The following is a 72,089-nucleotide window of genomic DNA, read 5'->3' as shown; positions in this document are numbered from 1 at the left end:
CATGTTGTGCTCACTGCCTCAAAAGTGTTCCTTCACCTTAAACTCGCTAATCATCTCTGGTTCATTACACAATACCCAATCCAGCAGACCTTATACCCTTGGTCCAAAGCTATTTATAATTTTGTGATTCACGTGCCTGTCTAAATATGTGTTAAATGTTGTCGCCATTGTTTCACCACATGCTCAGGCAGTGCATCGCAATCTGCAGCCACCATCTCAGAGAAAAATAAAGTGTTTTTCAAATCACCTCAAAATCTCCCGTACTAAACAGAAGTTCTCTGGTTCTGTCACATCTGCAATGAGAAAATAAGTTCTTGCATCTGCTCTATTTATGCCCATCATTTATTTAGTACTTCCACCAACTCCCCTTCAGCCTGTTCTGCTGCAAGAAAAACAATCCCAGCCTTTGCAGTCTCTCCTTCGATCTGAAACGCTCTATCCCAGGCAATATACTGGTGATTCTCGTCAGCACCCTCTCCAATACAATCTCACCTTCATATACTGAAGGCCGTAGGGATAGTCCAGGGAATTATAGACCAGTGAGCCTTAAATCTGTGGTGGGCATGCTGTTGGAAAGGATTCGTAGATATAGGATCTACGAGCAATCAAAGAATCATGGTCTGATCGGGAACAGCCAGCATGGCTTTGTGAAGGGCAGATCGTGTCTCAAGCCTGATAGTGTTCTTTGAGGAGACATCCAGGCAGATTGATAAGGGTAGTGTAGTAGATGTGGTCTATATGGATTTTAGTAGGCATTCAATAAGGTTCCACATGGTAGGCTTCTTCTGAAGCTGAGAGGGCATGGGATCCAGGGTGGGTTGTCAGGAATCAGAATTGGCTTGCCTGTAGAATGCAGAGTGTTCTGGTGGATGGAGTGCATTCAGATTGGAGGGCTCTGACTAGCGGTCTCCCACAAGTATCGGTTCTGGGATCTCTGCTTTTCGTGATTTGTTAATGACTTGGATAAGGGAATAGAAGGTTGTAGATAACACAAAGGTTGGTGGTGTAGAGGATGTCGCAGATTGCAGGGGGACATTGATGGGATGCAGAGCTGGGCAGAGAATTTGCAGATGGTGTTCAATCCGGATAAGTGTGAGGTGGTACGCTTTGGATGGACAATTCCAAGTCGGAGTACAAAGTTAATGGGAGGATTCTGTCTAGTGTGGAGGTTCTGGGATATCACCTCCACATCCCTGAGACTTGCCTCACAGATGGATATAGGGTAGTTAAGAAAGCTTATGGGATGTTAGCATTCATAAGTCGTGGGATCGAGTTTAAGAATCGTGAGGTAATGATGCAGCGCTACAAAAATCTGGTGAGACCACACTTAGAGAACTGTTTCCAGTTCCGGTCGCCTCATAATTGGAATGATTTGGAAGCTTTGGAAAGGGTGCAGAGGAGATTTACCAGGATGCTGTCTGGTTTAGAGAGCATGAATTAAGAGAGAGACTAAGGGAGACAGAGCATTAGTCTTTGGAGAGAAAGAGGATGAGAGGAGATTTGTTAGAGGTGTACAAAATATTAAGAGGAATAGATAGAGTAGACAATCAGCGCCTCTTTCCCAGGGCATCAATGGAAATGGGTGGGATGTTCAAGGGAGATATCAGCGGAAGTTTATTTACTCAGAGAGTGTTTGGGGCGGGTAATCTGCTGCCTATGGCGGTGGTGGAGGCAGGTACATTGTTCAAATTAAAGAGATTGCTGGATAAGTATATGGAGCAAGTAAAAATAGATGGATATGTGGTCGGAAGGGATTAGATAGTCTTAGCCGAGGTGTAAAGTACGTCAGAACATTGTGGACAGCAGGGCCTGTATTGTGCTGTACTGTTCTATGATTCTATGATTCTGTACTGTGATGACCAGAACAGTAGACAGTACTCCAGCTGTGGTCAAACAATGCTTTATATAGTTGTACAAAGACCTCACCGCTCTGGTATTTTGTGCTATGAATAATGAAGGCAATTATCCCCAAACACTTCTACACTCCCTAAATACCTTGTGCAACCACTTCCATGGACTTTTGGATCTGTACTCTTGGACCATTCATTTCATCAATGGTCTGGTACTGTTCATAGTGTATGTCCTGCCCTTATTAGTCCTACCAAACTGCACCACATTGCACAACAGACTGAAATTCCCTTTGTAATTGCTCTGCCCGTCAGCAACAGAAACAAGTTTCATGTCAGATGCAAATATACTGATAATACTCACTACGTTGATATCCGACTCATTTGTGCACCAGTGTGGGCTCCAGCACTATCTATCACTGTCTGTGTTTCAGATGGACTCTCCAGGACCTCTCCAGGAACCGAATCTCAGACTAATCCCGGTCAAGGTGAGAACGTTCCACTCTTACCTCTTTCGGGGAAGGTTCAACCCCTCCTTCAGATGTTGCCCATCACATAAATATCAGTGCTGACCCTGACATTGTGGGAGCACACAATATCGATCTTCACACTCTCACTACTGACAGAACAAGGTTTTGTCATTACTACTAAGGATGGGCTAAATCGGTGGCTGACCCACTGAACTACAGCATATCTTCGTCGATCATCAGTTTGTATTGAATCTGGGTCAGGAAGCCATGTGGAATTGTGTTAGCGGGCAGAACAGGAGATTGGTGGGTGAGGAAGTTGGAAGTATCTGCTGCGGTGAGAAGGAATAGGAACTGAGATCGTGAGTGTATTCTGTGTCTTCAGTTGAGGATCAGAGCGAGGACAGGCCAGCAGGAGCAGGAGAGTGGACATTGTCGGGATAATTGTACCAACGCTCGAGAAATGTGGCCTTGACAAGGTTACTGGGTCACGGGATGGAAGGTCAAAAACATGAGCTTCAGGAGATCCATGCGGCAGGTCTGGGCTGATGACAGAACAGGTGGGGATATCAAGCAAGGTTAATGACTGAGTGAGCAACCCGAGGGACAATGTGAATACTTTTGATCTTTAAATTAGTTATCCTGACATGGACACGAGTCTCGAGGTACATCCACACACACCGCAGTCTACGCTGCTCATGCTCCAAGAAACATTAAGATGTGTACAGAAGCACTGAGCAAGTGCTGAGTGATTCTCATTGGGTTCCAACCAGTATCCTGGTGTGAGAAGTAACCTGGTGTCATGACAATGTAGTTCCAGCACAAAAACGGTGCTGTTGGTGAATAAGCCATATGTATCTCGAGAACTGCCTCTGAGTATCTGTGCTGAGTTCTCTGATGACCCCTGGGATATTGATATGAGTGCACTGTGGTAGGGAAGATTATGTATTTTGGTGTTGTGTGAACATCTGGGCGGAGGTGGTGCATATATGTCCGCCATCTCTATCTTCCCACAGTACCCCAGAGACTCTATCACTGTCTGTGTTTCAGATGGACTTTCCGGGCCCGCTCCAGGAACCGAATCTCAGACTAACCCTGATCAAGGTCAGCACGGTGCACTCTTCCCTCTGTCGGGGGAGCTTCAACCCCTCCTTCAGGTGTTGTCCATCACATGAATATCAGTGCTGACCCTGACATTGTGGGAGCACTCATTGTCGATATTCACACTGTCACCGCTGACAGAACAAGATTTAACTCATTAGTTCTGAGGATGGGCTAAATCTGTGGCTGACCCACAAAAATACAGCATATCCCCTGGTGAAGGGTCCTCAATCTTCAGCTTTATTTCTGTTTGCTCTGATGTTGTCTGACCTGCTGAGTGTCACAGAGTTGTACAGCACAGACGGGTCCACACCGATGTTTTTGCCCATCTTCACTCATCCCATTTGCTCACATGAGGTTATATTCCTTTTCTCCTTTGCTTATTCAAGTGCCCATCTAATTGACTCTTAAACGTAATGATTGTATCTGATTCCACCACCTCCTCTGGGAGAGCATTTCAGATATCAAACACTCTCTGTCTGGACAGCAAATTCCCCTCCGATCCCCCTTCAGTCTCCTTTCTCTCACTTCACCCAATGCCCTCTTGTTTCTGATACCACTCTCATGCGGAAAACTCCCTGTCTTTCCCTCAATCTTTTGTACCTCTTATCAGATCACAACTCAGTCTCCTGTGCTGCAGAGACAACAGACCCTGCCTCTCCAATCACTCCCGCTAACACAATTCCACGAATTCAGGCAACATTCTGGTGAAAATCAAGTTGCAACACAGTGTCTCAAATTTTAGATTCTATGCTCAGACCTATAAAGACAAGGGTGCCATATGATCTCTTCACTACTCTGTCCACCTCGGATGCCACTTTGAGGCATGTATGGACCTGTACCGGTGTCCCTCTTTCTTAACATTCCTTCATGCCCCACAGGGTATCTTCACTCTTTTCTTCTCTCACAATCTCAGTCACTGTGTTTCCTCCACTCCACTCTCCGTCTGCCGATATTTCCCTCTGACATACTGACAAGCTTTCTGTCTCTGTCCTTTGATCTCTCTCTCTCTCACACACACACACATTAACTGACACACACACAAACCAAACTCTCATGATGATTTGTCGAACTCACTTGCTCACGCTTCCTGCCTCACTCCGTCTCACTTTTCGCTTTCATTGTCCTCTTTCACACTCACCAATCTCACTTCTCTCCGTCCAGTTCTCATTCAATACGTTCTCGCTTGCACACATCTATTCACCTAACCACCATCCCACACCCCAAGCGCTCTCTCTTTTTCTTGCAGTCAATCAACACAGGCCCTTGGGCCCATGTTGTTAGTACTGAAATTTGTTCCAATTTTTATGAATCGCATTTAACAACATTTGGTCCATAACCGTCCATACCTTGGTGATTCACGTGCTTGTCTAAATATGTGTCAAATGTTGTCTCCATTCCTTCACCACACCCTCAGGCAGTGCATCCTAATCTTCAGCCACCCTCTCAGAGAAAAATAAATTGTTTTTCCAATCAACTCCTAATCTACCGGACTAAACCGATGTTCTCTTGTTTCAGTCACCTCTGGAGTGACAAAATTCTTATCATCTGCTCTATTTCTGCCCATCAGATATTTTGTTCTTCCATCAACTCACCCTTCAGCCTCTTCTGCTGCAAGGAAGACAATCTCAGCCTTTGCAGTCTCTCCTTCTACCTAAAATGCTCCATCTCAGACAATATACTGGTGAATATCCTCGGCACCATCTCCAATGCAAACTCGCCTTCATATACAGCGATGACCAAAACAGTACGCAGTACTCCAGCTGTGGTCAACCAATGCTTTATGTAGTCGTACCAAGACCTCCCAGCTCTGGTATTCTGCGCTCTGAATAGTGAAGGCTGTTATACCCAAACCCTTCTTCACTGCCTCTCTACCTGAGCTGCCACTATCAGGGACGTTTGGATCCGTACTCTTGGGTCCCTATTTTCCACAATAGTCCGATATTGTTAATTGTGTATGTCCTGCCCTTATTAGTCTTCCCAAACTGCATCACTTTGCACAACTGACTGAAATTCCCTTTGTCATTGCTCTGCCCGTCAGCAACAAAACCAACTTTCAAGTCAGATGCAATATACCGATCATGCCCAATACATTGATATCCGACTCATTTGTGCACCGGCGTGATCTCCAGCACCAACCCTTTTGGTTTACCACAATTCAGAGGTCTCCAACCACAAAGCAACACTTCACCCGCTGTCTCCTGTTATGGTCCGCACTGGGACCTTTGCTGTTTGAGATAATGTAAATGACGGATGAAAAGGTGGGTTGCTGGGTTAGTAGGTTTTCAGACAACACACACATTTGTGGAGTTGTGGGCAGTGTAGAAGTTGCCGAAGGACATATTGGATATGCGTGGGATGTGTGTGGAGAAATGGCAAGTGTGATGTGTTCGATAACCTGTTGAGATGTTAACAGTCCGATAACCTGTTTATATGCTTTCACTGTCATGCGTCTCTGTTCCTTTATTCAAGACATGGAGACTCCCACAAAGGAAAATCTGAAAACATCATCAACTGGAGAATCCACTCAGGAACCATCCACTGGTTCATCGGGAGATACATCCTCAGGTACCAAGTGTTGTGTCGGTCGGTTTCATTCAATCTCTCAGTCTGTGACCGAGAACCTCCTGTGGACCTATTCACCTGTTGGACGCGCAGTGCAGTGTGTGGTGAATGGTGGTGTGAGATGATCCTCTTCACCACATGGAAAATTTCTGCACCCGAGGTCTCCGAGGAGGGTGGGTGCGGTCAACAGTTTGCTCTTCGTCGATCATCAGTTTGTATTGAATCTGGGTCAGGAAGCCATGTGGAGTTGTGTTAGCGGGCAGAGCAGGAGATTGGTGGGTGAGGAAGTTGGAAGCATCTGCTGCGGTGAGAAGGATTGGGAACTGAGATCGTGAGAGTATACTGTGTCTTCAGTTGAAGATCAGAGCGAGGACAGGCCAGCAGGAGTAGGAGAGTGGGCATTGTCGGGATAATTGTACCAACGCTCGAGAAATGTGGCCTTGACAAGGTTACTGGGTCACGGGATGGAAGGTCAAAAATATGAGCTTCAGGAGATCCATGCGGCAAGTCTGTGCTGATGACAGAACAGGTGGGGATATCAAGCAAGGTTAATGACTGAGTGAGCAACCCGAGGGACAATGTGAATACTTTTGATCTTTAAATTAGTTATCCTGACTTGGACACGAGTCTCAAATTACAACCACACACACTGGACAAAACACGACCGCAGTCTGCGCTGCCCAAGCTCCAAGAAACCACACAATAAGCTGTGTACAGAAGCACTGAGCAAGTGCTGAGTGATTCTCATTGGGTTCCAACCAGTATCCTGGTGTGAGAAGTAACCTGGTGTCATGACAATGTAGCCTCAGCACAAAAACAATGCTGCTGGTAAATAAGTCATATGCATCTCGAGAACTGCCTTTGAGTGTCTGTGCTGAGTTCTCTGTTGACCCCTGGGATATTGAAATGAGTGCACTGTGGTAGGGAAGATTATGTATTTTGGTGTTGTGTGAACATTTGGGCAAAGGTGGTGCATATGTCCGCGATCTCTATTTTTCCACAGTATCCCAGACACTCTATCACTGCCTATGTTTCAGATGGACTCTGCGGGCCCGCTCCAGGAACCGAATCTCAGACTAACCCTGATCAAGGTCAGCACGGTGCACTCTTCCCTCTGTCGGGGGAGGTTCAACCCCTCCTTCAGGTGTTGTCCATCAAATGAATATCATTGCTGACCCTGACATTGTGGGAGCACCCAGTGTCGATCTTCACACTCTCGCCGCTTACATAACAAGTTTTAGCTCATTAGTTCTTAGGGGTTGGGGTAAATCTGTAGATGAACCACGGAAATATATCCGCTGGTAAATGGTGTTCAACGTTCAATTTTATTTCTCCTTCACTGATGTTCTCTGACCTGCTGAGTGTCAGAGAGTTGAACAACACAGATGTGTCCACACCGAAATTTAGGAAAATATGCACACATCCCATTTTCCCACATTGCGTCCAAAGCCCTCTCCACCTTGCTTATTCAAAGGACAATCTCATGGCTTCTGAAACATAATGATGGTATCTGATTCCTCCGCCTCCTTGGGAGTGCATTTCAGATATTAAACACAGAGTGGAAAGCAAATTCCACTCCGATATCTCTTCAATCTCCTTTGTCTCACTTGAACATCTGCCTTCTTGTTTCTGATGCCACTCTCATGGGAAAAAGGTTCAACCTGTCTTTGCCTCAATTTGTATACCTCTTACCAGGTCACAACTCGGCCTCCTCTGCTCCAGGGACAACAAACCCTGCCTTTCTAACCACTCGCACTAGCACATGTCCACATATACAGCACACATTTTGGTGAAACTCAAGATGCAACACGATGTCTCAACTTTTATATTCTATGTTCCGACTGTGAAGATTATGGTGCCATGTGACTTTTTCACCAACCTATCAACCTGTGATGCCTCCTGAACCAGTTTCCCTTGCTATTAACGTTCCTTCATGTCCCACCATGAATCTTCACCATTTTTCTCAGCCATTTTTTTCTATCACCCACTCCGTCTGCCACTCCTTCCCTCTGATATACTGACAATCTTTCTACCTCTGTCCTTTGCTCTCTCTCCCTCTCTCTCATTAACACGCACACACACAAACCAAACTCTCTTGATAATTGTCGAATTCACTCTCTCACACTTCCAGCCTCACTCTGTCTCTCAAAATCACTCACACTTTTCCCATTCATTCTCCACTTTCACACTCATTGATCTCATTACTCCGCACCCCCCTCGAATTAATTTCCCTCTCACATGCACTCATCTCCCCACCTCCACCCTTCTCCCCCCCCCCATGAGCTCTCTCTCTTTCTCTTAGTCAATCAGCACAGGCCCTTGAACCCACGATCCCCGTGCTCAATATGGTCCAAATGTGTATGAATCCCATTTAACAATACTTAATCCATAACCTTCTCTACCTAGGTGATACAAGTGCTTGTCTACATATATGTGACATGTTATCTCCATATCTTCACCACATTCTCAGGAAGTTCATCCCAATCTGCAGCCATCCTCTCAGAGAAAAAATAAATTGTTCTTCCAATCACGTCTATATCTCCCGTAGTAAAGCGGTGTTCTCTGGTTTCAATCACCTCTGCAATGAGAAATGGATTTCTCAACATCTGCCATATTTAGGCCCATCAGATATTTTGTACTTCCATCAACTCCCCCTTCAGCCTCTTCTGCGACAAGGAAAACCATACCAGCCGCTGCAGTCTTTCATTCTAACTGAAACGTTCCATCCCGGGCAATGTCCTGGTGAATCACCTCTGCACACACTCCAATGCAACCTCTCCTTCATATACTGTGATGACCACAACTGTGCGCAGTAATCCAACCAATGACTTATATAGTTGTACCAAGACCTCCCTACTCTGGTATTTTGTGCTCTGAATAATGAAAGCAGTTACTCCTTAAGTCACCGGGACTTCCTGTTTACCTTTGCGGCATCCTTCAGGGATACTTGGATCTGTACTCTGGGGTCCCTCTTTTCCTCAATAGTCTGATACTGTTTATTGTGTATGTCCTGCCCTGATTAATCCTACCACACTGTATCACTTTGCACAACAGACTGAAATTCTCTTTGTCATTATTCTGCCCATCAGCAACAGAACCAACTTTCTTGTCAGATGCAAATATACTGATCATACCCACTACGTTGATCTCCGATTAATTTGTGCAGTAGTGTGAGCCCCAGCACTAATCCCTTTATACCGCAAGTTACAGGTTTCGAGTCACAAAGCAACTCTTCACTCGCTGTCTCCTATTAGGATCCGCACTGGGTCCTCTGCTGTTTGTGATAATGTAAACGACGGATGAAAATGTGGGTGGGCGGGTCAGTACGTTTTAGACAACACAAAGATTGCTGGAGTTGTGGACAGTGTAGGAGGTTGCCAAAGGATATGGTGAATATGCGTGGGTATGGTTGGAGAAATGGCAAGTGTGAGGTGTCCGATAACCTGTTTATACGTTAACAGTCCGATAAGCCTGTTCATATGCTTTCACTGTCATGTGTCTCTGTTCCTTTATTCAAGACATGGAGACTTCCACAAGGGAACAGCTGAAAGCACCATCAACTGGACATTCCACTCAGGAACAATCCTCTGACCCAGCCGGAGATATATCCTCAGGTACCAAGTGTTGTGTCGGTGGGTTTCATTCAATCTCTCACTCTGTGACCTAAATCCTCTCGTGGACCTATTCACCTGTTTGACGTGCAGTGCAGTGGGAGATGAATGATGGCGTGAGATGTTCCCCTTCACCACATGTAAAATTTCTGCACCCGAGGTCTCAGAAGAGGAGGGTGAATTGACGAGTGATTGTTAATCATCATCCTTGGATTGAATCTGGATCAGGAAGCCATGTGGCGTTGTGTTAGCAGGCAGATCAGGAGACTGTTGGGTGAGGAAATTGAAGTAGCTGGTAGGGTGGGAAGGATTGGGAACTGAGATCGGGACAGGATTAAAGGTCAGAACCAGGACAAGCTAACAGAAGCAGGCGAGTGGACACTGTCGGGGTAATTGGCCCAAAGCTGGAGAAATGTGGTCTTGACAAGATTACTGTGGCACGGGATAGAATGTGAAAAAACATGAGCTTCAGGTGATCCATGGGGCAGGTCGGGGTTGATGACAAAACAGGTGGGGATAGCAAGAAATGTTAATGACTGAGTGAGCGATGCCAAGGTCTATATGAATGCCATAAGACCATAAGTCCATGATACAGAAGTAGGCCATTTCTCTATCTGTTCTGCTCCGTCACTATATCATGAGCTGATCCATTCTCCCATTTAGCCCCATTTCCCCGCCTTCTCACCATAACCTTTGATGCCCTGGCTGCTCACATACCTAACAAACTCTGCGTTAAATACACCCAATGCCTTTGCCGCCAAAGCCGCTGGAGGCAAAAAATTCCACAGATTCACCACTCTCTGGCTAAAGAAATGTCTCCGCATTTCTTTTATGACGGGCGCCCTTCAATCCTGAATTCGTGTCCTCTTGTACCAGACTCCCCTACCATGGAAAGCACCTTTGCCACATATACTCTTTCCTGGCCTTCTAACATCCGAAATATTTCTATGACGCCCCCCTCATTCTTCTGAACTCCAAGGAGTACAGCACAAGAGCCGACAGATGTTCCTCATATGTTAACCCTCTCATTCCTAGATTCATTCTGGTGAATATCCTCTGAACCCTCTCCAACGTCAGCACATTCTTTCTTGAATAAGGAGCCCATACCTGCACACTGTACTCCAAGTGATTTCTTACTAATGCCTCAATAGAGCCTCAACATCATTTTCTTTGCTCTTGTTTTCTATTCCTCTGGAAACGAATGCGAAAATTGGTTTCTGCTTCTTTACTTCCGACTCAACCTAGAGGTTAACGTTTAGGGTATCCTGCACGAGGACTCCCAAGTCTCTTTGCATCTCTGAATTTTGAAATTTCTCCCCATTTAAATGGTAGTCTGCCAGTTTATTTCTTTTTACAAATTGCATGAACATACACTTTCCAACATTGTATTTCATTTGCCACTTCTTTGCCCTTTCTCCTAGTCCATCCAAATCTCTCTGCAGACTCTCCGTTTTCTCAATACTACCCTATCGTCCACCTATCTTTGTATCAACGGGAAACTTAGCAAATAGTCATTTATTCCATAATCCAAATCGTTGATACACAACGCAAAAAGAAGTGGCCCCAACACGGACCCCCGCGGAACACCACTGGTAACCGGCAGCCAACCAGAATGAGATCTCTTTATTTCCACTCTCAGTTTCCTGCCAATCAGCCAAGTCTCTATCCATGCTCGTAACTGTCCTGTAATTCCATGAGCTCTTATCTTGCTTAGGAGCCTCATGTGCGGCACCTTGTCAGAGGCCTTCTGAAAATCCAGATAAACAACATTTGCTGCATCTCCTTTCTCTAGCCTGCTTGTAATTTCCTCAAAAAATTGAAATGGGTTTGTCAGGCATGATTTTCCTTTAAGGAGACCATGCTGAGTTCGGCCTATCTTGTCAGGTGCCTCCAGGTACTCCGTAACCTCATCCTTGACAATCGACTCCAACAACTTCCCAACTACCGATGTCAGGCTAACAGGTCTGTAATTTCCTATTTTGTTGCCTCGCACACTTCTCAAATAACGGAATGACATTTAAAATGTTCCAGCCCTCCGGGACCATGCCAGAATCTATTGATTCTTGAAAGAGCATTACTGAAGCCTCCTCCATCTCTACAGCTACTTCCTTCAGAACACGAGGGTGCATTCCATCCGGTCCGTGATGTTTATCTACCCTCAGACCATTCAGCTTCCTTAGTATCTTCTCTGTTGTTATTGTGACTGCACACACTTCTCTTCCCTGACACCACTGAGTGTCCAGTATACTGCTGAAGTCTTCCTCAGTGAAGACTTATGAAAATACTCATTCAGTTCCTCTGCCATCTCCTTGACACCCATTACAGTTTCTCCAGCGTCGTTTTCTATCGGCCCTATATCTACTCTCAGTTGTCTTTTACTCTTTGTATACTTGAAAAAATCTTTTAGTATCTTCTTTGGTATTATTTTATAGCTTCATTTCATCGTTCATCTTTTCCTTCCTAATGACCTTCTTAGTTGTCTTTTGTTAGTTTTTAGAAGCTTCCCAATTCTCTATCTTTCCGGTCATTTTTGCTTCCTTGTATACCCTTTCCTTTGTTTTTACTTTGGCTTTGAATTCTCTTGTCAGCCACGGTTGTGTCTTTTTTTTCCATTAGAAAATTCTTCCTTTTTAGACGATATCTGTCTTGCAATATCCTCAATTCTCGCAGAAACTCCAGCCATTTATGCCCTGCTAGTGACCCTTTCCAGTCAACTTTGGCCACTTCCTCCCTCATGCCACTGTAATTTCCTTTACTACACTGAAATACCGACACATCGGATTTCGGCTTCTCCTTCTCGAATTTCAAAGTGATCTCAATCATGTTGTGATCACTGTCTCCTAAGGGTTGCTTCATCTTAAGATCTCTAACCACCTCTGTTTCATCACACAATACCCAATCCAGCGCAGCTGATCCCCTTGGTCCATAACTGTCTCTACCTTGGTGATTCAAGTGTTTGTCAAAATAGTTGTGAAGTGCTGTCTCCATGCCTTCCCCACACCATATTGCAGTGCATCCCAATCTCTAGCCACCCTCTCAGAGAAAAATGAATTGTCGTTCAAATCGCCTCTCGATCTCCCGCACTAAACCGATGTACTCTGGTTTCAGTCACATCTGCAACGAGAAAATCAGTTCTTACCATCTGCTCTATTTGTGCCCATCATATATTTTGTACTCCCATCAACTCCCCCTTCAGCCTCTTCTTCTGCAAGGAAAAAAAAACAATCCCAGCCATTGCAGTCCCTCCTTTTAATTGAAACGGTCCATCCCAGACAATATCCTGGTGAATTTACTCTGCACCCTCTCCAATGCAACCTCGCCTTCATATACTGTGATGACCACAACTGTGCGCAGTAATCCAGCTGTGGTCAACCAGTTGTACTAAGACCTCCCTGCTCCGGTACTTTGAGCTCTGAATAATGAAGGCAGTTATCCACAAAGCATTCTTCACTTCCTATTTACCTGTTCTACCACTTCCAGGGGCACTTGGATCTGTACCCTGGGGTCCCTCTGTTGTTCAGTAGTCCCCTATTGTTCATTGTGTACGTCCTGCCCTTATTAGTCCTCCCACACTGCATCACGTTGCACAACAGACTGAAATTCCCTTTGCCATTGTTCTGTCCATCTTACCAACTGATCGATGGGCTGTAACCTCAGTCTGCCCTCCCCGATATCCGACTCATTTGTGCACCCGTGTGGGCCCCAGCACCAATCCCTTTGGTGACGGCCAGTCACAGGTTTCCCATCCCAAAGCAACACTTCACCCGCTGTCTCCTGTTTGGGTCCGCTCTGGGACCTCTGATGATTGTTATAATGTAAATGACGGATGAAAATGTGGGTGCTGGGTTCGTAAGTTTGTAGACAACCCGAATATTGGTGGAGTTGTGGACAGTATAGAAGGCTGCCAAAGGAGTTGGTGGATATGCGTGGGGTCTGGGTGGAGTAATTTGTAAGTTCAAATGTAAAGGAAAGTGCACAGTCACTGACATGACCATTAACAGTGTTGATGTACAGAGCGATATTTAGGGCCAAATTCCCAGCTCCCTGAAAGTCATTGCACAATTTGATAGGATGTTAGAGAAGGTGGATGTCATGCTTGTCTTTTTTAGTCGAAGCATTAAGTTCAAAGGTCAGGAAGTTATGTTGCAGCTTTATAAAACTCTAGTTCGGCCGCAGCTGAAGTATTGCATTCGTCCTGGTCGACCATTAGTGGAAGGATGTGGAGGATAAAGACAGGGTGCAGAGGTGGTTTAGCAGGTTGATGCTTGGTTTAGAGGGCATATGCTCTCAAGAGAGCTTCGACGAATTTCGGTTGTTTCCTCTGGAGCAGTAGAGGTTGATGGGATACATGATATAAATTTTAAAAATTATGAGAGTTAGACAGCCGGTATCATTTTCCCAGGGTTGAAATGTCAAATACGAGAGAACAAACATTGACGGAGAGAGGGGCCAAGTTCAAAGGACATGAGCGGGGTACGTTTTCTTGCACAGAGCGTGGTGGGTGCCTGAACTGTGCTGCTGGAGTGGTGCTGCAGCTGACAGAGGCATTTACAAGGCTCTTGGATATACAGAGAGTGGAGGGATATGGACCATGTGCGGGATGAAAACATTTCCTTAATTAGTTCGGCACAACATTTTGGGTCGAAGAGCCTGTTTCTGTTACTAAGCTAATTTTGGACCAAATTGGCACTTTCCCTGGACCCCATGGGCCGGAACGTTTTAGAGCAGCTTCCCATGTGGGAGGTTGTCAAATTTCCTGCTGAAGTCCGACTCAGACAACCACGCTGACTGATCAATGCGTTTTATCTCCCTTTCTGCTTCCAAAGGTTTTATCCCCCCAGCCCCCCCCTCTCTCTCGCTGGGTTTCTCTAGGTCTCTCTCTCTCTCTGGATCTCTCTCTCTCTCTCTCTCCCTCCCTCTCTCTCTCTCTCTCTCTCTCTCTCTCTCTCTCTCTCTCTCTCTCTCTCTCTCTCTCTCTCTCTCTCTCTCTCTCTCTCTCTCTCTCTCTCTATCTATCTATCTATCTCTGTTGACATGAAAGAGAACAGATGTTTTGCTGGGGTCTGGCTAACCAGGGGTTATAGAAACTGGCGTGTCTGGAGAGACTATATGACAATAGAGATAGAGGAGAGGGGCGGGGAACACATCCAGTGAGCAGTGATGAAGCTGACTATGATCTGTTTGACACTGGGCTCTTTTGTTCAGGGAAAGAGGACAAGTGGATTCAAGTGAAGGTGACATCCAATGGCGACATGAGTGAGGAAGAATTGATGGAAGCCACTCGTGAGAAGGTGAGAGACTGAACTGTCCGGGGTAAGGGCAGGAGGGACACATGGTCAAATCCGCCTCTCACTGTCTGTCCTCTTGAGGGGCCGGCCTGTCTTACTCTCCAGTTTTCTTCTCTCTGTCCGTTACCTGTCTCTCCATTCTTTCTATCCCCCTTCTCGCCGTCCTTTCTGTACACGGTCTCTGCCCCTTCCTTTCCCTCCTATTCCCCTGTGCCATGTCCCGTTCTCCCCGCTCCCCCTCACTCACCTCCCTACTACCACAACAGCATCTTCATTCTCTGCCTCTTCTCCTTGCTCCTCTCACTCTTTTTGCTTCCTCACAGCCTCTTCCTCACACCCTCTCTCCTGACCCGCACCTCTGCAGTAATTTAACTTTTCTCCTTTCTGGACTGCAGATCAGGGAGATGTTCGGTGATCCGGACCCTCAGATCGTGCTGGAGCAGTGCTAGGCGGACCCCCCGGAAGACTGACAAACACCGACCAATCAACGTGCCGGCACCTCTCATCCCTTCCCCTTACTCTCACAGCCTCGCTGCTACAGTTTTTGCCTCACGCTGGCGTTGCTTCGTTGCTCACAAGCAGTGAATCCTGGGTGAGACCTGCGCTGTTGCTGCACTGTTGATTCTCCACATGTACCGGGGTGCATTCTTTAACGAAGAACGATCCCATTGAGTAGTGACCCTGGGACTGTAGAACCAAGAGTGACCCCACAGACCGGCCTTTTTCAGTAGAAGCAGATCTCCCTCTTGATGAGGAGTTTCATCACATATTTTCTCAGTGTACCCGTTCTCTGTAAACACCGATAACACTGACATTCCTCACTACAAGAACACTTCTGGGGAAGTGTGAAATATCACACACCTTCCACAGTGATCCGGTCCCTGTAAACACTGATAACACCGACACTCAGTACAGGAACCCCTGTGTGAGACTCACCATACCACTTTATCAGTGTACTTATCCGCTGTAAACATTCCTCAAGATAAATCCTCCAGGGAAGTGTAGGCTCTCAGGTGCTAGTAAGATGGGGTAATGAGGTGCTGCTGGGCTTTGCTGAATCAACATCGAATATTTATTTTTGCCTTTGCTGAGAGCTAAAATTATGTGTGACAAATTTTATTGCTTTTTGATAAAATGCCGAAGTAAAAAAAAAATCCTCGCCGCGAGGAAGAAAGTATCCTGAGCTCCAGACGAAACCAAGAAGTCTCCGTGACTGACTGGGTCGAGTAGTCAGTGTCATATCCTCCTCCTCTGGCAGAGCTAAGGTGTTGAGAAGTGGAGATTGGACAGAATAGTTGGTTTGGGAGGTGACATCATGGACAGAAGTAAGGAGGCATGAGCTAGTGGCCAGGGCAGGGTTCTTCAACTTAGACAGAATCTCAGTATCGAGTACCAGTGGGCGAGGTAGGTGTGGAGGGGAGGAGTGGATTGTATGGTTGGAACGGACCTACGAACTTTCTGCCCAATAACAAAATACTTCCCCACATCTGCTCATGCACACACCTTCCATGTTTTGAACACCACAAATCGTGCACGCACTTTCCGCCTCTCTGGATCACCTACATACACGCTTTCTCTTACACATATCCACACCCAAATACCTTCTATTTCTCAAACACCCACATTCTCCATTTTACATTGTGTGATTCTCTCTCTCTCTCTCTCACACACCACACACACACCACATACCAGTCTCTTATATTAAACCCCGCAACTCTCAAGCGCGCATAAATAGTAACCAAATAAAGTCGAAATCTGACCACACACATTCACCCACAGACACCCTGCACACATGCAGATGTACTCTAACTATACAGAGACTCACATTCGCGCATAAACACGTTGATACCGCAGCAGCATATTCTGACAACACACTGGTGGGTGGGTGCGCACACATGCACACGCACACACACCAATGCAAAAACATTAATTCCCGACACACTGTCTTTCACTTATCCCCTTCTTCCCTCAGTTTACATTTTCCCGCATTTCCCATCACTCCTCTCCCGTCACTCACCCCCTCCACGGAATTCCTGACACTCTCTAACCGCCCGCTCTCCCTCTGCCCCGTATTCTTACATCCCCATTCTCCCACTCTCCCACTATCCCTTGCTCCCTATTTCCCGATCGCTCCTCCCACTACACTCCACTTTCCACAACCCTACACCCAGTCGCATCATTGTCCCTTCTCTCTCATTGTCACCACTCACCTTCTCTCTCTCTTTTGTCCTTTCTTCCTCCCACCAGCATCCCCCTGCCCAGCTATCACTCCCTCCACACCAGTCCCACTAAACCAGCATTACAAACCACAGCGCATTACTGGGGCAGACAAGTGAAAGGTGCTGACGTCTTCGCCCATGTCAGTGAGGGATGGTTGCAAAACTGGGCTCAATCCTGCAGCGAAATATTTGAAGTTGGACCCGTGAACGGACGGGTATCAGGCTGCGCAGCTTCCGTCGATAGACACGGTGACGGGGAGTCTGAAATAAAGTGGCAGACGGTAGCTGAGGGTCTGTCTGCACGGGTTTCAAAGGCCAGGAACCTGAACTCAGAGCTCGGGATTCTTTTGAGTTCTTAATGTTATTTGAATATAAAGCTGATACTTTGAACTGATATTGCATGATGTGTGTGCGCAATAAATCTGCAACTGCTTGACCGCAACATTTCCAGAGATCTGAGTTTTTTAGATATTTGGTAATGCAATTTATGCAGAAAAGCGTGAGTTGATACAGTTTCGCAGGGAGAGTGGTTTGGGCGGACGTGACAAAACCAAGACATGAGGTCGTGATGTGAAAGACAATGAGTAACTGCACAGATCATTCAGATTCTTTGGACTGACGACTGGCTGTGGGTGGGCGGGTGCTGGGGACAGTCCCATAACAGACAAGGGAACATTGATATGTAAGTAAATCCTGAAATAGGGTGAGGAGTCAAAGATGGTAATGGATCTTAAATACGATAGTGGCATTTAAGAGGCTCTTGGGCAGGCACATGAATATGCAGAGAGTGGAGGGATATGGACATTGTATGAAGACCACCTGAGAGGAGTTCGTCGGAGGAGAGAACAGTTCAAGACTCATCATTTTCGCGGGTCTCCGGGACATCGCGAGACCGGGGTGTCTGCATGTGCAAATTTCCTCCACTGTAGGTCTTCATTGAAACAATTAACATTTTGGAACAACCCACCCTTTCAATGGTATGGTTTTAAATTCGACCGGTGTTTGAATCTAAATTCTCGAGCTGCCTTGGCGAGGTTTGGACTCCGATTGGCTGATCAGTTGTCTGGGATACCCGTAATAATAAAGCGCGGTTTTCTCTGTCCTTAGGCACTGAATCCAACACTTCTTGCACATTCTTAATTGCACTTGAGAAAGCGTTGTGTACCCGCTTCTTGAACCACTGTTGTCCTTCTGGTGAAGGTGCACCCACTGTGATGTTGGGGAGGTCCAGGGTTTGGATGTGGTGATAACGCTGAACTGACGTTATATTTCCAGTCAGAATGCTGCGCCGCTTGCAGGTGGTGGTGTAATTAGCTGGCGTCAGAGATCGCGGGTTTGGGGGTTGACTGGATGAATAAATGCAGGGAATTTTGTAGTTGGTGTGCACTGAATCCACTGTGTGGTGGTAACGAGGGGAGGAGAGTAAATGTTTCGTGACTTGGATGGGACGGTTTGGCTTTGCTGAGCATCTTGAGAGCCATTACATCTGAATCCTTCGGGCAAGTGGAGAACATTTCAGGTTTGTAATCCCTGGATTACTCCCCGTGCTACGTGAAAATGAGGCAAGAATTAGGAAGATAGCGCAGGCCAATACGTGGCCAAGGAACTTGTGCAGGAGGGAGGGCTTCCGATATATGGGTCATTGGTCTTTCCTCCAGTAAATGTGGGACCTGCACAAGAGGGCGGGGTTGCACCTAAACTGCAGGATAACAATAGCCCTGCAGGACGGTTCGCTGCTGCGACGCGGGACGATTTAAACGAGAGTGGCAGCGGGTGGGCACCTGAACAACAAGGCAGCAAGTGGAAAGGTTGAGGATAAGTAGATGTTATGACAAGTACGACTGAAAGGAAGGACAGGCTGCGACGGGTCAATGAATACAGTGGGACTGGTGGAATGGCTGGTGTTTATTTCATAACAGTGAGTATTATGGATGCGGCATAAACTTGGAGCCCGAATTGGCAGATGTAACTCTGAAGTCATGGCCTGAAGAAAGACTTGGTTGAAAGAGGGACGGGACTGGCAGCTGAACATTCCTAGGTTTCCATATTTTAGTTATGATAGAGAGGGAGGTAAAACAGGTGAAGGAGTTGCATTATTAATCAAGGATAATATCACAGCTGCATTCAGAGAGTACATACTGGAGGGTTCATCCACTGAGGCAATGTGCGCAGAGTTAAAAATAAGGAAGATGTAATCACTCTGACGGGATTATGATAATAGGCTTCTCAACAGCCACCTGGAGATAGAGGTACAGAGATGCAGACAAATTATGGAAAGATGTGAACGCATCTGAAGGATTGTGGCAGTGGGGACTTTAACTTACCCAATATTGATTGGGACTTCCTTAGTGCAAGAGGCTCAGATGGGTAGAATGTATTAGGCGCATCCAAGAAGGTTTCTTGACACAGGACATGGATAACCCAACTGGAGGAGGGACTATACTGGACCTTGCTTTGGGAATGAGCCTGGCCAGGTTACTGGCCATTCAGTGGGAGAGCCTTCAGTGTCACAGAGTACTACAGCACAGAAACAGGCCCATTCGGCCCATCTAGTCCATGCCTACCTGATCTTCTACCTGGTGCCATCTACCTGCACCCGGATCATATCCCTCCAAACCCCTCCCATCCATGTACTTGTCCAAACATCTCTGAAATGTTATAATAGAACCCGCATGGCAGCTCATTCCACACCCACACCGCCCTCTGAGTGAAGAGGTTCCACCTCAGATTCCCCTTAAATATTTCACCTTTCACTCTAAACCTATGACCTCTAGTTCTAATCTCACGGAACATGACGGGGAAAAGCCTGCATGCATTCACCCTATCAACGCCTCTCATAATTTTGTATCCCTCTTTTAGATGTCCCCTCATTCTCCTGTGCTCCGGGGAATAAAGCCGTAACCTAGTCAACCTTTCCCTATAACATCAAGTCCTGGAAACATCTTTATAAATTGTCTCTGCACTCATTGAAGATTTCTTTCCTCTAGTTAAGTGATCAGAACTGCACACAACATTCCAAATTCGGCCTCAACAACATCTTGTACAAATTCAACATAACATCCGAACTCCTGTACTCAATGCCGTGATTTATGTAGGCCAATGTGCCAAATGCTCTCTTTACGACCCTATCTACCTGTAATATCAGTCCCAAGGAATTATGGGTCTGTATTATCAGATCCTTTTGTTCTGCCACACACATCATAGCCCTGCCATTCACTGTGTAAGTCTTACCCTGGTTTGTCCTGACAAAGTGAAACACCTCACACTTTTCTGCATTAAATTCCATTATCAATTTTTCAACCCTGGTAAAGATCATGCTGCAAGCTTTGAGACCCTTTCGCGCTGTACACTACGCCCCCAATCTTGGTATCATCTGAAAATTTGCTGATACAGTTCAACGCATTATCTTCGAGATCATCACTACATTTGATAAACAACAACGGGCCGAGCGCCGATCCCTGCAGCACACAGCTAGTCAACAGGCCTCCCGTCAGAGAGACAGCAATCTTCTACCACTCTCTGCCTTATCCCACTAAGCCAATGTTGAATCCAATTAACTACTTCATCCTGAAAGCCAAGCGACTTAACCTTCTGGACCAGCCTCCATTTAGGCAACAGTGACTACAACTCCTTAAGTTTTAAGATAATTATGAATAAGAATAGGACTGGACCTTGTGGAAAAGTGCTCAGTTGTGGAGGGCAAATTATGACATTATTAGACAAGAGCCAGTGGGAGTTAATTGGGAGCATCTCTTGGTGAGAAAATCCTCATCTGATATGTGGGTGTTGTTTAAAGACCAATTTATCAGGGTTGACTTGTTCCAGTAAGGAGGAAGTCTGATGGAATATGAGGACGGGAGAGGAGCAAACTTTATTTTCAGTTTCAAATGATCCCTGAAGTGTTGCCGCTGTTAAAAGAAGGTTCTCTCCAGCTGTTCCGTACTAAGCAGTGGAAATGACCAGGTGGGTTAAAAAAAATTACAGCCACAGATGCAAAACGTGAACACCAGGATCCCCGTGTTCATCAACACTCACCACGGTCCTACTATTTGATTGCTGCGTGTGCCCTACCTTTATTCCCAAAGGCCATCAAGTCACACTCGTTAGGATTAAATTCCAACTATTTCTATGCCCATTTTCCCAAGTAATCAATATCATTCTGTCACCTAAGACTATCCTCACTCTCAGTACCACCACCATTTTTGTGTCATCTGTAATCGGCTTAGATTGATCTCCCTTATCAGCAAGTCATTTGACATACGTGTGTATTTATTGTGTGTCCTTATTGCATTAGTTTTAATGAAGTAAATAAATGAACATAACAAGGATGTGCTCAGTAAATGGAAAGCCTTCAAAGACGAAATTTTGAGAGTGCAGAGTTTGTATGTTCCTGTAAGGATTAAAGGCAAATGTAACAAGCATAGGGAACCTTGGTTTTCAAGGGATATTGATGAGCTGGTTAAGAAAAAGAAAGAGGTGTATAGCAGGTATAGGCAACAACGAATGGATGAGGTACTAGAAGAGTGTAGGAAATGTAAGAAAATACTAAAAAAGGAAATCAGGAAGGCAAAAAGAAGACATAAGGTTGCTTTGGCAGATAATGTGAAGGTAAACTCAAAGGGTTTCTACAGGGATATTAAGAGCAAAAGGATAGTAAGAGATCGAATTGGTCCCCTAGAAGATCAGAGTGGTCGTATATGTGTGGAGCCTCAGGAGATTGGAGAGGTCTTGAACAGTTTTTTGCATCAGTCTTTACTCAGGAAACTGGCATCGTGGATATGGAAGGAAGGGAAACAAGCACGAGTGTCATGGACCATATAGAGATCAAAAAGGCGGAGGTACTTGATGCTTTACAGCGAATAAAGGTAGATAAATCCATGGGGTCTGACAAGATATTTCCTCGTACCTTGAGAGAGACTAGTGTAGAAATTGCAGGGGCCCTGGCAGATAGATTTAAAATGTCCTCAGCCACGGGTGCGGTGCCAGAGGACTGGAGGATAGCTCACGTTGTTCCATTGTTTAAGTAAGGCTCGAAGAGTAAACCAAGTAATTACAGGCCATTGATCCTGACATCAGTAGCGAGTAAATTATTGGAAGGTGTTCTGAGAGATAGTACATATAAGTATTTGGACAGCCAAGGGTTGATTAAGGATAGTCAGCATGGCTTTGTGCGTGGTAGATCGTGTTTAACGAATCTTGTGGAGTGTTTTGAGGAGGTCACGAAGAAAGTAGATGAAGGTAAGGCTGTGGATGTTGTCTAAATGGAGTTTAGTAAGGCTTTTGACAAGGTCCGACATGGGAGATTAGTTCAGAAGGTTCAGTAAATGTGTATCCATGGAAAGGTTGTAAACTGTTTTCGAAATTGGCTGAGTGTGATAAGACAGAGAGTGGTTGTGGATGGTTGTTTCTCAGATTGGAGGCTTGTGACTAGTGCTGTGCCTCGGGGATCTGTGTTGGGGCCATTGTTGTTTCTTGTATATATCAATGATCTGGACGATAATGTGGTAAATTGGATTAGTAAGTTTGGGGATGACACTAAGATTGGAGGTGTAGTGGACAGCGAGGAAGGCTTTCAAAGCTTGCAGATGTATCTGGCCCAGATGGAAAAATGGTCCAGAAAAAGCAGATGGAATTTAATGCAGACAAGTGTGAGGTGTTGCGTTTTGGAAGGACAAATCAAGGGAGGACATAGACAGTAAATAGTAGGGCACTGAGGAGTGCGGAGGAACAAAGGGATCTGGGAGTTAAGATACATAATTCCCTGAAAGTAGAGTCACAGGTAGACAGGGTTGTAAAAAAGGCTTTTAGCATCCTAGCATTTATGAATCAAAGTATTGAGTATAGGAGTTGGAATGTTTTGGTGAGATTGTGTAAGTCATCGGTGAGACCAAATTTGGAATACTGTGTGCCGTTCTGGTCGCCGAACTACAGGAAGGATGTCAGTAAGATTGAAAGAGTACCGAGGAGATTTACTAGAATGTTGCTGGGCTTTCAGGAGTTTGGGTTACAGGGAAATGTTGAGTATTTTAGGACTTTATTCCTTGTAACGGAGAAGAATGAGGGGAGATATGATAGAGGTTTATAAAATGATCAGGGGCATAGACAGGGTTAATGCAAGTAGGTTGTTTCCACCTAGATTAGGAGAGGTAAGTACGAGAGGACATGGTTTTAGGGTGAAAGGGGAAAGGTTTAGGGGGAACATTAGAAGGAACTTCTTCACTCAAAGAGTGGTGGGAGTGTGGAATGGGCTGCCATCTGATGTGGTGAATGCGGGCTCGCTCTTAACTTTTAAGAGTAAATGGGATAGATACATGAACGAGAGAGGTCTGGAGGGGTATGGGCTGGGGGCAGGTAAATGGGACTAGCAGAATAATGTTTGGGAACGGACGAGAAGGGCCGAATGTCCTGTTTTTGTGCTGTAGCTTTCTATGGTTCTATCACAGCTGAAGTAAAACAAAAATACATCCTCCATCAACACTACTGTGTACGATCAGATGCATCAGAAACACAGAAACAATTACAGAGAGACATTGAAAGAACATGAATGTGTCTTTGATTACTTTGATTGAATCATTACATGCAATCATTGAGAAATAATGAAAGTTATGTGTGGCGGGAAGTGATTACTCTGGTGTGGTGGGAGGTGGCAATGATTTCCCTGATGTGGGAGAGGAGGTGATTCCACGTGGCGGGGGGGGAGGGAAGTTAATTGCACTGCTATGCAGGTAGGAGATTTGCATGATTTGAGAGGAAGGGTTTTCTGAATAAATAATAATAAATAATAACTAACAGACTGAAAAAGTAACCTGTTTTGCAATAAAATGTAGAAAATACAGAATGATGAGATGGATGATTACACAATCTTAGCCTGGATTCCCCACCTCCATCACACACTCCGCACAAAACACCCCACCACCCATCGCATCCTCACCCCCGAGTCCATCATACTATGATACGTTGGAGGACCATAGTCCAGGATCTTCCGTAACAGTTCCTTTCCCTCTACATGCGTTTTCTCTTCTGTTGACCGTTGGCCTTGAACAGGACGTATTGCAGGGGAGCTGTTCCATCAGCACCTGTGGATCAGGGGAGTTGCTGGTGAGCGACAGGTGTAGTGGTGAACGAACGCGGTTAGACTGCACTGTGTGGGGATCATGGCCCAGAGCAGGACAGCACAGAACCCCTCTTCTGATCATCCACAGAATGCATCACTTCACACCAGGGGATTCCCTCCTATTAACACCAAGAACCAGATCCCCTAAACACCGGGAGAATTCCATTCCTTCCAAATCAGACGATTCACATTCATCACAAATCGCCATCCTCCCCACTCCCAGAACATAGGATTCACCTTCCTCCACATCTTCAGAAATCATGCAAATCTCCTTGTCTGCACACCAGGGGAATTATCTCCCCCCCCCCCCACAAGTGGAATCACCTCTTCTCCCACATCAGGGATATCATCGCCACTTCCCACCACATCAGGGTAATCACCTCCCGCCACACATACACCAGTGAATAACCACACCAATGAAGACCCTGCCCTCCACACATCCAGGAGAATCCCCTTCGGACAAACCGAGATTGTCCCTCCCTAAACCAGAGATAACCCCTTCCTCCAAAATTAGGACCCACTTTCCTCTGACTGGAGAAAGAAAATCCCCACCACAAACCAGGTATTTCCCCAACAACCAGGCCACAAAGCAGTTAACGTCTCCTCACCCCTGGGATTCCCTTCACCTCCCTCAATCCAGGGGATTCCCCTCACCCTCTCAAACCAGGTAAATTCCTTTGCCTACAGCAGAGAAACCCACCTTCGCACAGATCTGTGGAACAACTCCCCATCTCCCAAACTGGAGCCATTCTGTTTCCCCCTTTCCCAGCCAGTTCTGACGAAGGTTCTCTGAGCTGAAACATTAACTCTGTTTCTCTTTCCACAATGCTGACTGACTGTAGGCAGCTTCCAGCATCTATTTTGTGTGTGTTCTTCACGCTTCCTGCCATATGGCTGGAGACCCAAACCCCAAACTCGTGGAATTTCCATCCCCCATAACTGTAAATTCCCTCCTCCTGTTCACAGACTGGGAGATAACCTCCTCTGCAAAACTAGGGGACACGCCTCACTTCGCATCAGTGGAAAACCTCTCCCCCAAAAAACCAGTGGGCCCTTTTCTGCTCAAAGTGATGGGAATCTGCTCATAGTGATCATCTTCCCGAACTGTGTTAACTGGTACTGAGTGGGGAAGGTCAATCAATGGTAAATGTGGTGGGGAAACTCAACGATATCTGGGAATGAAGAGGCAAGGTTGACTGGGAAAGGGCAAAGTAGATTGTCCTTTGGCGGGGGTTGTAGGGTGGAGACTCAGTGGGGGCAGAGGGCTGGGTATTTGCGGTGACTCAGATATTGAAGTCACACTGACCTTCTGCTGGCTGTCAGTAGGGTAGCACTTTGCTACCAGCGACCTCGCCTTCATTGGTCAGGACGTTGAGCACAGATGTTTGGATGTTATATTGCAATTTTACAGTACGTCAGTGGGGCAACATTTAGAATATCGTGCTCAGTTTTGGTTCACCTGTCATAACCATTGAGCGGGATGGACAGGAGAGGAGATTGACAAGGATGTTTCCAGGACTCGAGAGAGTGAGTTGTAAAAAGAGGTTGAGCAAACTGGGACTTTTTCATTGGAGCGCATGCTAATGATGGGTGATGTTCTCGATGTGCATCAAATTATGAGGGACATAGGGTGAATGCGCAGTATTTTTATCAGGATTGAGGAATCAAGCACCAGAGGGCATAATTTTAAAGTGAGAGGCCAGAGATTTAATAGGAACCGTTTTCACACAGACGGTCTTTGAATGAGCTGCCAGAGCAAGTGGTTGAGGCAGGTGCGTTAACCGTAATTAATAGGCGCTTGGATTGTACAAGTGTAGGAACGTTTTGGAGGGATATGGGACAAACTCAGGGAAATGGGATTAGTTTAGTTCGGAATCTTGGTCGGTATGGACCACTTAGGCCGAAGAGTCTGTTTCTGTGTTGTATGACTTTATGATTCTCAGCTGTCACTTTCACATCTCCAGGGGACTCCAGGTAACATCGGGCTTGGATTTTATAGTTCGGTGCGACTTTTCAAAGTCTGGCCTGATTTCGTCGGGAATGTCCGCTCACTGATCAAAATGCGAAAGGATAGGGCCCATCAAGTGCAGCATTGGGAAAGAGTGTATGGATCCGGAAGAAATAGCAGAGGCACTTAATGAATACTTTACGTCAGTATTCATCACGGTAAAAGATCTGGGGATTGTAGTGGGGACTTGCATCTTTGATCTCTGTGTCGCCACGGAGATGGGAGAGGTTCCGGAAGATTGGAGGGTTGCGAATGTTGTTCCCTTATTAAAGAAGGGGAGTAGGGATAGCCCAGGAAATTATAGACCGGTGAGTCTCACCTCAGTGGTTGGTAAGCTGATGGAGAAGATCCTGAGAGGCAGGATTTATGAACAGTTGGAGAGGAATAATATGATTAGTAAGGTCAGGTCCTGCCTTACGAGCCTGATTGAATTTTTTGAGGATGTGACTAAGCACATCGATGAAGGGAGAGCAGTAGATGTTCTGTATATGGATTTCAGCACGGCGTTTGATAAGGTACCCCATGCGAGGCTTATGGAGAAGGTGAGGAGAAATGCGATCCAAGTGTGAATCCAGAACTGGCTGGCCCACAGAAGGCAACGAGTGGTTGTTGAAGGGTCGTATTCTGAGTGGAGGTCGGTGACCAGTGGTGTACTTTAGGGATCTGTACTGGGACCCTTATTATTTGTGATTTTTATGAATGACCTGGATGAGGAACGTATGACACGAAGGTTGGTGGTGTTGTGGATAGTTTGGAGGGCTGTCAGAGGTTACAAAGGGGCATAGATAGGATGCAGAGCTGGGCTGAGAAATGGCAGATGCAGTTCAACCCAGATAAGTGTGAAATGGTTCATTTTGGTAGGTCAAATATGTTGGCGAAATATATTATTAATGGTAGGACTCCTGGCAGTGTGGAGGATCAGAGGGATCTTGGGGTCTGAGTCCATAGGACGCTCAAAGCGGCTGCGCAGGTTGACTCTGTGGTTAAGAAGGCATATGGTGTATTGTCCTTCATCAATCGGGGAATTGAATTTAGGAACCGTGAAGTATTGTTGCAGCTATATAGGTCCCTGGTCAGACCCCACTTGGAGTATTGTGCTCAGTTCTGGTCGCCTCACTACAGGAAAGATGTGGAAGCCATAGAGAAGGTGCAGAGGAGATTTACAAGGATGCTGCCTGGAATGCGGACCATGCCTGATGAAAGCAGGGTGAGGGAGCTCGGCCTTTTCTCCTTGGAGAGACGGAGGATGGGGGCGACCTGATTGAGGTGTATAAGATGATGAGAGGAATTGATATGGTAGATAGTCAGATGCTTTTCCCCAGGGCTGAATTGGTGGCCACAAGAGGACATAGGTTTAGGGTGCTGGGGAATAGACATAGAGGAGATGTCAGGGGTAAGTTCTTTTACTCAGAGAGTGGAGTGCGTGGAATGGTCTGCCGGAAACGGTGGTGGAGGCTGATACGATAGGGTCTTTCAAGAGACCGTTAGATAGGTATATGGAGCTATGGGTAAGCCTAGTAATTTCTAGGGTAGGGACATGTTCGGCACAGCTTTGTGGGCCGAGGGGCCAGAATTATGCTGTAATTGTTCTATGTTCTGTGACGGTCACCAGCGTGAAGATGCCTGGGATGGAAACCGGGACTTCATGCATGCGAAGCATGCGGTCTCCCGCTGAGCTGCATCCCCAACGCGAGTGAACAGCTTTAAAAGTAAACTTCCTCCCGTCTCTCTCCCGCTGAGCAAAAAAAGAACATCTACATTGACTGACAAAAATAGTTTTAAAAATAATCTCTGTAAGCCTTCGTTGAAAACAGCAGAGCAGTTGACTGGGTGAAGACCACGCCATTGAGAAGAAAATCGTAAGGTCCTCTGCAGAAGAAGTATTTTCGTAGTAGGTGAGCGATCTAAAGGAACCCGTATGTTCTTGTACACAAAACACTGAACATTAACATGCATGGTCGCTGAGCAAGTAGGAAGGCAAACGGCATGTTGGGCTTTATTGAAAGAAGGGATTGATGCAGGGCCCTGGTGGGACATACGAACCTGGACAATACGAACATATGAATCAGTGAAGAGTGTTAGGTCACTCGGACCTTCGAGGCTGCCTCGACATTCAATAAGATCGCGGATGATTTGATTGGATACTGAACTCCAAATTCGCGCCTCCTTCGGTGAGCTTTCACCTCTTGTTGATTGACCATGTTTCCAACGCCGCCTTTAAAATTATTCTCAAACTGGGTTTGTCCTGTGACAGTAAACGAGATGTGATCTCGCTGCTTCTCACATACTCTGGGCCCACAGGTTCGAGTCCGGAGCCGATGATCGATTTTTACATGTGAAAGTAAGTGAAAATAAAGTAAAATCATGTGAGGTAATATAAACAGACAGACGAAATGCCGAAATACTTCACAGATCAGAAGGCGTCTGTGGGAAGAGAAAGGAGTTACCGTTTCAGTTCAAAAACCTTCCCTGCAGCTTACAAGCTTCTTCGTTTCCCTTTCGGTTCTGACGGAAGGTGTTTAGCGTGAAACGTTAACTCTGTTCCTCTTCCCACGCGGGCTCAATATTTCCTGAATTTTCTGATTTTGTTTTCTCAACAAGGGAAGACAATTCGGCTCATCCTGCACATCTCGGCGGCAGGTAATCAGTCGACTTTCAGGTGAATCCAGGATCACTGCAATCGACAGCAGATCCAAAGTAGAAGAGAACATATGATCGGTAGGTTAACTGGTGCTGGAAAATGCTCCTCGTGTGCAAGTGAGTGGAATAAATTGGGAGGAGCTGATGAGAAGGTGGGGAAAATAAAACAGGATGTGTAAATGGGTGATTGCTGTGTGGGCGCAGTGTGCCGAAGGGCCTAGGTTTGTGCTCTGAGTCTATGTCCGCGATCCTATTGCAGAAAAGCTGAAATTGTGGCGAAGTCGGAGAGCAATTTGTGAGGATAATGCCACCGCTGGAATATCCCAGCTGTGGGAAAAGTTTGATTAAGTGACTTATTATTTATCTTCGGCAGAAGAAGTTGCAGGGAGATTTAATGACAGTTTATATCCATTTATGCAACAGTTAATTCTGCGAATGAAGTTAATTCTAAGTTTGCAGCTGAAAGTTACAAATGCCGCTGAACAAGTTAGGTGCTTCTGAGTAAAGAGTAAGGAGAGGGACGGTGTCAGGCTCAGGATACAGGGATGTAAACCTGGAGAGATAATGAACTTGCACAGACTGGGAGTGAGTACGAGGAAGAGAAGAGACAGAGCAGTTATGGAGAGAGGGGTAGAGAGAGGGGGAGAGAGGGGGGAGAGAGAGGGGGAGAGAGAGGAACGGACAGACAGACAGACGGAGACAGAGAGAGAGAGACAAAGAGACAGAGACAGAGAGAGACAGAGAGAGAGTTACTGAAATAGAAACAGACAAAGAGAGACAGCGAGGAGGGATGGAGCAGAAAGAGAGAGATAAAAGGAAAGAGAGACACAGAGAGAAGACAGACAGAACGAGGGGAAAGAGACGAGGGCCGGAGAGATGGTCGAGGAAGATGAAAAATAATCAACAGATCAGACAACATCTGCGGAAAAAGGAAAGGGTTTAACGCCTCAGGTGGAAGAATTTCAAATCCGTGAGTAGAAATACCAGCTGATGACAAGCTGCAGAATCAGTGAAGGAGGGGCACAGATGGCGCGACGGGTTATCCCTGGGAGGGTGAGGCCAGGGCTGCCGTCGCGATCAGCTGGAAACGGCTGTTTCAGGGCTCTGCTCATGATGTGATTTCTACTTTTTCTCGAGGGTGGGAGATGTAGGGCAGGGAGGGTGCAGGTAAATTCTGTTCGACACCATGTATGTCTATGATTTAATGATTTTCCTTTTCTGATTCAGCGGGTATTTCACCGCATTCTTCAGCCTTCACGTGTTGGTGCAGGAACTGAGAAACTGTAACAATCCTGGCGTGCTCTCTGTGAGAAAACGGGGATCCGAGACAGAATAATCATAAATCCTTGAAATTCGTCGGTAGATATAAAATACCACCTGTGTTACCCACAACAGCATGAAACTGCCGGTTATACTGAAGAGTAAAACCATGGATTTCCTTCTGATCTTCACCGTCGGAACATTGAGCAGCAAAATGAGAAAGAACGGGACACAAGGGGTTAATATGCGGTGAAACATCTCCAATGTTGCCCATGCAGAGGATGTGTAGTAGCTTGGTTTAACGACACAATGTCAGGCAAAATTATCAACTATTCCTCCAGGCTTGTATATAAAGTACCGGGGGACAGTCTCTGAACAGGCCAGCGCTCTCACTGTCTCTATAAACACAGCCGCCGTTCTCTCGGTGCAATATTTTGTTTTCAGATTCTCACAACAAATGCCACAAATCGATTATAGGTGAACGCGACTGTCAGCTAGACAGAGACAGCGGTACTTGAAAAATTCAGCCAGCAAATGAGACAGCACACGGGACCGATGAGCAAGAATGATCGCGGAAAATATATCACAGACGTCCACCTCATCAGGGGGTCCGAGATAACGACCAGCAGATCGGCCGCTGCCATTCCCACCAGGTAGCGAGTGACACATTTGGAGACACCGCACTTTCCTCGGGACAGGATCACAATCGCCACCAAGTTCACTGCAAAAGAGACAGAGAGCAAGAGTTGAGAAAATAAGAATCAGACCTGAAGACAACTAAGCAGTTTGACGGGATCTGCTAATGTTTCTACTTTATTGTTGTATCCAGCGATGGAAACTGGTTCATTTGTCATGCGAAGGACCAAGAGAGGGTGTAGTGACTATCAGGGAAAAGAGTGAACAGAAAAATGAGTTCTTCTGTCCATATCGGCAGACAATTTGCAGCGTCAAATAAAATGCGTTGGATCTGAGTAAGGATTCCTTTATGTTGTCCGAAATTGGGGATGGCGGGAGAGCTCACTGTGTGATTGCCTCCTCAGAGGCAATAACGGATTGATGTAGTTTTAGCGACGCCGTCCACGTCTCGTAAGGATGAAATGAATAAATCTGGCTGCCCATGACCGGGTTCTTCCATTCGCCAATCTTCAATTGCGCGTGCGTTCCCTATAAAGGAAGGAACGGCAGAAGGACGGAACAGAAACAACAAATGATGGAAACACGCATCCATACCAACAATATTGGAGGAAAGAGAATCCAGTTAACGTTCAGGGTCTGCAACCGCTCCTCAGAACTATTCTGAGAAACACTCCTTACCCGAGCGTTATCTGGTTTATCTTTCCATACACGCTGCACAGGTATGAGGGCTTCCAGAACTTTCTGATTCTGTTTCACATTCCATCATCTGCCACCTCAGTGGTTTCTCAATTAAAGGACAGCTGATTCAACAGACCCGGTGCAGTCTGGCACAACCTCACTTCCAGACATGTTGTCTCCCACTAATCCATCATAAGGAGGCCGGGGAGAGGATTTCAACATCCAGCAGCAAGCTCGGTGCAGTCGTGAGACGTCTGCAGTGACGTCAGATGCAGGTACAATGGAGCTACATTTCAAAATACCGATAACTATCAAATGCAATGTCAGTTCTGTTAATTGAAGCAAGGAGGATTTCATTGAGTTATCCATCAACTGCCTCATATCCAGTCATAACTCACATATTTATTAAAAATATTCCACAACTGCTCCGTTCTACAACATGGAACTCCTCACAACTTCTGACCTGTTACCAACAGCCGATGGTTTGATTGCTGCTCCGAACTCAGACACAAGCTCCCAGTACACTTGCAGACAATCATCCGGTATAATCAACCCGGGATGAGTGAAAAAACTGTTTGCAAATGATACAAGACCAAACGCAAAGAGACCCCGATCATTCTGTTCTTGATAAAAAAAAGAACAGCTTGAGGAGTGCTGCCTGACCTGTCGAGTTCCACGGATGCTGCCCGACCCACTGATTGCCTGTAGCAGTTTGTATTTGGCTACAGATCCCGGAATCTAACCTCTCTTGTGTCTCCATTCCATTTTTAAAATGCCGGAATGCTGGGATTCAACAGGAGGCTGTGTCACCCTGCGAGAGAAACAATCACATGCATTAGAATTAAAGACCAATTCCCACCAACGGCAGCTGAGACAGCAGCTTACCAGGAATTCCAACGGCTGAAAGAAAAGGATAGTAAATGTCTCGTAGCTGACAGATTACTGGATATCCCATTTCAGTGAGAAGCTGTGACTACTGTTGCTTCGGATTCCGCAGTTCCGGCAAACACTCTGATCTGATAAATCCAATACGCTCTGATTTATAGAGGATGAGTCTCCAGTGGCACGGCTAGTTACTTGAACAAACACGTTACTTCAACTGCATTGTCTCTGATGTAAATATTGCGGCAATTGTACACAAATAGATCACAAGTCCTCGGCATTACCTCAGCAGTGTGTCTGGTGGAAATAAGGCCGCGAGCATTAATAACACGTGACCAAGCTTTGACACGGAGCGGTTCCATTAAGAGCTTTCACTTTTGCATGAGCAATTTATTCATCTGTAAATGGAGCAGTTTCTCCTCACTGTGCAGTGATTACAGCGACACTGACTGATCCCTCCCCTCTGGCCCTGCAGTTTCCCAGTTGGAACCTCCTTCCTTCAGTGCTTCTGAATCTCAGGAGCCTGATCGAAACTTGTGGAGCAGCATTCATTAAGTGTGTGTGACAAGGACTGTATACATTTATGTCTGCCCCTCTGTATTGTGGAGACCTCCGATAAAAACTCCACATGAGTGTCAGGAGAATTCATTCCAGCAGGATACTGCTAATAAATACGTTACAACAGAATTAATCTGTGGCACTGTGTGATTTTGCAGCAGGCAGGATTGGGAACTTAGATTTGGGATAACACCTCCACACTTCTCTACATACCCCCTGTCCTGTGTGTCCTCCCGCCGTGTTTGAGCTCCCCACCTGCATCAACTCACTTCCCCGGATTAAACCTGTGCCCTCCAGGTGAAGATACCTCGATATATGGAAACGTGTCCTGTTAGCCACATATCTCTGAACCTCATGACTTATATTCCGGAAACAGGACGCCACCATCCCCCCACCCCCTGCCCTCCAGCTTCCCCCGCTCCAGGGAACACAAAGACAGTCAAGCCAATCTAATTTCATAAATGAAACCCCATGTAACAGGCGACATCCCTGTGATCCGCTCTGCACGCAACACGGTGCAATCACGTTATGCTTCTCCTGCAGTGACCACAACTATGCACAGAAAGCCGTTGTGGCCTAACTGATGTTTTATGTAATTATACCATGATGGCCACGCCCTTCTGTTCCCTGTGCAGCTTGTGAAGACAGGTATGCAGTGTCCTGTAATTTCATTGGACCTTTGTATTTTAAACCAATGTTGCTCGGTCCAGCAACATTCCCTCGCCTCCCACCATTCTCAACCTCTCTCTCTGTCTCTCTTTCTCTCCCCCTCTCTCCTCCCCTCTTGCTCTCTCTCTCTGGTTCCTTACTGCCAACCCGAACCACCGCTCCCACCCCACCCCGCTTGTTCGTTGCACCTCGGGACAAGGCTCACTACCCGTCCCTGGATGGCCAGCAGTGGATCAGCCGGAAAAGACGGCGTTTGCTGCAAACGGAAATAACCGCATGAAATGCAGGGAAATCTCAGCAAGCCGCGCAACTTTTCTGAAGAGAGAAAAACAGGAGTTTCTGCTCCCTCCCGCCAAACGGGCGTCCTCCCTCCCTCCGGCTGCCTCTCGGGTGCTGGGGGAAGAAAAGCCGCGGTCCTCACCCGCTCTGGACTCTTTATAACTCCAGCCCACACCAGTGTGCTTACCGGATGACTGCCGTCTGAAGCGGCCAAGCAAGCCCTGCGGATGGATCAGAAAGGGGAGGAGAGTGAAACCGGCCCGGCCGCCCAGCCCAGACCACCTTGCAGATTCCCCCCATCGTCATCACTGCCTGAGCGCCGGTTCAGGATGCTGGAGCCCAGTCACTGGAGCGCAGCGGCCAGGGAAGCATCACCTTCTCCAGGGCAGCAGGAGAACGGCAATAACCGCTGCTCGGCTGTTGATGCCCACAGTCAGATATTGAGATCAAACTGGGAGGTCTGGGGGTGTGGTGGTGGGGTGAGGATACCCTGTCCCTCTCTGTGTGAGACTCCCTCCGTCAAACTGCCCGCCTGGAGTTCAGGGTGAAATGTCATCGATCTGAAACGTTAACTCTGTTTCTCTACAGACGCTGTCTGACCTGCTAAGTGTTTCCAGCAGTTTCTGTTTATAGTTCAGGATCAGTCCTGCTTCTCTGAATCCCCGTAGAGTGTCGTCCCTGTTGGTCCCGGGACACACTGATCCCAGCCCATGGCCAATTTCCTTCTGGCTGCCGGACTGTGTGGAGTGCGGTAGTCGTGGCCGAGTGGTTAAGGCGATGGACTAGAAATCCATTGGGGTTTCCCTGGCAGGTTTAATCCTGAAGACTACGGGAACAGCGGGTCCGGCGGGAGTACCCGGTGTAATTTTGAGAGGCTGTTGATTGTTTGGTCCCGGAGTGAAAATTCCATGTAATAAATGATATAGTTTTTACTGCTTTTCAGTGCTTACGTTATGAGTGTGGGACGTTGACGTGAGAATTCTATCTGTTGCAGTGCTCCTGGTCACTCCTGACCCTGTTTCCGACCAGAAACGCTACTTCTGTTTCTCTCTCCACAGATGTTGCTCGACGTACTGAGTGCTTCTACCGTTTTCTGTTTTGTCCGTGACTCACTGATCCAAACCATTGATGCAGATTGTGAAAAGCCGGGTCCCAGCATTGATCCGTGGTCACAGCCTCCCAACCTGGGAACGGCCCATTTATTCCTGATTCCTTCAGGGTGTCTCTGTGGCGCAACCGGTCAGCACTTTCTGCTGTTAACCGAAAGGTTGGTGGTTCGAACCCACCCAGGGACGCTGGCGATCCAGAAGCTTTCGCTGTGCGTGTCATTGTCAGCTGGGTAACACTGCGCTGTCCGGAGGCAGGCGCTCCCTGCTGCTGCCTCACTGGGCTCAGTGGCAGTCCTCCTTGCGGGGTCTCATGTCCGGGTGTCCCGACGTTCTGCTTCCCGTTCAGCGGGATGTGCGTGTTTCCTCCGGAGACATCCTTGGACCGAACGAACTTGCCAGGTTTAATATCTTGTTTTGATTTAATTCTAAATGGCCTCTGCCCCAAAAATGTTTTCACGGCGTGCGGGGAGAGCGCGGAACAGGGTGTTGTACATGGATGATGAGCCATTATCGCACTGAATGGTTGAGCGGGATGGACCGAATGGCCAGTGCCTGCCTTGTTCTCTGTGTTCCAATACCTCTGTTTTATGCTCGACGGGTGAGACCAAGAAGAGCGGACTTCTGAACGTACGGAGGAGTAATGGGGATGTAGCTCAGTGGAAAAGCACATGCGTCTGCATGCATGAGGTCCCAGGTTCGATCCCCAGCATTTCCATGCTGGTGATCTTGAACTTTGAACAAGTCCTTGAAAAGAATTCTGAGTGATCTCAGAATGCACTCGGACTTTGAAATCCAAACCTGATGTTGTCTAGAGTCACAGAGAGCTGGGGAAGTGACATCTGACATGCATAAATACCTGTAATATTGCATCGCCAACTCCCAGAGATGAGATGCGCCTCTTAATTCTACCTTGCACCCGGGAGAGAGGACAGACAGCACAGTGATGATAACAGTATTAGACAGGAAGTAAGGAACGGAGGGAGAGACAGGGAAAGAGAATAGGAAGAGATAAAGCAGCAAGTGAGGGGAAATAAGAAAAGCCAGCAAAAGAAACTGTTAAGTCGAAAAGGAAAACGGCAAGAAGAATAAAAGAGGGAATACAGAACGATGCAACCGTTTGCCCAACAGCAGAGTGGCGCAGTGGACGTGTGCTGGGCCCACAACCCAGAAATCGATGGATCGAAACCATCCTCTGCTATTCTTCATCTGAGCATTTTACGCAGGACTCTGTCACGTCACACATCCCCACAATATACATTTCACTTCACTTAGAATGAAAATCTCGCGTTCCAATATTAAATTTCCTTCCATTCCATTATTGATTTCCATGTGGACATGTTCGTTGGGGAGATCGACGGTCCCTGTGCTGCTGTGCTCAGTTATAATACAATACTCTGCTGTATGAGGCTGTGCTCTGATATAGAACAGAAAATGCTGGAAACACTCAGCAGGTCAGGCGGAAATCGAAAGTGAGTTAACGTCTCAGTGCCGGGACCTGTCATTAGAACCGGGTCAGAAAGAGAACCAGTAAATGTTCAGCGGCAGAGAAGGTGGGAAGTAGGCAGTGGGGGGAACAAGGGGAACAAGGGGAACATCTCTGACAGGGTGAGACCAAACACATCACGTGACGGGGCTGTGGGACACACAGGTCAGGCCGACTTGACACCTGGAATGGGGAATCAGGGAGCCACAATGGCAGACGGGTGACGGGAAGAAAGGTCCAGTTCCGTGAGAGCGAGAAAGGGTGTGGAGACGGTCTGAGGAAGGCTTTGATCCAAAGGGTTGTTTTTGTCTGGACCGCCCGACCTGAGGGGGCGGCGGAGGCAAGAACTCTCACAAGATTGACGAAGTATCCAGATTAACATTCAAATCGCGAAGGCAGAGACGTTTGTGGGACAAGTGATGGAAAACGATTTTAGCACAGTAGGAAATGTAATGGTCGGTATGGACATTCCTGTGCTGTGTGACACGATGACCCTGTATTACACCTGTCAGTGCAGAAGCACTGGGTGTCGTCCGTGTCGGAATGGAGGGCGAGTGAGTGGAGATGTTGCACAGGATAAACATAGACAAGGAGCGGGGGGGGGGGGGGTGGGTGAACAGACTGACGTCACTCAGTGTGAACATGTCATCTGGGACAAGCTGGGATCATAGTGCATCGAACAGTACAGCACAGGAACAGGCCCTTCGGCCCACCATTTCTCTGCCGGACTAGATGCAGGATTGGACTGAACTCTTATACCTGTGCATGATCCGTATCCCTCCCCCCAATCCCTGCACATATCCTTCTATTCTCTGTATATTCATGTGCCTATCTAACAGCCTGCTAAACAACAGTATCGCATCTGCTTCCACTACTGCACCTGGCAGGCCGTTCGAGACACCCACCTGTTTCTGTGTATAAACACTTGCCGCATACAACACACTTAAACTTACCCTCACTCACCTTCAACGCATTGTCCAGTACTCGACATTTCTACCCTAGGAAATATACAGTATCTGCTTCCATGCCCTATCTATGCCTCTCATAGTTTTATAAACTTCTATCAGGTCTCCTCTCAGCCCCTAACGCTCCAGAGAAAACAATCCAAGTTTGTCCAATATCTCCTTATAGCTCATACCGTCTAATCCAGACAGTGTCCTGGTAAACCTCGTCTGCACCCTTTCCAAAGCCTCCACATCCTTGCTGGAATGGGGCGACCACATGTGTCCTACTTTGCTATGGGAATCCGGGACAGATTGAGAGCAGGGAACCGCATTGATCCGTTCATCGATTTACCAGGAAAAGATGAGGGACAGGAATTCCTTCCCTGACCCACTGGCCTGCTCACAGTAAGCGATAATTAATGAAACAGCGACGGGATCTCTCTTACACTCACTCAGCAAACTACATGAATTCAGCAAGTTACCTGTGGATTAATATGAGTAGACCACTTGGCACCTCGATTTCTGTACAGATGGTTGTTCTGTAAGAGGTTTATTTGTGACAGTCCCGATGACAGGAGATTAAAATTCTCGAACTTGCGATGGCCAGGAATCGAACCCGAGTCAACTGCTTGGGAAGCAGTTATGCTTACTAAGATACCACCATCGCTCCATGATCCTGCTGCAGGAAGTTCGGGTACTGAACCGTCTCCAGTGATGTTTGACTCTTGTGACTCGAGCACCAGTCCCAGAACTACTTTCTGACGGGTCATTCCTCACTCTGCTGCAGTCCTGTTTCATCTAGGTGATATCGCCACCCTCCAACAGACCGGAGTTACACAACACCCAGTGATTATTCACCAGAGATTTGACTGATATGAGAGTCGATCCCTGAAATAGTCGAAGAGCTATAAATAGTTTCCTGCCTCTCTCATCAGTAAAAAGGAGAATAAATCCTGATTATACATATCCACTGAAGCCACCCACAGTTGGCCCCAGTGCAAGCCCCACCTCCGGCCAGTCCTTGAACACAATAAGCGACTGAATTACTGAAGACTTCTGAGACTCCTCCGGTCACACAGTGAGATGGGTGCCTGAAAGTTGCCGGTTTTAGAATCAACAGACAAACATCGGGGTGATTGTGAGTTCTCCTGTACCATGACCACCGAATGATGGGTTATATGCTTCTATCCCTTCCTCGTTAGTATAGTGGTTAGTATTCCCGCCTGTCACGCGGGAGACCGAGGTTCAATTCCCCGACGAGGAGACGGCTTTTATGATTCTAAATATAACTGGCAAAAAGAAGAGAAATTTTGAATTAAAAATGCTAAAAGCAATAAAGAGTTTGGTGTTGAAGTGATCAGTTCATGGGAATGTAGTACAGCCCAGTCTTCAGTGAACCTAGGATGGGAGAGGCTCCCAAGAAGAAGGGATTTATGTTCAGCGTCTTACCCTGAATATCCCCTCAGCGCGTCTGCAACTCAGCTCCATTCAGTGTTACTCAGTGACCGAGTCTATCTCTCCGAGGACATTAAACTGGAACTGTTGTTGTCAGATATCAACACCCACACTGTTCCGCTGTGTCTGCGGGATTGTATTGACAATACAGGCTTAGAAACAGCAGAAACACTTCGCAGATGAAGATCCCAAGTCGAGCTCGTTAAAAGCCTCGGTCCCGGGATTTTAAAAAATCGCCCTGTCCCGCCCTCAGCACCTGACCCTTCAAGGTAGTCAACAATCTTGAGACAGGATACCCTGAGGCCCTCTTCATCATCGCAGGGGACTTCAATCAAGACAAACTCAAGAGTGTGTTACCAAAATACTATAGCACATCTCCTGCTCCACCAGGGGCGCCAACACCCTTGACCACTGCTATACAACCATCAAAGATGCCTTCCGAGCCATCCCTCGTCCTCACTTTGGGAAATCAGACCACCAGGCTGTGCACCTTCTCCTTCCATACAAACAGAAACTGAAACAGGAGGATCCGGTACGAAGCAGATGAGCTCCTACGCGACTGATTTGAGACAGTCTCCATGTTCAAAGACTCAGCTGCCAGCCTTGTTCCCAAACAGGAAACCATGGATGAACCGGGAGATCCACTCGCTACTGAAGGAGAGGACTGCTGCACACAAATCTGGTGATCCTGATCTGTACAAGAGATCGAAGTACGACCTTCGAAAAGCTGTCAGGGATGCCAAGAGACAATACCAACTCAAAATCGAGTCCCTGACCAGCCGCCAGTTATGGCGGGGCTTACATGCCATAAGAGGCTACAAGAAGAAGTCAGGCTGTATAGCTAACAACAACGCATCCCTTCCTGATGAACTTAACGCATTCTATGCGCGTTTTGAACAAAAGGGAAGTGGATTGTCACCATCCACCCTGACAGCCACCAACGCAGCTGAACCTGTGATCACGATGGAAGACGTAAGATCAGTCTTCCGGAGAGTGAAAACGAGGAAATCACCTGGCCCAGATGGTGTCCAGGGCCGTGTGCTCAGATCTTGTGCTGATCAGCTGTCAAAAGTATTTGCAGATATATTCAACCTCTCCCTGCTTCAATCTCATTTTCCCTCTTGTTTTACGAAGACCACTATCATCCCGGTACCAAAGAAAAGCAAGGTAACATGCCTCAATGCCGAACAGTTGCTCTGACATCCACGACCATGAAGTTCTTTGAGAGGCTGGTCATGGCATATGTCAACTACAGCCTACCAGACAACCTGGACCCATGCAATTCGCCTATCGGCGAAACAGGTCTACAGCGAAAGCCATCTCCCTGTCCCTACACTCAGCTCTGGAGCATCATTATTAGGGTATTGTTTATTGACTACAGCTCTGCCTTCAATACAATAATTCCAAGCAATCTTGTCACCAAACTCTGAGATCAAGGACTCAACAACTCCCTCTGTAACTGGATCTTTGGATTTCTAACAAAAAGACCGCAATCAGTGAGGATAGGCAGCAATACCTCCGGCACGATTACTATCAACACTGGTGGACCCACAAGGAAAGGTCGTCAGCCCTCTACTCTACTACCCATACACTCATGACTGTGTGGCCAGATTCTGATCTAACTCAACCTACAAGATTGCAAATGATACCACCGTTTTAGGCCGTACGTCAAACAGCGATGATTCGGAGTACAGGAAGGAGATAGGGAGCTTAGTGGAATGGTGCCATGACAACAACATTTCCCTCAATATCAACAAGACAAATGAGCTGGTCATTGACTTCAGGAAAGGGGGTAGTGTACATGCAATGGTGCTGACGTCGAGAGGGTTGAGAGCTTCAAGTTCCTGGGAGTGAAAATTACCAACGGCCTGTCCTGGTCAAATCACGCGGATGCCACGGCCAAGAAAGCTCACCAGTGCTTCTACTTCCTCAGGAGGCTAAAGAAATTTGGTTTGTCCCCTTTGACCCTACCAACCTTTACCGATGCACCATAGTAAGCATCCTATCTGGATGTATCACGGCTTTGTACGGCAACTGCTCTGCCCAGGACCACAAGAAGCTGCAGAGAGTTGTGGACACAGCCCAACGCATCACGGACACTAGCCTCCCCTCCTTGGACTCTGTCTTTACCTCTCGCTGTCTTGGTGAAGCAGCCAGTATAATCAAAGACCCCACCCACCCGGGACATTCTCTCTTCTCTCCTCTTCCATCGGGTAGAAGATACAGGAGCCTGAGGGCACGTACCACCAGACTTGACAGCCTCTACCCCACTGGGATAAGACTATTGAACTATACAAGGAGATGGAGTCTGACCTCACGATCTACCTTGTTGTGACCTTGCACCTTATTGCACTGCACTTTCTCTGTAGCTGTGACAATTTACTCTGTACTGTTATTGTCTTTACCTGTACTGCGTCAATGGATTCTGTACTAACTCAATGTAACTTCACTGTGTATTGAATTGACCTGTACGATCGGTTTGCAAGACAAACTTCTTACTATACCTCGGTACGTGACAATAATAAACCAATACCAATTCTACCGACAAGCAGAGGGCGGCAGCTCCACACCAAGTGAGGGATACACACACCGCCACATCCCTGGAACGGATCCTGGAATGGGACTACCTATGGAGCAGGGAGATTCACACAGCTTGCCTTTCCGCTCATCTCTCTCGGCGGACTCGCCGCTCAACCGGAGCCAAGCAGCCGCTGTTTAAACTGTGTCCCCACACCGTGAAGCTGCAACAGACGTTTTTTGTAAAACTCTCCCCACCCTGAATGTCCGGCTCTGTGTCCAATTAACAACACACACGTGGAGACTGGAACCGAACCGGGGACTTTCCCTCCTGGTCTGGGGAGAGGAAGCAGCGGTGACAAAGTGACCGGAGCTCCTTCTCCCTCCGCCTCCCCCGCCCTGCCCACCCCCAGCCCGGAACGGTCTCTCCCTCCCCACTCACACCATGTTCCGGTCACAGTTGCTACTCCAATCCGCCTCGTCCCTCCAGCCGCCTCCTCCACTGCCTTGGGTCCGGAATCAGTGCCGATACCTGAGCCCATCTGCGGAACCGCTCCCAGAGCGATGCACTGCTGGAAGGAGGCTGCTGTCATCAGCCTGCCCTCGGGCTCGGGAGATCTCCATTCCCGGCTGCTTTAAATCCACTCCCGCCGCTCTCTGAGGGAATGGCGCTTACAGGCGGAGCTGCAGCATACGATGCATGTGCTCTGCCGCCCGCTGTCAATCAGAGTCTGGGCGGGACTAGGCAGCGCATGCACTCCTGTCCGCCTGACGTCACAAAGCGAAGCCCAGCCGGACCTTTCCACAGTTCGCTTTGATCAGAGTCTGAGCGAAGGGTCCGGAACTGGGAGCTGTAAATCCGGGACCCGTCCACTCTAAAACATATCCACTTGGGATCATTCTCTGCAAAGTTTCAGCTGTTCATGAAGCTTCTGCTGGGGAGATAGTCCCGTCCCGGGCTCACTGCAGACTGCAGACCGGGCTGTTCTACATTCCGAGTCTCCGATAAACTGATCACTTCAACAACAAACTCTTTGTCGGTTTTAGTATTCAAAAATTCTTTTGTATTTCACGTTAACTTTAGAAATAAACAACTCCCCGTCGGGGAATTGAACCCCGATCTCCCCTGTGACAGGCGGGGGTACTAGCCACGATACTAACGAGGAAGCGATAGAACGATGAAGCCCATCTTTTGATTGTAAGGGTACAGGAAGACTCAGAGGATCACACTAATGTTAGTTCATTGATTGTAAAACTGGCGCCGTTCAGACACTCACCTTACTGTGTGACCGGAGGGGTCTCAGGCTCTCCAGCGATTCAGACACTTGTTGTGCTTAAGGAGTGAGGAATGACCCGTCAGAAAGCAGCTCTGGGACTGGTGATTGAGTCACACAGTCAAACAGCACTGGAGACGGTTCAGTACCCACATCTCCTGCAGCATCCTGGAGCGATGGTGGTCTAGTGGTGAGCATAGATGCCTTCCAAGCAGTTGACCCAGGTTCGATTCCCGGCCATCGCAGCTTGTTGAGATTTAATCTCCTGACATTTCAACGGTCTGGACATTAATTATCTGTTTCATTTTGCTGTTTCATAATTGCTCTTTCATTAATTATCATTTACTGTGAGCAGGCCAGTAAGTCAAGGAAGCATTTATTTTTTAAAAATTTTATTTACAGCGTGGTAACAGGCCCTTCCGGCCCAACGATCCCGCTCCGCCCATTTTAAACCCCATATTAACTTACCTGTACGTCTTTTAGAATGTGGGAGGAAACCGGAACATCCGGAGGAAACCCATGCAGACACGGGAGAACGCACAAACTCCTTACAGACAGCGATGGGAATCGAACCACCATCGCTGGCGCTGTAACAGTGTCGGGCTAACGGCTATGCTACCGTATCGTTTACCTCTTTCCAGGTAAATCGATGAACAGATCATTGCAGCTTCCTGCTCTCACTTGTCCCAGATTCCCACAGTAAACTGGGACACATGCGGTAACCCGACGACAGGAAGGACATGGAGGCTTTGGAAATGGCGCAGAAGAGGTTTACCAGGATGCTGCCGGGATTGGAAATAATAAGCTATGAGGAGAGGTTGGACGAACTTGTGTTGTTTTCTCTGGACCGTTAGGGGCTGAGGGGAGATCTGATAGAAGTTTATAAAAATATGAGAGGCGTGTATAGGGCAGTGAGTCAGAATGCTTTTCCCAGGGTAGAAATGTAAAATACTGGAGGGTATGCATTTAAGGTGAGAGTGGGAACTTAAAAGCAGATGTGTGTGGCAAGTGTTTTACTCAGAGAGCGGTTGGTGCCTGGAATGGGCTTCCAGCTGTGGAAATGGAAGCAGACACGACAGTAATGTTCAAAAGGCTGTCAGATAGGCAAGTGAATCTGCTGCGTCTGGAGGGATAGGGATCATGTACAGGCAGAACAATTTAATCTAATCCTGCATCGATTTCAGCACAGACATGGTGAACCGAAGGGCCTGTCCTGTACTGTACAGTTCTATGTTTTATGATCCCAACATGTCACAGATGACGTGTTCACACTGAGTGATGTCAGTCTGTTCACCCCCGCTCCCTGTCTATGTTTACCCTGTGCAATCTCTCCCCTCACTCCCCCTCAGATCCGACACGGACTGCACCTGGTGATTCTACACTGGCAGGTGTAATACAGGGTCACAGCTTCACACAGCACAGAAATGTCCACACCGACCATAACATTCCTTTCTGTGCTAAACCCGTTTTCCAGCACTTGTCCCACAAACGTCTCTGCCTTCGCGATTTATATGTTCATCTGGATACTTCATCAATTTTGTGAGAGTTCCTCCCTCCGTCACCCACTCACGTCGTGCGGTCCAGACACCAACCACACTTTGGATGAAAACCTTCCTCAGACCGTCTGCAAACCCCTTCCCCCTTTCTGCCCGTCACCCGTCTGTCATTTTGGCTCCGTGTTTCCCCTTTACATGGATAAAGCCGGCCTGACCCGTGTGTCCCACAGCCCCGTCACGTGATGTGTTTGGTCCACCCTGTCAGAGCTGTTACCGTTCTTCTCCCCACTGCCCACTCCCCACCTTCTCCGCTGCTGAACATTCACTTGTTCTCTCTCTGACCCGGTTCCAATGACGGGTCCCGGCACTGAAACGTTAACCATAGAACCATACAGCACAAAACAGGCCCTTCAGCCCACCATGTTGTGCCGTCCATCAAACCACCCTCACACTATCTAACCCTTTCCTCCAGCATATCCCTCTATCTCACATTCGTCCATATGCCTATCCAACAAACTCTTGAACCTGTCCAATGTATCTGCCTCCACAACCACCCAAGGCAGTGCATTCCATGCATCAACTACCCTCTGGGTGAAAAACCTCCCCTTGACATCTCCACTGAACCTCCCACCCATAACCTTAAAGCCATGCCCTCTTGTCTTGAGCATTGGTGCCCTGGAAGGAGGCGCTGACTGTCTCCTCTATCCATTCCCTTCAATATTTTATATACCTTTACCATGTCTCCTCTCATCCTCCTCCTTTCCAGTGAATAAAGCCCGAGCACCTTAAGCCTCTCCTCATATTACATACGCTCTAATCCAGGCAGCATCCTGCTAAATCTCCTCTTCACCCTATCCAACGCCTCCACATCCTTCCTATAATGCGGTGACCAGAACTGAACACAGTACTCTAAGTGTGGTCTAACTAGAGTTTTGTAAAGCTGCATCATCACTTCGCTGCTCTTAAACTCAATCCCACGATTTATGAAAGCTAACATCCCATAGGCCTTCTTAACTGCTCTATCCACCTGTGAAGTAACTTTCAGTGAACTGTGACTATGAACCCCCAGGTCCCTCTGCTCCTCTACACTCCAAAGTACCTTGCCATTTACCCTGTACTCTGTCATGGAGTTTGTCCTTCCAAAGTGTACCACCACACACTTCTCCGGATTGAACTCCATCTGCCACTTGTCAGCCCAGCTCTGCATCCTATCAATATCCCTCTGTAAGCTCCGACAGTCCTCCACACTATCCACAACGCTGCCGATCATAGTGTCGTCCGCAAACTTACTAACCCAGCCTTCCACCTCCTCATCTAAGTCATCTATAAATATCACAAAAAGTAGAAGTCCTAGAACCGATCACTGCGGGACACCACTACTCACAGCCCTCCAATCAGAGGGCACTCCTTCCACCACAACCCTCTGCTTTCTACAAACAAGCCATTTCCTAATCCACCCAGCCAAGCTCCCTGGATCCTTTGGCCTCTGACCTTCTGAAGAAGCCTACCATGAGGAACCTTAACTCGCTTTCGATTTTCGCCTGACCTGCTGAGTGTTTCCAACTTTTTCAGTTCCATATCAGAGAACAGCCTAATGCAGCAGAGAACATCGTGTATTGGACCATTGCTGAGCACAACGGGGAACGTCGTTCTCCCCAAAGAACCTGTCCACATGGAATCATGGAATGAAAGGAACTTTAATATTGATAGGCGGGATTTTCATTCTAAGTGAAGTGAAATGTATATTGTGGGGATGTACGACGTGACAGCGTCCTGTTGTAAAATGTCCAGGTGATGTATAGCAGAGGACGGTTTCGATCCATCGATCTCTGGGTTGTGGGCCCAGCACGCTTTCACTGCGCCACTCTGCTGTTGGGCAAACAGTTGGATCGTTCTGTATTCCCTATTTTATTCTTCTTGCCGTTTTCCTTTTCGACTTAACAGTTTCTTTTGCTGGCTTTTCTTATTTCCCCTCACTTGCTGCTTTATCTCTTCCTATTCTCTTTCCCTCTCTCTCCCTCCGTTCCTTACTTCCTGTCTAATACTGTTATCATCACTGTACTGTCTGTCATCGCTCCCGGGTGCAAGGTAAAATTAAGAGGCGCTTCTCATCTCTGGGAGTTGGCGATGCAATATCACAGGTGATTTCTGCATGTCAGATGTCACTTTCCCAGCTCACTGCAGCTCGGGACAAAATCAGGTTTGGATTTCAAAGTCCGAGTCCATTCTGAGGTCAGTCAGAATTCTTTGCAGCGACTTGTTCTGGGAATTGTTCAAAGTTCAAGATCACTAGCATGGAGATGCCGGGGATTGAACCCGGGACCTCGTACATGCAAAGAATGCGCAGTCCCATCTGAGCTACATACTCACTGCTGCGCCATAATTTAACACGTCCGCTCTTTTCTGGGTCTCGCCCGTTGATCATAAAACAGAGGTATTATAACACAGAGAACAAGGCTGTCATCGGGAATTCGGCCCATCCGGTTCCACCATTTAGTGCGACCATGGCTCATCATCCAAGTTCAATCCCCGGTTCCGCTCTCTCCCCACACGCCGTGAAAACCTTCTGGGGCAGAGTAAATTTAGAATCAAATCAAAACAAGACATGGGAACTTGCAAGTTCGTCAGGTCCAAGGATCTCACCAGAGGAAACATGCACATTCCGATGAAAGGGCAGCGGAACATGCAGACGCCGGACGTGAGACCGCGCAGGGAAGGCTCCCACTGAGCCAAGTGAGGCAGAAGCAGGGAACCCCCGCCACCGGACAACGCAGTGTTACCCAGCTGACAATGACACCCACAGCAAAAGCTGTCGGATCGCCAGCGTGCCTGGGTGGGCTCCAACGACCAACCTTTTGGTTAACAGCCCAACGCACTGACCGATTACGCCACAGAGACACGCTGAAGGAAGCGGGAATAAATGGGCCGTTCCCGGGTTGGGAGGGGGTGACCAGGGATCGGTGCTGGAACCCGACCTTTCATAATATGCTTCATTGGTTTGGATCAGGGAGTCACGGACAATATAAAACAGAAAACGGTAGAAACATTTAGTACGTCGAGCAGCACCTGTGCAGAGAAAAAACAGATGTAACGTTTCTGGTCGGAAGCAGGGTCAGGAGTGACCAGGCCCACTGCAGCGGTGAGAATTGCCAGGCCAACGTCCCAAATTCATAACGTAAGCATTGAAACGCAGTCAAAAACAGTGTCATTTATTACATGGAATTTTCACTCCGGAACCAAACAATCAGCAGCCCATCAAAATCACACCGGTTACTCCGGCCGGATCTGCTGCTCGCATAGTCGGCAGGATTCGAACCTGTGCAGAGAAACCTCAATGGATTTCTAGTCCATCGCCTTATCCACTCGGCCACGACTACCGCACCCCTTACAGTTCGGCAGACAGAAGGAAATTGGCCATAGGCTGGGATCAGTGTGTCCCGGGATGGACGGGGACGGCATTGATCCCGGAGTCAGAGAAACAGGACTGATCCTGAACCACAAACAAAAACTGCTGGAAACACTAAGCAGGTTAGTCAGCGCCTGTGGAGAAACAGAGTTAATATTTCAGGTCGATGACTTTTCACTCTGAACTCCAGGTGGGCAGTTGGACAGAGGGATTCTCACTCAGAGCGGGACGGGGTTTCCTCACCCCGTTACCACACCCGAAGATCTCCCAGTTTGCTCTCAGTCTCTGAATGTGGGTGTCAGCAGCAGGGACAGCGGATATTGCCGTTCCCCAGCTGCCCTGGCGAAGGTGTTGCCCGACCGCCTCCTTGGGCCGCTGCGCTTTGTGCGGTGAGGGGGCTCCCACTGGGTTCTCAGTGACCGGGATACAGGATCCTGACCCGGCTCTTAGGCAGTGATGGCGATGGGGGACTCTGCAGGTGACCTGCACTGGGCGGCCGGGCCGGCTTCACTCCCCTTCTCCTTTCTGATGCACCCGACGGGTTTGCCGGGCCGTCACCAGACAACCCCATTGGTGTGGGTTGAAGTCACATACAGTCCAGAGCGTGTGAGAACGGCGGGTTTTCTTCCCCTAGCACCCGGGATTCAGCAGTTGGGAGAGACTGAGATCGGTTGGCGTGGCTGAGTTGAGTTCCATCTGCTGTCACAGGGTATAGACCTGACACTTCTGTCTTCTCTCTCCACGGGGGCTGCGTGACCTGTAGAGTTATAGAACAGGTTTTGCCGTCATATCCAATTTTGACCCGAAGCTGGATATACAAGGGCGGACATGGACTGGGGCGAGATTGACATCGGTGCGTTAAATTCTCCCCTGACTTGCACAAGTGTATTTTAATGAGCATTACGGGGGTGAAGGAGCCTTGGTGTTCAAGTGCAGGGACCCTTAACGTGACAGCAAATGCAGATAAGGGTGTGACGCATCCAAACGGGGGAGTTCCTTCATGAGGCGGTGCATGGAATTTAACAGCAGGGTGGCTTTGTTCCAAACATGTTAGAGCTTGAGTCGGTCCACACTGGAAGGCTGTGTGCAGTTCTGTTCGCCACACTTCAGGGAGGGCCAGATTTCGCGAGATATGTTGCGCAGAAGATTCCCCAGGATGTCAATTCCGTTATAAAGTTTTTTTTTCCCTTTTGAAAAGCGGAGATTGCGACGTGATGTAATTGGGGTACGTGAACTGACAAAGGACATAGGAAGAGTAGACAGAGACAATCCGATCCCGTTGGCGATGGGACTGGAACAGGAGTACATGGACTGGAGGTCAATTATCGGAAAACGATGGGAGGGCTGAACATCAAAGAACAGGGAATTTGGCCTGTGACAGAAGAGAGAATACCAATGTCCAGTGCGCGCACTCAGGGTACTAACGGGAATATTCTTGTGGAACAAGGAGACTGACTGAGACTCTGAATGAAGATATGACATGGGTCTGTGCAGAAGAAGCGGACACAAGAAGCCTGCTGTTCGTCAATGGAGTAACAGATCCTTGCCGTTGCTCCGACTTATCTAACGTTTTCAATCCTGTTTGAAACTCTCTCCAAACGCAATACTACGTCATCATGTCTACAAGGAGTGTCAAACGTACTAAAACTACCAAGGAAGATGACAATACTGCATCTCTTCAATCTATTTTACAATTATTTCGAAAACATATGGATGATTCTTCTGAGAAATTTGAACAATTTCAAACGCAACTTCAGCAGATTAATTCCAAGCTGGACTCTATCCAAGAAACTTTACATGATCGTGACGAACGGATTAAAGAGAATGAAGCGACTCTCTCGGTTTTGGATGAGAAAATCGATTATTTGGAAACGTTTTGCAAAAAGCAATCTAAATACAACGAAAAGTTAAAGCAGAAGATTATTGACTTAAAAAACAGAAGTAGACAAAACAATCTTCGTATTTTAGGTCTGAAGGAGCTGGTGGAAGTTAACCAGCCTACGGAATTCTTTGCAAAACTCAATTATTTCCTATTACTTTAAAATCTTTGTCTGAGATTGATAGAGCACACAGATCACCGGTGTACAAACCTCCTATGGAAGTTAAACCCAGGTCAGTCATTATCTATCTGCATGACTTTCAAATTAAGGAGCTTCCAATTCGTGAATCCCGTTCAAGAGGAATGATTAACTACCAAGATTACAAGATCAGAATTCTTGAATGTTTATCACCCTAGGTTATGAATGAACGTGTTAAATTCACAAAGGTTATGTCCGAGCTTTACAACAAAGTTTTCAAGCCCTCCCTCCGTTAACCTGCGAAGTTTGGGATTATTCTGAAAAATGGCTAACATAAGTGGTTTAGCTCGCCTGGAGATGCTCAGTATTTTATGGAATCTGATGATTGAACGACTCCGTAATTTTCTTCGTCATCATTTATTGTCTTTACTTTTTATAACCACTTATTACCACTTTGAAAGTTTATATGTTGATTTTTGTTCTTTGCTTTGATATGTTATTTCATATATATTGTTTCGAGGATTTTTATTAATAAACTAACAAGGATATTTGTTATTTTATGATTTTGAAGTAGTGTTTTTATCAAGTTACTGTTCTGACTGGGTTGGAAAAATCTAACCTTGAAACATAGGGAGCAGGACTACTTGGGTAAACACTGTCTGTAGTTGGAGATGTCGGCTTTCTATTGGTCGTCTTTTTGACTTTGGGTGGTGGGAGGGGGTGGGGTTCTTTCTTTGGAAGCTGCTTTGGGCTTTTAGCCAAGTCTTTTGCTCAGTTACCTTATTGGAAAATTTACTGTTTAGTTTGAATCTACATTCCAGTCTGGATTGTTCATTAGTTTTTTTTTATTACTCACATTTAAATAATATTAAAATGGATCTAGTTATTAATTTGATTAGTTTTAACGTGAAAGGGTTTAATCACCCTGTGAAACTAAATAAGATTTTTGCCTATATTAAAAAGTTCAAGGCTTCAATTATCTTTTTTACAAGAAACTCATATACGCAATTCCACGTTTTTTCAGCCGATGGAAAGGGGTGCAATTTCATTCCTTTTTCTGAGACAAATCTCGGGGGTCTCAATTTTTATGGATAATACCGCTTCATTTGTTCAACATAAGTTAATAACGGATACTGACGGACATAATGGTCGTTTTGTTATATTATCAGGAAAATTAGATAATAGACTAATTGTATTTGCCAATATTTATGCTCCGAATATGGATCAGCTAGGACTTTTTGAATGATTTTTTGCGCTTTTGCCAGATTTGAATCTTTACTCTCTGGTTTTAGGAGAAAACTGTAATTTTTTAAAAATTTTATTTACAGCGTGATCACAGGCCCTTCAGGCCCAACGAGTCCACGCCGCCCATTTTAAACCCAAATTAACCTACACGTACGTGTTTGGAATGTGGGAGGAACCGGAGCACCTGGAGGAAACCCACGCAGACACGGGAGAACGTACACACTCCTTACAGACAGCGAAGGATCTCGATCAGTGGCGCTTTAATAGCGTCGCGCTAACCGCTACGCTACTCAAGCTTAGATTGGTCATCTACTAAACCAGCAGCTCTTAATAAATCAGCTTTATATCTTCAATCGTTCTAATGAAATCTGGCGTTACTGATGTTTGGCGTTTTTTACATCTAGAAGATAGGGAATATTCATTTTCCTCTTACGTTCACCGTGCATATTTCAGGATTGACTATTATTTTTATTGACAGTCAAATGATTCCATCAGTTCGATTGCTCTTTCAGATCATGCTCCTGTGTATTTTTTCTTAAGTCTCCCTGGAGTCCCTCAAATAAACAGATCCTTGTGCTTTAATCTAACTTTGCTCTCTGATAAGGGCTTTTTAAAATTTCTGCAGAAACAAACTACTTTCTTCTTTAAAGAGAATACCCCGGAAGAGACTTCTAGTCGTATTATAGCGGAGGCTTTTAAAGCCTTTATTGGAGGACAAATTATCTCTTACACGGCAACCGTTAGGAAAAAAAAAGCTAACACAGTGAAGATTGATTTAACCAATCAATTGAAACTTCTAGACCAAAAATATGCATTGGATCCAGATCCCACTTTATACAAAAGGCGATTTACAGTTAAAACTAAATATGATCTCCTTTTAACATATCCAATTGAGAATCAACTCTTAAAACATAGAAGTCAATTTTATATCCATGGAGATAAAACAGGTAAATTATTGACTAAGCAATTAAAAACCTCTATAGTTCGACGCAAATTATAGAAATTGGCAAAGCTCATGGGGAAAGGAGAACGGATCATTTCGAAAAATATGAAACTTTTTGAGAATTTTATTTTAAACTTTATAGTTATGATTCTCCCAAAGGCGATACCGCAATGAACCATTTTTTCGACCAATTAAATATTCCTACAATCACTGCTGATAACCGGAAACAATTGGATAAATGTATTGCTTATGAGCAACTCGCCGAGGTTAGACGGTCAATGCACTCTGGAAAGACTTGTGGTCCTGATGGATTTCCTGGAGAATTTTATAAGGTTTTTTCCCCTTTGCTTATACCTTATTTAAGTTCTGTTTTTTTTCGGATTCTTTTAAATTGAGAAGTTTACAACAATCCTTTTATGAAGCCTCTATTTCACTTATTCTTAAGAAAAATAAAAACCCATTGGAATGTTCTTTGTAGAGACCAATTTCGTGACTTAATGTCAATGTTAAAATGTTATCTAAATTTTTGGCTCGTAGATTGGAAAATATTTTACCATTAATTATATTCGATAACCAGACTGGGTTTATCAATAATCGTTATTCCTATTATAATATTTGTCGTTTACTGAACATTACCTAATCTCTTCCTAAGGAAATATCGGAATGTGTGATATCTCTGGATGCTGAGAAGGCCTTTAATCGGGTTGAATGGAGTTACTTATTTAAAAATATAGAGAAATTTAATTGTGGGCCCGATTTTATTCAATGGATTAAATTACTTTATTCATCTCCCTCTGCCCGTGTTCTTACTAACTTTGAATTTTCTAAACCTTTTAAACTTCAAAGCGGGACCAGACAGGGATGTCTTTCTTGCCCTTTGCTATTTGACCTGGCTTTAGAACCTTTAGCTATTGCTTTTCGAGAATCTACGGATACCGCTGGTATCTTTCGGAGAGGTATTACCCACAAAGTTTTGCTCTGTGCTGATGATTTACTGCTTTTCATTTATAACGTTGACCAACGTTAACCTCTGTGATTTCTCTACTTCCCCGTTTTAGCCAATTTTCAGGATTTAAACTGAATTTACACAAGAGTGAACTTCTCCCTTTGAACAATCTGATGGTATTCGATACTAACCTACCTTTTAAAATACTAACAAATTATTTTACCTACTTGGGTGTAACAATTACTAAAAATTATAAACATTTATTTCAAGAAAACTTCCCTACTTTATTGACTTAAGTGAAAAGGGTATTACATTGGTCACCCCTCTCTATATCGTTGATTGGCCGCATTAATTCTATTATAATGAATATTTTACCTAAATTTATGTATTTATTTCATCCCTTACCTGTTTTTATTCCCAAGTCTTTTTTGTATTCTCTTGATTCAATTACATCTTCTTACATATGGAAAAATAAACATCTTAATTAAATAAAGTTCACTTTCAGAAAGTTAAAAATAATGGAGGCTTTGCCTTACGCAACTTGAGATTTTCTTACTGGGCAGTCAATATACGAAATCTTACGTTTTGGTTACACTACATCAATCATGAGACCTGTCCAGTGTGGGTTTCTTTGGAAGCTAATTCTGTTATTTTTTTCTATTATCTCTTTACTTGGCTCTTCACTTCCATTATCTTTAAATAAATTAACTGATAATTTGGTAGTTAAACATGCTTTGAGGATTTCGTTACAATTTCGAAAATATTATGGTTTATCGAGATTTTCTTTGTCTGGTCCTATTTTTGCTAATTGTTTCTTTATAACTTCTATGATTGACGTAGTTTTTAAATAATGGGATAGATTGGGTTTTACTAGTTTTCAGGATCTATTTGTTGGAGGAAATATCGCAACGTTTGAACAATTGTCAATTAAATACAATTTACCAAAAACTCACTTTTGTGGATATTTGCAAAGCAGAGACTTTCTCCGATCTCAAGTACATACATTCCCTATCAGTTCTGATAAGAATTAACTAGACGCAATTTTTAATTTGAAGCCTTTTTATGATGGTTCAATATCTAAGATTTATGGTAGGTTAACAGGAATACATAAGGCTCCTTTAGAAAAAGAATTAAAAATGCTAGGGAACATGATTTGTAGATTTCAGTTTCTAAGGAAACTTAGAATGAAATTTTTAAGTTGGTTGATACTTCATCATTATGTGCGCGTCACTCCCTCCTTCAATTTAAAGTGGTCCATGGAGCTAAGCTGTCCAAAGACAAGTTATCTCGTTTCTATTCGGATATATCTCCTTATTGTGACAAATGCAATAATGGCGAGAGAGGCTTCTTTAATTCACATATTTTGGTCATGTTCGAGTCTTTAAAAATACTGGAGAGAGGTATTTCAAACTCTTTCTGTGGTTTTTGAAATAAAATTTAAGCCCAATCCTTTAAATGCATTATTTGGGATTGTTGGAGAAAAAGATATAATTCTGGAGACTTCCGACCTACACATATTGGCCTTTATTTCTGTTATAGCCAGGAGGGCTGTGTTGCTGAAATGGCAGGAAGTTATTCCCTCACTCACGATCAATGGCTACGGGATGTTAGGTCATAGCTAAATTTAGAGAAGATTGTCGTTCTATTTCTGGATCTAATCTGGACTTGCAAATATTGCGGGGACCTTTTTTGAACTACTTTCAAAGACATTGATTTGGTGCTTAGAGTACTGATACTGGCTAATACTATTATGTCTTCGGGTTATTTTTCTTTTTGTCTTTTTGTTTAACCAAACAGCTTCGGTCTTGGTAGCGGGTTTAATTTTTTATAATAAAGTTATTCCAATTTATTATTATTAATTAGATATCATTTCTGTTTGCGATTTCAAGTAATTACAATGCATTTTGTGACATTCTGTCTTTTCTTTTGTTTCATGTACTTTGTATTTTCTATCTGGAATTAATTAAAAATATTGTAAAAGAAAGAAGAAGGGGACAGAATCTATGCCGGGAATGGAGGGGGTGTGAGAAGAGAGATTCCATGGGGTAAACAAAGACACGAGCGAGTGTGAAGAGACGGACGTCACTCAGTGTGAGCACATCATCTGGGACATGTCGGGTATCTGTAGGCACACAGTTTCCTGTAGGCATCTGGAAGAGAGAGACAGACAGACGGACAGATAGACAGACAGACAGAGCTGGAAAATGCGTTGATTCGTTCATTGATTGACAGGGAAAAGATGAGGGAGGAGAATTATATCCCTGATCTGCTTTCAAGAAGTGACGAAATACTCTCTCTTGCACTCATCTCCAACCTCAATTTAAAAAAAAACATTAAATGAATGTTTACTCGGAAATTCAACCTGACAGCGCTGACGCGGCGCCTCTCATCTTTTGCAGTTTCAGATGTACTCAATTTGAATGTGTCCGCCGTTGCAGTTCCTGTTCTGTCCACTTGATCTCCCGATCTTCCAACACATTGAGAATCGACATCTGCAACACCTGATGAACTATGAATCAGGTGTTGCAGTTGTCTTTTAACTCATATCAGCAGTGAAACAATCAAAACTCTATCTTTTCAATGATACACAGTTTACCCCCAAATTACTTCACACTCCCGGCCAGTCTCTCAGCACATTGAGGAGAGATTTCTAATAATACCCTCGATCACTCCGATCACACAATGTTTGTCTCACTGGCCCAGTTTAGTTTCTGGTCAATGGTAACACCCGGTGTTTTGATGTTCGGGACTCAGTGATTGTAAAACAAGGCAATGCAGATGTTTGGATGGTTGGACCCTCTCTTGTCGGAGATGGTCATTGCCTGGAATTTCTGTTGCGAGTGCATTACCTGCGAATGGTCGACGCATTCCCGGATGTCTTGGTGCACGCAGGAATGGGATGCTTCATTTGAGGGGAGTAGGAAGATAATTACATCATCAGCGATCATCGCCCCTTGTGATGGAAGGAAAGACGTTGATGAAACAGCTGAGTGTGGCTGATCCTGGGGGGAGAAATCCTGCAGTAATGTCTTGGGGCTGGGATGATGGACAGCTGACAACTGCAACAATTCTGCACTACGTGACAGATAACACTGACCCTTGCAGTATCTTCCCTTAGGTTCCTGTGAAATTCGGTTTTATCAACACTTGTTGATGTCGCACTTTGTCAAAGGCGGCATTCTTTTCAACTGCAGACAGCCCCTGAGTTATACCAGAAGAAGTCGCACTGGAAACGGTGAATAATTGCAGGTCACCTTCCAAAAATCTTTGGACTCTGGAACAGTTCAGAGTTTTGAAATTAGTCATTTCTCCATATGCGGCTGACACAGCGGCTTACCGGGAAAACCAGCGGCTGAAATAACAGGAGAGTAAATGTCTCGTATCCTGCAGATTACTGGATATCCTATTTCAGTGAGAAGCTGTGACCTGTTGCTCCGAATCCAAAGCTCCGGCAGACACTCTGAGCTGATCTACTCCAACAGGCTCTGATTTATACAGAGAGTCAGTCTCCAGTGACACGGTTATACACCTGACCATTTTTCTTAGTTACAGTCACTTGAACAAACGCACTATATCAACACGATTACGTCTAGTGCAAATATTGTGGCGACTTAACACAAATACGTCAACGTCCCCGGCATTAACAGCGCTTTCTCTTTTGCAGATAAGACCAGTAGATTTCATCACACATGACTGATCGCTTTCCGTAGGCCGCTGCATGTACAGCTTTCACACTGTTGTATTGGAAACTGATTCATCCATATTTGTGTCACGAACCAGCAACAAAAGAAACACACCGAGTCATGATTCGGTGTTAAAAACTATTTTATTAATCACTACTTATGAAAATACGAAAAATAGAAGTAAAAAATATTAGTATGTTAGAAATTCAAAAATGTTAAACCTTGAGCATTAACCCCAAAAACTAAACTCTTCGTGTGTGTGTGTGGCAAAGTCCCGAACTCCAAGTCCAGGAATGGTTCTTAATGTTCAGTTTCGCAAGCCATAAGGTGAAACATAAGCAAAGGCTTCTTCAATAACCACTGTTGTCTGAAGATAAGACGTAGATGTAGAGAACATAGGGAGAGTAATTATGAAATCCAAATGTTCCACGATGGAACCCAAACGACACTTCAGTGTTTACTCGGTAGTGACTTCCTCACCCCGAAAAGCATCCGAATCGTGGTAGTCCACACAAATACCTGTTTCCTTCTACAGGTCAGCAACAAGGTGAACTCCACTGGATTACTTCCAATTTCCATACGTGGATTGCAGTAACAGACACAGTTATTGTTTCTCATCCATCGATAGATAAAACTAGCAGGCTGGTGTCTCTCTCCCTTCTCTCTCTCTCTCTCTCCCTTCTTCTGACCTCTTCAACAACGTCATTACGTCCTTTAGCTTCTATTGACGTAAGCACGCCACACTCTCTCTCTCTCTCTCTCTCTCTCTCTCTCTCTCTCTCTCTCTCTCTCTCTCTCTCCCCCTTTCTCTCTCTCTATCTTAAAGGAACTTTCACCGAGTCCGTAACACCTCCCACCTACAAAAGAATTTTTACCAAGAAAAATTTTAACCGTGCATACAGTTAGTAATGTTAATAATTATCTTGCTACACAATTACAGAATATCAGATTAGTACAGATACATTTTTCACATTTAACATCAGGAGAGACAATCAGCAATCACATTATCTTTGCCTTTAATGTGAGTTATCATGAGATCAAACTCTTGCAAAATTAAACTCCAGTTTAACAGCCTTCTGTTCTTGTTTTTGACTCGGCTCAGAAACACCAATGGGTTATGATCTGTATACACAGTCAATGGTTTCTGAGCGGTGCAAAGATATACACTGAAATGTTGCAAGACTAAAACAAGCGACAGTAATTCCTTCTTTATGGTGGAATAATTCTTTTGATGCTCATTAAATGTCTTTGAAAAGTAAGCTACAGGATGGTCAATATCATCAAGGTCACCCTTCGGCAACAACACAGCTCCTGCAGCTTCATCACTGGCAACTACTGCTAACGAAAATGGTTTTTCAAAGTCAGGTGTTTTGAGCACAGGATGGTAGCATAAAATGGCTTTCAGCTTCTAAAGTGCTTCTTGACAAGAATCTGTCCGAAAAAACTTTACTCCCTCCTTCAGAAGATTAGTTAGGGGAAGAGCAATATCAGCAAAAATTTTACAAAATATTCGATAATATCCAACCATTCCCAAAAATCTTCTAACAGTCCTCGTACCTGTGAGAATAGGGAATTCAGGTATTGCTTGAACTTTTGCCTGAACAGAAGCTTGCTTGCCTTAACCTACAACTTAACCAAGATACGTCACAGTGGCATGGCCAAATTCACTTTTAGCCAAGTTAACTGTAAGGTTAGCCTCGGAAAGTCTTTCAAACAACCTTTCTAACGCAGAGGTGTGATTCCCCCATGTATCATTCCCGGTCACTAAGTCGTCAATGTAGGCATCTGTATGTTTTAACCCATGAATCACTGAATGAATCATTCTTTGAAATGTTGCTGGAGCATTTTTCATTCCAAATGGCAAAACATTTTATTCATACAATCCAGATGGGGTTACAAAGGCAGATATCTCCCTTCCTCTATCTGTTAATGGAACACACCAGTACCATTTTAATAGGTTAATCTTTGTAAGAAATTTTGCCTTTCCCATTCTATCTATGCAATCATCCTCCCTAGGAATAGGGTAAGCTTCTGACTTTGTTACAGCATTCACTTTCCTGTAATCTGTGCAAAATCTAACAGTTCTGTCAGGTTTAGGTACAATAACACAGGGCGAACTCCAGTTTGAAGCAGAATGTCTAATAATATCATTTTCCAACATGTATTTTATCTCCTGATCAACAAGTTTACTTTTTTTCCACATTCATTCGATATGGGTGTTGTTTGATTGGTTTTGCATCCCCAACATCAACATCATGGGTAATTATCGATGTTCTGTTTGGAACATCTGGGAACAGATTTTTAAATTTTAAAATTAATTCTCTCATCTGTTGTTTTTGTGAAACTTGTAAATGGTCGAACTTCGTTTCAAGGTTCTCCAGGTTATTTTGTTTTTTTTAGTTTCTATGGAATAATATTTGATCTAAATTGGCCTTCATCAACATCAACCAGGCATTCTAGAAACAACCTTCACATCACCCACCATGGCCACAACTGAATCTCTTTCATAATAAGGCTTTAGCATGTTTACATGACAGAGTTGTGTTTTTTCTTTCAATTCTGAACAATTCAGGGTCCCTTGTCTGTTCCACCATAAAATCCTTCCTCGACAAAGACAAATCTTTAAATTAAGGCTCACGACAAGGATTTCTACCCTCCAGTGAAGACAGAAAAGTCTCAGACAAGGCATCATAATTTTCTTCCTGTTTAGGACTGTCACAGGGAAATACATCAGGCTGCACAGGACTGTCGGCCTTGGCTAATTCTTTAGCTCTAGATCGAGGCACCGCACATGATGGGTAAACATCTGGATCATTCTCAGACTCATCAATCCTTGGTTTGGTCGTTAACCGTACCACAGGAACAATTTCTCCATCCGCAAGGTCATTTCCCAATAACAAAGAAACTCCTTACACTGGTAAACTAGGTCTTATCCCTATCTCGACAGGTCCTTCTACGAACTTTGACTTTAAAATCACCTTATGCAAAGGGACAGACATGGTGTCACCTGTAACACCTCGCACTAGAGTTACCTCACTAGTGTCAATTTCTTCACCAAAATTTAAAACACTGTCCAGCAAGAGAGATTGACAAGCCCCAGTATCTCTAAGAATTTTCACTGGCACCTGGGGTGACTTATCATTCAGTGAAACAAAACCCTCTGATGCATAAGAACGGAATTCCTTTCTCACCTCCTCCAACTTTTCAGCTTTTACCTCTTGCAAGGACTGATCTTTAACAGCATCTCCTAAACCTTTCTGATTTTTAATTGCCTGAAAGCAAGCATTGGGCACAGCTTCCTTCCTTGTTTTCCAAAGGGCACAATTAGCTATCACATGGCCAGGTTTCTTACAGTAATAACAAGTACGCTCAACAGGTTTCTCCAGCACTGGCTTCTTTTCATCCTTCCCTTTTTGATTACCTCCTAATTTAATCTCCTGTTTACCTGGATTGTCCTTATAACTCTTCTGAAAGGTTTTAGGTTGTCCCCATTCAGATTTATGTGTTAAACCATGATCATCTTGCAACCCTGCCGTTTCTTGTAAAGTTTCCACTCCCTTTTCATTTAAATATGTTGTTAATTCAGCTGGAACACATCTTTTAAAGTCTTCTACTAACATCAATTCTTTAAATTTATCAAAATCCCCATCTACATTTTTAGCCATGTACCATCGTTCAAAACATATTCTCTTTCCATTGGCAAATTCCATATGTCTGATCTGCAGATTTCCTCAAGTCTCTAAATTTTTGTCTATAAGCTTCAGGTGCCAATTCATAGACCTTCAACACAGCTTGTTTTACCTTGGTATAATCAGCTGCATCCTCAACAGACAAAGCAGAATAAGCTTTTTGAGCTTTACCTTTAATTACACTCTGTAACATAAGAGCCCATCCTTACTTTGGCCAGTTTGAACTCACAGAAACCTTTTCAAAATGTTGGAAATACTGATCAACCTGATCTTCCTGAAAAGGAGGGACTAATCGAACCTCCCTGCTGGCTAAAAAAACATCATCAGAATCAGATTACAAACTCTTTCGCTTCATTTTTAACTCATGCTGCCTCTGTTTTTCCTTCTGCTCTCTATCCAGCTCCATCCTCCTCAATTCCATCTGCTTCATTGCTAGATCGGCCTCTGACTTCATCCGAGTTAGCTCTCGTTCAGCCTCTATCTTTAACCGGGTTTGCTCTCGTTCAGCCTCTAGTTTCTTTTGTTCGGCCTCTATCTTTTTTTTCCCAACTCGAACTTTATCCGTGTTTGTTCTAACTCCATCTTTGCTATCTGCACCTGGCTAACAGGAATCTCTGACTCACTCCGAGAATACTCTTCTAACTGTTCTAATTCTTCCTCCTCCAGATCCTCCAACTCTACTGGTTGAGAAGTCACATCAGAAATCACTAAACCAGTAGAGTTGTAGAAACTCAAATACCTCACTCAACTCAAACACTTCCTTCTCCAAATAATCGTCAACTATCATTCTATGAATAACTGCTTTTCTCATAGACTGCTTTAGCCTTGTAAGGTTTAGCCTTGTAGAAATGTTTACCAAATCATCCTTTTTCGCTACCTCCAATCCCTTTAGATCACTGTTGTCCGAAGATGAGACGTAGATGTACAGAACATAAGGAGAGTAATTATGAAATCCAAATGTTCCACGATGGAACCCAAACGACACTTCAGTGTTTACTTGGTGGTGACTTCCTCACCCCGAAAAGCATCCGAATCGTGGTCGTCCACACAAATACCTGTTTCCTTCTGCAGATGAGCAACAAGGTGAACTCCACTGGATTACTTCCAATTTCCATACGTGGATTGCAGTAACAGACACAGTTATTGTTTCTCATCCATCGATAGAGAAAACTAGCAGGCTGGTGTCTCTCTCCCTTCTCTCTCTCTCTCTCTCTCTCTCTCCCTTCTTCTGACCTCTTCAACAACGTCATTACGTCCTTTACGTAAGCACGCCACACACACACACACACACACACACACACACACACACACACACACACACACACACACACACACTCACACACTCACACTCTCAATCTTAAAGGGACTTTCACCGAGTCCGTAACATTTGTAACTGATTGCCCCCGAGTGTGCGGTGAATCCAGCGGCACAATCCGACCGTGTCCACTGCCACTGCAGTTTCCCAGTGAGAACTCCTTCCTTCAGCACTTTCCTGGCCGCACACCCATCCTACACCCTCAGTAACGGTAACAAATCAAAAACACCACTCTCCCTGCCCAGCAGAGCACAGATCCCGTTCTCCATCACCGCCTCCTTATCTCGCCTCAGTTATCTGAAGGTGTTTTCATTGTTGTGTGACATGCAACAGTGTTTCAAGAATTTCTTTGCAGTTTAGCTAGTCTTGTATTTCCTGGATGTACGATATTCTGTGTAAACACTCTGACTAGTGTGTAATAGTAGCACACATGGGATGAACAGGTCGAGCGTTAACGCTATTCCCTGCCAAGTGCAGATTTCGCTCTGTATACAGATGCCTTATTATGCTGCTTGTCCCTTTGCTGTGACCATTTGCCCGGTATCCCTGCGCTGAAGTGCTAGTCCTGGGGTGCAGAAGCTCCGCAAGGTTGGGGCGTTTGCAGCGTTCGGAGCCTTTGCTGTTGAGCGAATGAAGGTCACATTCCGGGTGTTTTCCGGGTTGAAATATTTGCCGGACATATGAAGGTGGAATTAACGTACACGTGACGCGACAGTTTTATGCGAAAGAGTCAAGTTGGAAAACCGGCGATGACAACGCAAATTGCAGAAGGGTTTAATTCCTCGGCCTGAGCAACGCAACATTGTGCTTTCTGAAATAACGTCTCTGCAGCAACCTGTTAGCTGCTCACTTAACTCCCGTGACTAATATCTTCTGAAGCTCCTCCAACACTATCACATCCTTCACATATTGGGGCGACCAGAACTGCATACAGGATTTCGGCTGTGGATTCTAAAAATCTATGTCATGAAAGCAAGTCGTATGCACGTTGTGTCTGGAAAAGTGAGACAATCTTTTCACAATAGAGAAATTCCGACAACACTCTGAAATATAGTTAATAGCGGACCGAATGTCCTCTACCCATCCCCAAGTTGATTGATTCTATTTCTGTTCTCCTGGGTGGTTAAACGCATGACCTGTCAGTACCTGTCAGTCTCTGGTACAGTGTCAGAGTCTGGGATTCATTCTGTACCTGTCAGACTCAGGGACAGTGTGACAGCGTTGTGTTCATTCTGTACCTGTCAGCCTCTAGTACAGTGTGAGTGTGTGGAGTTTATTCTATTTTCTTGTTTGTTGTTCCACAGATACGTTACTGACTAGCTTTATATAATTATGTGCGCTTATTGTTCAAACAATATTTAACACAGCTATGTTTTGTCACCTTTGGCTGATATTTACATTTCATTATCTTCAGAGCAAGTTTGAATGATGTTGTTTATAACGGAGCAGTACCCCGAGATTCATAGAGTCAGGCAGCTCAGAATCAGGTCATTCGGCCCATTCTGCCCATGCACACCATTGATTATACACCTTCAATAATCCCATCGAAAAAAACTTGGTATATCTCCTTATATACCTTGGACATTCCCCTTCTCGGTTGGATAATCTTTAAATGTTGTGTCCGCTTCAACCAGGTACTGAGGTGGTGCGTATCAGATTCCAACCACTTTGTGCGTGGAAGTAAATCTCTCGCAGATCCTCTCTAATCCTCATATCCCCTGTCGTTTCTCCTGGCTGTCTGATATTCGTACATCTACAAAGAGTGATTTTCCTGCTGGTTACGCTGTCATTGCTCCGATGTAAATCTGAACATGACTCATCGAATGGTGCACGAATGATAAATAATGCAACACAGCCTGACTCTGTATACGAATGTTGAACTGGCTTGCAATGTAATTGAGACTGTATTGTTCTGACCGATTCTGACATGTTCGTTAACACCGAATATTTTATGAAGATCCTGACCCGGGACACCCGCAGTTACGTCTACACTGGTTTAATTGTGAAAGGCACCAGACCTTTCCGCGACACATCCAGCAAGTGGTACACATCCTACTCTTCCGGCATCGGGTACGTCATCTCCACTGACCTGGCCTGCCGTGTGTGTAACATCTCCGGGAGGGCGCCTTTACTCAAACTCGAGGATGTTTACCTTGGGCTGCGCCTGGCGGAGCTGAAGGTAGAACCAGTGGAAACGACACCCAACCTGTATTCTTCGGTGACAAGTTTGCGTTCTCCATCTGCTCCTACTGACAGGTTGTCACCTCTCACGGGGGTCAGAAGCTCTGAGCTGCTGATCTACTGGAGAGGACTGTAGGACTCGGCCGCCGAGAAATGCCCCAGAGAGCCGCATTACTCTTTTCGCCCCATCAGAAGGTAGGTGCGCTCTTTAGCACCGGAGAGAGTGGAGGAAGAGCGTGGCTGGATGGGAGAGGGAGACAAGAGAGGGGGATGAGAAGGGGAGGGCGAATTGAGTGCAATAGGTTTGAGAATGGCATGGCAAAGCTGGAAAGGAAAGTCTGAGAAAGGGCCATAGAGAGGGCGGGGAGGGGAGAAGAGAACATGGGCGAGGGGAGAAGAAGGAGAGCGGGTGGACGGATAGTGTTGCCAGAGAAATGAGGGGAGATGCATGCGGAAGGAAAGAGGGAGCGTGGGATAAAGATGGGTGGAGGGGAACATGGAGGGTCAGAGAGGGACTAGAGAAAGCATGGGGCGGAGAGGGAAGAGGGTGGGGATGGGGATAGAGAAGTGGAGGTTTGGATAGTTTGAAAGGGGTGCAGAGGTATCGGGAAGGAAATAGAGTTTGGTAAGGGGTGTGGTGAAGAGATGTGCCGCGCGAGGACGAAAATGTGGAGACTAAAAAGTGACTTTGGATTAGAGAGAAGAGGGCGAGAGATACAGAGAGAGGGAGGGAGAGAGATTGGGAGAAAGGCAGCAGAGAGTTAAGGTGAAGTAGATTTGGTAGGGCAGGGAACAAGTTCCAGAGAGGGGAGAGTGATGAGTGATGGGTGGGAGAGAGTGTGTGAAAGTGAGGATTAGAACAGAAACATGGAGGAAAATGGCGAGAAACGGGATCAGAAATGGGAACGGCCGCGAAAAACAGAGGGTGGGAATTAGAGGGAGAATGGATGAGCTGGGTGAGGGGATGGTAGAGTTGGGAGCAATGGCTGAGACAATCGGGGAGAGAAGTGTGTGAAATTCTGGGAGAATGGATAGGGAGAACGGGAAGGAGTGTGAGAAAGCTTACAGAAGGGAGAGGGAAGCAGGTCGGGACAAGAGAGAACCAGAGAGAGAGAGAGAGAGCGTGAGGGGAGAGACCAGATATTGAAGAGGAGAGGGATGGAGGAAAGGAGAGGTAGAATATAGGGGGGAGGAGGAGGAGAGATGGAGGTTGTAGAGAAACAAATAGGAAGGTTGTGAGAGATGTGAGGATGCTTTGAAAAAGGTAAGAAACAGTCTGAGGGAGACGTCCGACGGGGGGAGAAAGAGAGGAAAGAGTGAGTGTGCAGAGAGGGGCAAGGCAGAGAGACAGATTGCGGAAACAGGAAGAAAAGGAGAGAGAGAGAGACAGTGAGTGGATATGGAGAAGGGAGAGAGTGGCGGGTGATCAGGGAACGTGTGGAAGACGGGTTTCCCCCGCATACCCAGGTTTACAGTTTGCCGGGATTTCGCTGTAGCAGCTTGTGAAAGGCCCGACAAGGAATACGTGATTGGCAACAGTCCAGCATTCTTTATTTTGCGCGTTCTATCATTATATGGGATTGTGTACTTACAATGATTTTTATGTTATGGTTGACATTACAAAGTACCCATGACTATGTGCTATGTTTTATGGACTGAAGTCCATGTACTATGGGCCCTCTAGAGGGTGTCAAATCACCGCCAATCCAACCTCTGGTGACACAATGACCAGGTCGCTCTTCGCCACTGCTGTGCTCTCGTTACTTTGGAGACTATCTCCACTGAAGATTATCAGTTATCCTTTGATCTATTGCTATGGATTACGCCAAGCTCCTCCTCCCCTTCCTTGTTCCGAGTCTCAATGTCCCCAACCTTTTTACTCTCTGGTAGCCTGTGATAGTCCTGGGTAAATTTTAGTATATTATACAGTTACAATAGAGTTATATCTCGGTAAGGATTTTCGTGCACTCCCACCTTGAAGACGCACACAGACACGCACAAACATTTCCTTCGACTGGGGAGTTTTGTTTCTTTGGCTCGCATTAATTTTATGAGCTAGCCAGCGGATTATCACAAATGGAACGTCATTTTGTTCACAAACTGAACCTTGTGGCACTCTGGTGTCTTGAGTCAAACAGCTCTGGATTTGTCTGCATTGGCGAGGTGATGATTAACGGGTTTCATTGCAGTAACAATGTGACCGTGAGTAGATCGAAAGACCTTGATCCACCCAGTAGGTGGAACCACACCATCTGAAATCTCAACTGTCACTGTCTTGCACCATATGGAGTTGTGTGCACAGGCAAAACTCACAGATGGTTCAGAGAAGAACATAAATAAATGATTAATTTCAGAATCTGCGGGTCTCCCTATTCTGTCACGGCCTGGACAGAATGTTAGAATATTAAGTATTGGCGAAGATATTGGTGTTTTGGCCGCAATCCATCCTCGTGTGAAACCACCCGCCCCTAATAAAGAAGGCACAGTAAGTCAAACTTTCCTTGCAAATAAATAGAGAGAGAGAGAGAGAGAGAGAGAGAGAGAGAGAGAGAGAGAGAGAGAGAGAGAGAGAGAGAGAGAGAGAGAGAGAGAGAGAGAGAGAGAGAGAGAGAGAGAGAGAGAGAGAGAGAACATAACAGTCACTCCAACACACCCACTCCGGTTATTATCGTTGTGGACTTCGTTCGCAATACTTGGACTTTGAGCAAATTATTTCGTCATTCAGCAGACCAAACGTGTGCACAGTTCCCCATTTGTGGTCTCATCATTAAACAATTGGAACAACACTTCCACATTTCCAAGCACCAGACCCCTTGCGATAATGACTGGTATTCATTGTGCCTTCCTAAACACCTGCTACATCAGCCTGCGAAAGTTTTGTGATTCCGGCACACGTCCTGCACACATCTCGAACCCTCCGCTCATTTACAATCTCTATCCATTTATGTAATAGTCTGCCTTGAGATTCCTCTTCTCAAAGTGGATGGCCTCACACCTTACCACCTTAAACCTCATTTGGCAAGTTTCCGCACTAACTCAACCTGTGGAGAACCTGTTAGAGTCCAGATATCCTCATCGCAATATTACACCCCGCCTACTTCAGTGTCACAGGCAAACTTGGATACCTTGCACTCCGAACCCTTCTGGGGGTCATTGTATAAATCGTAAATCGGGGAGGGACACAATAGATCCCTGGGACATCCTTCCAGCCTGAACAAAGACCAGTTTATACCGACTCTGTATTCTTTGGGGTAAACACGTTTCAATCCGTGAAAACGCATTCCTGCAAAGCCACGAGATCTCATCTAGAGCACTAGCTTTGTATGTGGACCTTGTCAAATGCCTTCTGGATATTCAGATACTCAATATCTGCAGGTTCCCGTCTTTCCATTCTGATGGAAATAGTTTCAGTCAAGCCTAAATCTCAGGGTACAAAAGCTACATCTGTAAGAGAAGGGAAAGAAGAGAAAATAACTCACAGGCAGCATTGTGGCAGCAGAATGTGGTGCTGCTGTCAAATATGGGAACATAGATCGGAGTTTATGTCTACGTATAAGGTGTCAAAAATGTGATGATGTTCATAGAGTCACAGAGGAGCAAGTGTAGGAGCAAGCCTTCCGGTCCACCGTGGCTGTGTTGGTCGTCATGTCCACAATACTAACACCACTTGCCTGTATTAATTCTACATTAGTTTATGCTTCTCTCGTTCACGCACCTTTTAAGATGCCTCCTAAATGCTGTTGCTGTCCTTGTCTCCACCACCTCCACTGAAACGTCATTCCAGAGACCAACTGATCTTTGTGTGAAATATTTATCCCTCGGATCTCCTTTTGAACCTTCTCTCTCTCGCACTAAATTAAGAACTCTGGTCTTAGGCACTGGGAAACAGGCACTGGTTATTCATCCTATCTGTGCCTATCAAAATTTGTCTCCATTTATCATGTCATCTGTCAGCTTCCTTCTTCAGCGAAAACAGATCTTACCTATGCAATCTCTCCTGATAGCCGAAGCCCTCCAATCTAGAAAACGTCATTGTGAATCGTATCGGCACTCTCTGTAGAGTGATCACGTCCTTGTATTCTGTGATGACCAGAACTGCACATCATCCTCCAACTGCGACCCAACCAACTTTTGGTACAAATGCAGAACGGTGACCCAAATCTTATACTGAATGTCTCGGCCGACCAAAGCAAGCAGCCATACTACGCCAACCTCAGTAACCTGTCTTCCTGTGTTTCCATTGTCAGGGAGCTACATACTTTTACCCCCTAGTCTCTCACTGAATGGGGGCCTGGCAAACACTGTGTATGTCCTGTCATATTTTAACTTCCCAAAACGAACCACTTCGCACTATATCAAGGTAAATTTCAGCTGCCGTTCCTTTTCCCACTTTCCCAATTGATGGAGATTCTGTTGTAACCTGAGACAACCTTATTCACTGTCCACTACACCATCAATTATGCTGTTTTCTTCAAACTCATTCATTAAGGCATCTATGTTCTCATCCAAATTATTAATATGCACGACACGCAACAGGGGAGCCAGCGCCGATCCCTGCGACACACCACTGGTCACAGGCCTCCGATCTGTGAACAACCATCTACGACTACTTCCAAGCACCAAGCCAATTCTAACCGAAACGGTAACTTTGTTCCTCGTTACTCAAGCACTGCCTGAAATGCTGAGTGTTTCCAGCATTTACTGCTTTTAGAACAGATTTCCACCAAATACTTTTTTCAAATTTAGTTTCGACCAAATTTGTGTGCGAACCATGTGATGAAAATAAAAGGCCGTAAAGAGGCTGGGGTGGCGGACAGGGCGGCCATCACTTCTACTTTGAGGTTCGCGGGCTGCCGAACCTGTTGGTAATATCAACCCAGGCCCCGGAGAAGATATCCACAAGTACAATAAGGTGGTAGATCATTGATCGAGGGAACAACTACACAAGGTGGTAACATGAGCCCTAATGCCCTCTGAGGTCCTGATGTCAGTGAGCGTATCAGTGAATTGATCTCATAAAAAAAAGCAGAGCACCAGGCTCGGTTTCCGTCACGGGACTCCGTAGCACAAGTAGTGGACCCCAACTTCCCTCTGCTCCTTCACACTGCTAAGAATCCTGTCATTAATCTTGTATTCTGCCTTCAAATTCGATCTTCCAAAGTGTATCACTTCACACTTTTCCAGGTTGAACTCCATCTGTCAGTTCTCAGACCAGCTTTGCATTCTATCAATGTCCTGTTGTAACCGACAGCAACCTTCCACACTTTCCACAACACCACCAACCTTCGTGTCATCCGGAAACTTACTAACCCACCATTCCACATCGTCATCCAAAATCATTTATAAAAATCATAAAGATCAGGGGTCCCAGAACAGATCTCTATGGAACACCACTGGTCACAGACCTCTACCTTCATCAATGTGCTTTGTCACATCTTCAAAGAATTCAATCAGGCTCATGAGGCACGACCTGCCCCTCACAAAGCCATGTTGAATCAGCCGATGTTTCTCCAAATGCCCATAAATCCTGACTCTAAGAAACTTCTCGAACAATTTGCCCACCTCTGAAATAAGACTCATTGACCTGTAATTCCCAGGGTTATGCCTACTCCCTTCCTTGAACAAAGGAACAACATTTACACCTTCCAATCATTTGGCACTACTCTGTGGCCAGTGAGGACTTAAAGGTCATCGCCAAAGGTTCAGTAATCTCTTCACTCGCTTCCCATAATAACGGTGGATATATTTAGTCTGGCCCCGGTGACTTATTGATCCTTATGTCTTCCAAAAGTTCCAGCACATCCTCTTTCCTCCCGTCGACATGCCCTGGCGTATCAGCCTGTTCTACACCATCCTCACAAACGGCAAGGTCTCTCTCAATGGTGAATGCTGAAGCAAAGTATGCATTAAGGACCTCTCCTACGTCTTTCGACTCCAGCCATATGTTTCTTCTTTTATTCCTGATCGGTCCTACCCTCACTCTAGTCATCCTGCTATTCTTCACATGCGTGTAGAACTTCTTGGGGTTTCCCTTATTCCCACTCGCCAAGGCCTTCGTATGCCATTTTCTAGCTCTTAGGTCCATTCTTAAACTCCCTCCTGGCTACCTTGTAACTCTCCAGAGCCCTGTATGATCCTTGCTTTCTAAACGTTAGGTGAGCTTCTTTATTCCCTTTAACAAGATATTCTACTCCTCTTGTCAACAATGGTTCCTTCAATCTACCATCCTTACCTTGCCTCAATGGGACAAACTTATCCAGAACCGCAAGTACTCCCTGAACAACCTCCACATTTCCGTTTTGCACTTCCACAAGAACAGCTGTTCCCAAATTACGCTACCGAGTTCCTGAAAATAGCATTTGCAAATGCCAAATGGCATTTGCAAATGCCAAATTTTCCTTCCCCCTATGAAATTCCTTCTCATATCGTCTGCTTATATCCCTTTCCAAGGCTATGGAAGAGGTCAAGCAGTTATGATCACTCTCCAAAATGTTCTCCCACCGAGAGATCTCTTCACTTCCCAACATCCATGGACACAAATTAATTCCTGGTGACGCAGTGGTTCACGTGCAACTTTTCCAGTTCGGTGCATTGTATTATGTGTTCATATTGTGGTTCCCCCAAAAATGGGATAGCTAACTGTGGACGGCGTGACCACCTTGCAATTTACCTTCACTCTCCATGTCCTCTTCAGTTGGCAATCATGACTCTGAGTTTCCAGTTGACTCCCATCTTATGTCTCCACCCCTCTCCCACCAAGATTGCACTTACATTGGTCTCCCACACTTTTCCAACAAATCCCAGAGTAGTTACAGGTAAGGAAGCACATCTTCCAACAAGACACTTGACAACGATGTGGCATCAGCGTTGAATATAAATGACCAGATCACCAGCCTTTCCCGTCTTTATTTGATATTCTCTTCTGATGAAAGTCGTCAATCTGTAGGGTCAACTCAGTTATTTACCGTTTATCCACAAAGGCTACCTGACGTGTTCTTTTTTTGCAGTTCCAACATTGTTTTCTTTATCTTTCCTCTTCCATTTGAAAAACACCCACAGGCACACTCACACAGACATGCACACGTACAACTTGACAGATAGGGAGCTATCGACAAACCTTCACCTCGCTCGCCCATGCTGCACATGTTTGGCATTGAGTCTGTCTTGGTCTCCGCCCATCCAAAACAGTCTCTTCAATCAGTTCACCACCCTCTTCCTATACAGTTGAACGTTACCCTGGTTCCTTAACTTCTAGTTCTAATGAAAGGACATGGACGTGAATCTTTAACCCTCTTTCTCTTTTCACCGATGCAGCCTGGCCTGTTGAGTATTTCGTGCATATTGTGTCACACCAACAGCAGTAGCACACATGCGAATCTGGCCCAATCTGCCCCTTTCCCAGATACCCAATGTCCTGCTCCCTATCTTCTCATACCCGATCAACAAAGGGTTTCTCAGAGATTGGTCAACGAGAAGAACAATGAAGTAGTTGCGATGGGAGGTGTCAGTGACAGAGCAGGCAAGACATGATAAAGTAGTGGGGTAACGTTCACTTTCACACCTTAGTTAATAACAGAGTGTGAAGACGGACATTTTACTTACCCTTTGCTAACAGTCGCGTCAGGTGTCTGTGAACCGAGTTTTAATCATCGACATATTGAATTGATTATTGTAATTTTTCACTGAGAATTGAGTTCAAGTTTTCAATTTACTTATTGAGTAAATACATATAACATTCTGGGCAATTTCTTTGTGTCCCCATGCAGATGTTCAACAGAAACACAAGGAGACTCTGCGGGAAGAAACTGAAACACTGAGAGTGAACACGATCCTGACGAGGTAGAAGGTGAAGATTTTACAGCTGGTTGATCGATACGCTGAGCTCACGGTCATTTCCACTGTTCCATATCGGAGACTTGTGGAACATGAACTGCTGGAAAGGGGCCGAGAACATGAAGAGTTGAGAGACAAACATGTCCGGGAAGAGCTGGAAATAATACGGAATGATGAACTGTTCCAGAGCATCTTTTCCTGGAGTAAATCCAAATCTGGGAATTCAGCAACAGTGGCCGGAGTCCCGGGGATTGGAAAAACAACAATGGTACAAAAGATTGCTTATGACCGGGCCACGGGGAAATTATACAAACACTTCCAGTTGGTCTTCAGTTTCAAATTACGGGATTGAAACCCCATAAACTGCAGAATAAATCTGAGGGAACTGGTTCAAGATCAGTATCTTTACTTCGGGAATATACTGGGAGAGGTCTGGAAGAACCCAGAAGGATTGCTGTTTATATTCGATGGTTTGGATGAATTCAAGCACAGAATCGATTTTGCTGACAATCGGAGAGACACGGAGCCTCAGCACATGTACCGAGATCCTGCGTCACGGTGTGAAGTGTCTGACATTGTGTACAGTTTAGTCCAGCACAAGTTGCTCCCAGGGTGTTCAGTGCTGGTGACCACCCGCCCCACTGCGTTACATTTATTGGAAAAAGCGGAGATCAGTCTCTGGGCTGCAATACTGGGATTTGTTGGTGAGGAACGGAAGGAATATTTCCAC

The 72,089-nt window shown here is 45.6% G+C and overlaps 3 non-coding genes across 3 annotated transcripts; 2 read left to right on the top strand and 1 right to left on the bottom strand.

The window, feature by feature from the left end:
- The first annotated feature begins 35,043 nt into the window (after positions 1–35,043).
- Positions 35,044–35,117, top strand: trnan-guu (transfer RNA asparagine (anticodon GUU)). Its single transcript has one exon. It is a non-coding gene; the product is annotated as a tRNA-Asn (tRNA).
- Positions 35,118–38,550: 3,433 nt separating this feature from the next.
- trnad-guc (transfer RNA aspartic acid (anticodon GUC)) lies at positions 38,551–38,622 on the top strand. Its single transcript has one exon. It is a non-coding gene; the product is annotated as a tRNA-Asp (tRNA).
- Positions 38,623–47,395: 8,773 nt separating this feature from the next.
- trnas-aga (transfer RNA serine (anticodon AGA)) lies at positions 47,396–47,477 on the bottom strand. Its single transcript has one exon. It is a non-coding gene; the product is annotated as a tRNA-Ser (tRNA).
- Between the last annotated feature and the right edge of the window lie 24,612 nt (positions 47,478–72,089).

Source organism: Pristis pectinata, chromosome 37 (assembly GCF_009764475.1).
Source record: "Pristis pectinata isolate sPriPec2 chromosome 37, sPriPec2.1.pri, whole genome shotgun sequence".
In the NCBI taxonomy this organism is placed as follows: domain Eukaryota; kingdom Metazoa; phylum Chordata; class Chondrichthyes; order Rhinopristiformes; family Pristidae; genus Pristis; species Pristis pectinata.
This window is presented reverse-complemented; position numbering and strand designations above follow the sequence as displayed.